Raw genomic sequence first — 72,089 nt, 5'->3', positions numbered from 1 at the left:
TTTGATTGAGGCTATTTTGAGGGTGGACAGACAAGAGCTTCACTTTGACGGATCAGTTATGTGGTGTCACAATGTGAAGTGTAGGTAGATATGAAACCACACTTAAAGAATACACCTTTGAGGTGTCAGGTGTTTTTCATGACCCGAGGTGTATGCACGTGTTCATGTGGCCACCATCTGCTCATATACTAACGGATTCGTGGGTTCTTTTAGGTGCAAAGGGTTGTGTACTCAGGGGTTGTGACAACACTGAAAGAGTCTTCGCACAAAGCTGACTCCAAGGTTTTCACTCCCGGTCACAGGTTGGGTCGATCCTGAAACTTCAGCCTCGCTGGATCACTAGCCTGGCGCCTCAGCCAGCTCGCCCACCATGCCCCCAGTGGCTGTTGATTATGACGGGAATACGTTCATACTTTGGATATGGCTTTGCTAATGACTCCTTTCACAATACAATGTAAACTTTTTAAACATTGGGCATGCAAACTATGGTTAGGTTCACTACTTTTTGACATCCCCTCATATAGAAATAAGGGTTTCACGTCGAGCAACACGTATGCTTCAAATACTACGCTTTAAACGTACGTATTTAGGTAGATATAATATCATTTTGCCTTTGATGTATACAAGTAAATTTAAGCACTGACTATCTCATTTGGGCTGGTGTTGTTTACGTTTTAGAATACAATGAAAACACATATAATCTGTGTGCGCGTGTGTGTGTTTGTGTGTGTGTATATGTGTGTGTGTGTGAGAGAGAGAGAGAGGGTGTGTTCCCACTTTGCCGGACAGCTGATGTGATGATAACAGATTAAAAGTAACGGTCCGTTAGCCTGCCGGCTATAGTCTGTTTTCAATGAGTAGTTCTCACCTGTAGTTTCATTTGGGGGACATCAGAGTTTGACAGCTGAGTTCGAACTCATTATTACAAAGCATCAATTTGAATTTGTTTCGAGTGAACTCGATTTCAGTAACTAATCTGACTAACTGAACACGAATTATACTAAATTGAGTGAACCTTATTCAAAAGATTATTTCTGCCGGCGCGACGACATCGATCTCCCCGACCACTTCGCCAAGACGGCTACCAACGCAGACTTCCTGCTCCATGCTACTGACTACAAGAATATCATGATATTTTCTACAGATGAAAACCTTTCGTCATCTTGCTGCTGCTGATCTATATTATTGTGATGGTACTTTTAGCATGTGTCCTTCCTTATTCTATCAAATCTACACTATACATGTTTTTGTTGATAGAAAAATGTTTCCTCTTGTGTATGGCCTTCTGCCTGATAAATAACAATCCACATATACAGATTTCTTTAGACTTCTTAAACAGAAGGCAGCCGAGCACAGCATCAATCTACGACCTTCAACATTCTTCAGTGATTTTGAGAAAGGTATTCAGAATGCAGCAAAGGAAGTGTTCCAGTGTGAGCTTTAGGGCTGTATGTTTCACTACAGACAGGCCCTTGTGAAACATGCAAGAAAATGTGGACTGCAGGGAGCTTACAAGAATGATGACAACGTACGTACATTTGTCAGGCGTGCATTAGCACTTCCTTTGGTTAGGGTGTGTGATGTGGAGAACTTTTGGTTTCGTGCACTAGACAGTGTTGATCTGAATGACCAGGGTGTGCAACGGTTTGCCGACTACGTCACCGAGCAGTGGGTTGAGGGTGGCGAGCTGCTGCTCTGGAACCACTTTGATACAGATGGGCCCAGAACGACTAATCATGTAGAAGGTTGGCACTCTCATTTAAATACCCTGTCAGCCTGTTATCCAAACTTGTTCAAGTTTGTGGACCTTCTTAAACAACAGCAGTCCAGAGTGGAAATAACAATTTCTCAGCTGCAGAACGGCGGGTCCAGACGTCCCAGGAAGAAGTTGTATCGAGCCCTGGATGATCGCCTTGCAGTGCTGAAGATGCGTCTAGTGAATGGGACCTACACCCTAGAGGCATATGGGGATTTTGTCTCAGACCTGGTTGGTGTCCCTGTGTTGGAATGATTACGTATATTTCTGTATATTTGTATAATTGTTTCATGTTTCTGCTTGGTGTCCCTGTGTTTGAATGATTATGTATATGTCTGTATATTTTATTTATGAAAGCAAATTAATTTTTGAAATTGTACCAAATTTATATATACCAAACTGAATTGCTGAAATAAAAAAAAATCAAAATGTAGTGTGTTAAATCGGTTGTTAGATCGAAACAGACTATAAGTTAATCTCCTATTGTTATAGGGATTATCGCGCATCAGTGATTTTTTATTCCGAACAAAAGCGTCCGGCAAAGTGGGAACCAAACCAGAGAGAGAGAGAGAGAGAGTTTATTTTCTTTGATCCTTTATAACATATTGCAAAATGTTGTGATTGAATATGTTAAGATACATAATCATATCATAGTTGCCCACACTCGCAGTTGAATGACGCGTCTGTAGACATACCAGGACAGATCGAGAGATGTGCCTATGCACACAGTAGTAATTTTTATAGCTTTTACTTCCATGAGATACATGTTACATACATCAGGCACTTATTGAATACATACACGCATACATACGAACTTTTAAGTCGTCATATTTATTCCATGCGGGATCACAATAGGTCTAGGTATAGTTATAGGCAATTTTAATCGAATACATGCCTTTTTATATTTTGCAACATGTTAAGAGACATATTTTCCCAACTCAAATACTGCATCCTTAATGCTAAAGTATTCAAGGAAATTTTTGTCAACATTGTACCTGTTTTTAATATATTTCAGGGGTGAATGACACTGCTTTGATTTATAATGTGGCTCAGAAATGTATTTCCATTTTTCTTCATTTATTGAATTAGAGCGGTGTTCTTTAAAGACTATTACCATGTCATGACTGCACAATATTGATATTGGCTTAATATATACTTTCCCTCAGCAGCCTTTTTATGGTCAATATTTGCAAATTCAGATCATGCCTTCAGAAAATCTATCCAAAATGTACTTGCGCTTTTCCGCAGTACATTTTTACTAGTATATTTTCCATCAGCTGTCCAAAGCTTTGACATCTTTTTGAAGGTATATTCTTCCATGACGTATCCTCATTCAAAATCCTTTAATCCAAATAATTTTTTGTGCTGTAATAGTAGCTTTCTTTTTATATCATTGGAACGTTAATACCTCCATATGCTAGAGTAGAAGTGAATATTGTTCTTTTGACGTTGCTTTTCTTTTGCCAGATAAAGTCAAAGCATATCTTTTTTACCTATTGTCAATTGTATCACCTGGTGGGGTGAGTACTGAAGAATAAAGATGATTCACCTTTGGTGAAAGTAATGATTTCAGGACAACATTCCTCCTCATAGGTAAAATCAATCTTAAAGACCACTTTTTCATCTCTTTTTCTGTTTTTTTTTCAGTTTTTCTGTATAGTTAATATTTACCATTGAGTCAAGTTCTACATCAGAATTCATGCCCAAAAGTTTGAATTGTGACAAACGTGTACTCTTTGCGTAGTTTAATAGTAACAATAATATGGATTCTTATATTGCGCTGGACTCCCCACCAAACTTTGCTCAAAGTTTGTTCAATCATATATTCCCCAAGTTTACAGTCCATTTCTGTGAAACAGGTAGGTCTTAAGGCGCTTCTTAAGTTCGAGTTGGGTTTGATTTCAGATCAAATGGGAGAGCATTCCATTCAACTGCAGCATTTTATGCTAAGGATCTTTCGCCAAATGTCCTCAAACCGATCTTAGGCACCTTTAGTAGCTTTTCATCACAGGAACGGAGAGTTCCTGTAGGGGCATAGTCTTCCACCAGATCACACAGATAAACAGGAGCTGTATCATTTATACACTGATATGTGAGGGTGAGCATCTTATTATGTATCTGTTCTTTGACAGGCAGCCAGTGTAGTACCGAGTACTGGTCATGAAGTTATCGTTTGGACCCGTGAAGGTCCCGGGGTAGGATAGGCCTTCAGCAAACCATGCTTGCCATAAAAGCCGACTATACTTGTCGTAAGAGGCGACTAACGGGATCGGATGGTCAGGCTCACTGACGTGGCTGACACATGTCATCGGTTCCCAGTTGCGCAGATCGATGCTCATGTTGTTGATCACCGGATTGTCTGGTCCAGAGTCGATTATTTACAGACCGCCGCAATATAGCTGGAATATTGATGAGTTAGGCGTAAAACTAAACCCACTCTCTCACTCACACACACACTCACTCACTATCGTTTGTATCTAGACTTCTTTCAGATCTTATTCATATCAATCTTTTTTTTCCCGTGTTTACCTTGAGTAAACAGTACAGAGTAATGACATTCCTGCTCTGAGTGATGCACCTATAGACATGTCCGAATAGACTGATGAGCCTGTAGACATACACGAACAGACTGATGAACCTGTAGACATACCCGAACAAACTGATGTGCCTATAAACATACATGAACAGACTGATATGCCTATAGACATATCCGATTCACCTTGTCTTTCTAGTGTACAGATCCGTGGTTGTGGTATCCAAGTATTTGAGACATTATGTCATTCACTGTAGAAACTGATATGTCTTTTCGAATGCATCTCCACGAGATCCATTCTCCCCTTTTCTTCTTGTTCACAATTAACATCTAACCATTTACATATATGTATCCTCCACCACGGGAAATAGAAAGAAACCTACTGTGCATTTGCTGTTGAGGAAATAATGATGAAAACTGTCAATTCCAACATTCGTATCGCATGCAACTTCAGTTTACGTAAGAAAATAAATAACTCACAACTAATGAACTGAATGAACTAAACTCACTCATAAAACCTGCTGGTTCACATGTCAACCCGCTGGTACAAATGTCATATTTCGTTTCTTGAGTGGACACATTTTACATTTTGTACAAAACCAGAGTCTTTTCCCTTAAAACAACACCGTTTTCATAATCATCAAACATTAACTACATTCGACAGATTTTTTACTTAAGGTGTTGTAGCACTAACCGCTCAACTAGTTTACTTAAATAACTAGCAAAGTTGAAAATGAAATCATTGATTAGAGATCCTTAGCAGCACAAATGCATCACAAAAAGTTTTTTCGCGGCTTTCCAATCTAAGAAATCCCAAACACGACATCGCCCTCGATGTCGTAAGCAACGTCGTACCCGACGTCGATTTTATATTTTTGTCGTAGATCACTATTGTGTATTTCTGCACGACGTCGATGTCGACGTAGTCGTTTTCATACGACGTCGCCCACGACGTCGTTCTTTTTTTACACGCCACGTGATGGCAAACATAGGACACCATAGAAAGGAGACGCGTGTGGAGATTGAAAAATGAACGATTTGGTGACTGTAATATGATTGAGCATGACAGGTTTGCCATTTCCAATGATTTCATCAGCTGTCATAATTTGGATAAATATATTAATGCTAACGGTGTTGATGGTTGAAGTTCATAGTGTTACCGATGAGAATATCACTATCTGCCGACACAATACAAGATACAGGTCTTCGATGTTCGCTATCAATGTGACCCTTGGCAGGTATAAGATTGTAGAACGTGCTCAGTTACTCTCTAACAGTTCAATAACATGCATGTATATTGTCGTAAATATTTTGAAACCGGTTAACCATGCTTTTCACTCATGTTAAGATTCGCATGTGTGTAGTTTGAATGATGGTCCTCGACGTCTCTATTTCGATCGGTATAACCTTCAGCACTGCAGTTTCCCATTAATTATTTTAATCTCGATGACAGCTACCTATCCCATAAAACTAGTCACGGGATTGTGGTTAATTGACTTCAAGGCAACACATGATGTGTTCAGTCAAGCGGAAGAAACGTTACCACAAGAACACCTCAAAACACACATCTCTTTAACAGAACAATAACGGTAAATACGATGTAGTCCAAACACTCAGGCAGAACAACAGACACCACGCAAATACAAGAATTGCTCTACCGAAATGCGCAGATGACAATAATGGTTCCAGCGACTTAGTGATCCCATAATTGTTAAAATAATTATGGTACACTGATTGTTTCATGGAGTCAACAAATGAGTATAGTTTTAGGCCACTTTTAGCAACATTACACCAATACCAAGACAGGGCGACATCAGAAATGGACTTCACACACTGTACTCATGTGGAGAATCAAACCCGGGTCTTTGGCGTGACAAACGAACACAGATATAAGCTCTTGGGAATATATAGAAGAATGACCAAATTAGCACACTTTACATACAAACCCACAGACACAATATAATCACCATTTTGACATAATGGATATTCTGAAAACGCATACGTTTACATATATATCGTGTGTGGACTCTCCTCAACCACAAAGATAAATAGAAACAAGTTACAGAGTCCTGAACTCGAGCAACCCATTCTACAACTACCAGCAACATCAAAACCAATTCCCTTATGGCAACCGGCGGTGGGAGTTTTGTACTTCTTAATGCAGTAATATGTGTGGGAGAAACATGCCTCTTCGGTTTTGATAAACAGTGTAAAACCGGAGGGGGAGGGATTTCCAGACCCAGATGGTTTTACATTGTCTACCCAAACCGAGGAGCGAACGTCAGTGATGGATGATTACAATATAGATGATCATTTAATGAAGCTACGTAACAATAACTGCAGCGCACGTAAAATCAATTTAATGACAGCAACTTCAAATAGTTAATTTTACCCCATTTCCTTCGTCGGCCGGGTGGCTGTGTGGTACAGCGTCGGCCAGTTTTACTCTTGCTAGTGAAAACATTTGCACTTTCAGTTTAGCGATATTTTTCAACTGATTCAAACACTCATACATCAATTGAATTTTGATGTTCATGTAGAGTTAGGAAAAGGTGATTTCAGAAAGTAAAACCTATGAAGAGGTCTTACAAACGAAAAGTAGTAAAACCTAGGAAGAGATATTGCTGACGAAAAGTAAAACCTGTCCCTTCAAAATAAAAATCTCAAATGCGTTTTTTTTTCTGGGAAAACAAGAGATGAACTAATATATAGTGAGAAGCACACTTCGGGATTATATCCGACTTGAAGCTTCAGTTAAACAGATCACCTACCCACCTACGGGAATATCAGTGGGCGGAAGACATTTAGATGAAGACAACATGCAAGAAATCTACTTTTCTGCCACAGATGTTTTCATGACCGTCGAACTCACTCAATACTTCGTGCACCTTATTACCAAATCTGAAGAAAACCCTACAGATCATTTTGTATTAGTGAGGGGATGTGGTTTTACGCCGGACTCAGCAATATTCCAGCTATATGGCAGCGGTCTGTAAATAATCGACTCTGGACCAGACAAGTGACTGATCAAAAGCATGAGCATCTATCTACGCAATTGGGAACCTATGACATATGTCAACCACGTCAGCGAACCTGAGCACCGGATTCCGTTAGTCGCATCTTACGACAAGCAGAGTCACCTTTTATGGCAAGCGTGAGTTGCTGAAGACCTACTCACGGGTGCAACAAAATCAGTAAGACACTATGGCTTAACTTGATTTCTGGTCCACCTCGTGATTGTGCGGTAGGTGCATGACGGTCTAGCTTGACAAAGATACAAGATTCTATCGAAACGTCACATCATCTGAATAAAGAAGTTGTTAATCCATAAAACTTGTCCTTATATGTTTTTATGTTCGCCTGCTGCTGTCCTTGTGACATCCTGTTTACTAGAATCCTGCAATGGTCAACAATACGTCGTATCCATGTAGACTGGACACTGAGAACTACATGGATGCTTGACCGGTAGGTGTTCCCAACAGTGGTATTGCTGGAATATTGCTAAAAGTCGTCATTCATTGGTCACGGTTGATGGCTTGGTTTATGCCTGTCAGGGTATTCCGGTTACTTAGGGAGATAATCACGATATAGATTAATGTATTGACACACCATCGTCACATGGAGGGAACATTGCATGGTGCTGCGTGAAACAAGAAACACACCTTAAATGTAAAGATAGCATACCGCTGTTGAATTATAGCTGGTATAGCGCTTATTCTATAAACATTTTATGTGAGTAGTCATAATCATCCGCTAATGTAATGTTGCTCTTGAACAAATAATTACAGATCCTGAACACAAACAGCCCATTTCCCAGCTACATAACCACAAGACCAATTCTCGGAGTTTGCTACTTTGCTACTTTGTAGACATATTCCGGCAGAAAGTAGCAGTTAAAAAAAGATCATGTATCCATGTGCGTGCATGTCAGTGGACGGAAGACATCTGTGTTGTTCATTTGCCTGAAGATTACGTAAAAGAACGCTACTTATGTGGTTGATATAGTTTTTATTGCCGTTGAATGTTTGTTACGACGCAAATTACAATTTGCCGTGGTGTTATTACAATTTGCCGCAGTTTATTACATTTTACCGCGTTATTACAATTTGAGTCGCAACAGCATCTCTAGACAGGATTCTGGGAAGTGCTTCAGGAATTGATAATTTATGTTATCAGCTCCTGTAGCAGTGGCATGAGCTTGATCAAGAGCAGTATGGAGTTCATGAACAGAAAAACGTTTCATTATAATCTTCCCCATTATCAGAATTGAAATTAATAGCTTTCTTTTTTCTTGTTGTTTATGATATTGCTGACATTTAGGTATATAATTAGAAGAGGAAGAATGTTTAGCGAGAGTTTCGCCCAGTTTATTCGCAATATCTGATATATCAGTAAGTAATTGATCTCCATGTTTAAGATGACGGACAGTAGATTAAGTACCTTTACCTTTAATTTTCTGGACCATGTTCCATACCTTGGACATGGGTGTCCGAGAATTTATTTTGGATACATAATTTCGCCAAGATTGGCGTTTGTTCTGTTTAAAAGTACGCCGTGCTTTAAAATTTTAAATTTATTTAAATTATGCACCAAAGGATGGCGACGGAAATTATGCTTTGCTTTTTTCCTTGCCTTCCTAGCTTGTTTGCATTCATCGGTGAACCATGGTTTTCGAATATGTGGAACTGCAGAGGACTTTGGTATACACTCATCAGCTATGGAATTCAGTTCATCAGAAAAACATTTAATAGCATCAGGAACGTCAATAAAACGTTCAGGTTTATGTTTTTCAGTACACAGTGTTTCATATAAAGCCCAGTTAGCCTTTTTAAAATTCCGCCTTGATGATGTAGGAACATCAGATGGAGTTACATATTTTAGTACAGTAGGAAAATGGTCACTTCCACACAGGTCATCGTGGACTGACCATTCGAATTCATTGAGTAGTTCTGAATTTGTGAGTGACAAGTCAAGAGCAGAATAGGTCCCTGTATCAGGGTGAAAATATGTGTTGGAACCATCATTATAAATACATAAATCATTGTCAGAACAAACGTCCTCCAACAACTTACCTTTAGTGTTTGTAGTTACACTACCCCAGAGTGGGTTGTGCCCAATTAAATCTCCCATTATAATACAGGGCCTCGGGAGCTGATCATATAGAGCTTGAAGATCGGTTTTGGCAAACGCTGAAGACGTTGAAATATAAAGAGAGCATAGCGTAATCGCTACATGTAAAGTAATTCTCACTGCAACAGCCAGCATATTAGTAATAAGTGAAACAGGGCTTTGAATAGCGTTTTGTCTGACTAGAATGGATGATCCGCCAGTGGCCCTATCACCCGTAGGTGAAAAAAAATGATATGTTTTAAATGACGCATCCCCATTTATGTCATGATGACGAATGTTATTGATTTATAATATCTTTATTAATTACAACACGACGTTTCTGGGCAACTTCTTGTCCCTTCAGCAGGTGAATGACAGAATATGATTAGGAGCACAATATAAATAGTATGTACAGGAAGCCAAGGAAATGCTGTTATAGATTGAAATGTACAGAGATCAAGGATATGGAGTGATATGTCTTGATTGAAATTACAGAGAACAAGGATTTGAGATGATATGTTTTGATTGAGATTTGCAGAGATCAAGAATATGAAGTGATATGTTTTGATTGAGATGTACAACGTTAAAGAGTTAGTATGTGGGGTATCAAAAAGTTCTAGTTGTCACCAAGACGTTTTCCAGGTTGAAACTTTATTTTGAATTTCTTGTCCCTGAGACTTCACTACATAGTCACCATCCAGAGTGACACATTTCTCCCAACCTCTCTTGATTTTGTGCAGACGGCGTTAATAGACTCACTAATGGAAAATGAACACTCTGCCGTTTCAGTGACTTTACTGATTTCGTCAAAATGGAGTCCGCATCTTAGCTCATCTGTCAGGGACATATAATCGGTTTGAAAATTCATTTTCCATCTCGCAACAGTATCATAAGATGGGCTATCTTCACCACAAACAGATTTCATCTCTTCATTCTGTCAGGCAGTGCAACCCTTCAACTGCAAAAACCTGATAGCACTGCATGAGTCAATCTTCTGCAAGCAAGGGGTACTCGCTTTTATGATCAACTACCAGAAGATTGAACACAGTGAAGTAAGTAGTTTCTGGTCCCATTAACTAGATGAGGATCACCGATGTTAAAATTTGCAACATAATTTCCGAATAAATTCATGGCGTCAATTTCATTTTTTTATATCCCCTCCTTTATATATGCAATGGATCTACAGAGTGTTTATACAGCGAGAATGGTTGGATATACATGATAGGATTGACTGGAGTGAGTGAGTTATAATTTAACGTCACATCGGCAATATTTCAGCCATATCATGACGAGAACAAACATGATTATATAGAATATGTCTATATTATAGAATATGTCTTCAAAGTACGGTAAAACAACTAGAGTATCACAATTCGAATTAAAAACTAGAACATAAAGTTAAAACTAGCAGCACAATTTGGACAAGACATAATATAAAAATAGGCTAAAGATCACCAACAGCTGAGCGTAGATCACCACACAAGGGACCAAGGAGACTTACATTACTTTTGCAACCTGCATGGACCCTAGTTGGATTTACACCATTCCCTCAGCCGCTGGCGATGTTTGTAGGGAAATGTAGCCAAATTAAAATGACACAAATACTGCGTTTAAAAAATTGGTAAGTTTAAATTTGACTTTGAAGGTTTGGGGACTTACGTACCCTCTCAGGGGGACAATAATTGTATGCTAATTTAACCCCCTTTGAGGGTACAGCCATTAACAATCGCACTTGCTAATTCACACTACCATGTTCAAAATACGAATTTTCTATTTACAAAACATATTCTTCAAAATTTATGGAATAATTCTATTTCCTTTAAAAATTCAATGATTAAATGATAATTAACATTAAAAAGATCCTTCATTGTTTTGACATGAAAATATTTATCCCTTGTGATGGCAAAATCAATACAGTCAAGCAAGATATCCTTGACTGAGATTCCTTCATCACAAGGGATACAACACGGAGGATCCTCACCTTTAAGTAAATATTCATGAGTGTATCTAGTATGGCCAATGCAACATCGCCGCATAATGACCTCCTCAAATCTGGACTGACAACCCATGAAGGTGTAACCATATAGGGTTTTATGGCATGTAATTTATTGATGCCTACTTGAGTGTCCCACGTCTTCTGCATCAGATCCCTGATATAAGATCTTATTGTAGCTTTATAATCTGAGTATGGGATAAGAAGTGGTGTCACAGATATTTTGAGTGCTGCCTTAGCAGCGAAATCGGCCGTTGTGTTACACGAGATTCCGACATGGCTTGGTAACCAACAAAAGACGATGTCGCACTGGCCAGTAGCAAGATCATGTATAATTCGATGATTTCAATTACAAGTGGATGTTGAGAAGACAAATATTTAACAGCCTGAAGACAAGAAAGAGAATCCGAAAATATTGTGTAATGGTTATATTTAGGTTGCTTATTAATATATGTAAGAGCCGTGAGTATGGCATTAGCTTCTGCCGTGAAAATAGAGCCATTGTCGGGTAATCGGGAAGATATTACAAATGTATTCTAGATCCAATAACAGTGGCACAAGCCACTGCATCACCATCCTGGGATCCATCTGTATATAAGAATTTGTATGCGTCATATTTACTATTTAACTGATTAAATTCTTGTTTATATTGAAGGTCATTAGTTTCAGATTTTATAAATGTGGTCAGTGTTAGGTCAGCTTGTGGTCTCACCAATTGCCACGGTACGGAGGAGAAGAAAGAAGTAGAGAAGGAGATATACCATCCAGATCAATGCCGGCAGCAGCAATCACTGATTTAGTTCGTACTCCAAGAGGCGGAACTAGAGAAGACGTTTTATTGTACAAATCCTCATAAAGAGGATTAAATACACAGTTATATGCAGGGTTAGACTTGGTAGAATATAGTTTTGTGATATATTGTAAGGATAGTTTTGTACGGCGATGTCTTTGAGATGGCTCATCAGCTTCTACATAAAGACTTTCAACAGGAGAAGTTCGGAAAGGTCCAAGACACAATCTAAGACCTTGGTGATGAACAGAATCTAATAATTTAAGATTACTTTTGCAGGCTCCACCATAAATGATGGAACCATAATCGTGTTTAGAACGGACGAGTGATCTGTATAAGTGGAGAAGGGTCGTTTGGTCCCCTCCCCACTTGGAGTTTGAAACAACCTTTAATAAATCAAGTGCTTTCAGACATTTAGCCCTCAGAGATTTAATATGAAGTAAGAAAGTAAGATGTTGATCAAATATCAATCCCAGAAATCTAGCTTCCTTTACAATTTTAATTGGAGTACCTGTAAGATGCAATTCTGGGTCTCTGTGTGGCTTATATTTCCGACAGAAATGGATGCAATTGGTTATAGTTTTTGAAAATTTAAAACCATTTTGTGCTGACCAATCATTAATTTTATTTAGACACATCTGTAATTGTCTCTCAATCGTGTGCATATTTCTACCTCGACATGACACATTAAAATCATCTACAAATAATGATCCATCAATGGATTCATTTAAAACTTCAGATAAGCTGTTTATTTTTATGCTGAATAACGTTACCGATAATATACTACCTTGTGGTACACCTTGGTCTTGATCGAACATGTCAGACATGGTGGAGCCCACACGTACCTGAAATTGCCTATCTATTAAAAACTCAGATATAAATTGACACAAACGGCCTCTCAAACCCATTCCATGAAGATCTTGTAAAATTCCGTACTTCCAGGTCGTATCATAAGCTTTTTCTAAATCTAAAAATATGGATACGGTATGTTGTTTTTTTAAAGCAGTGCGCAATTCATGTAAGATAACAAGTTCATTATAGTCCTCACCGTTATCAGAAGTGAAATTAAGCCTCTTTTTTTCTTCCCGGTCTTTAAATTTCTGACATTTTGGTGTGTAGTTTGATGAGGAAGAGTGTTTAGCTAACGATTCTCCAAGTTTGTTTGCGATATCTGCTGTATCTGATAGTAATGTGTTACCCTCCTTCAGATGGTGAACACGGGATCCGGAACCTTTTCCTTTAATTTTTTGTATCATATTCCAAACTTTAGACATTGGAGTTCTAGAACTGAGTTTAGATACATACGTCTGCCAAGACTGGCGTTTTGATTGTTTGAAGATGCGTCGGGCTTTAGCATTTGATATCTTGAATTTGTTTAAATTGTGGACTGTAGGGTGATTACGGAAATATTTCTCTGCCTTCCTTCTAGCTTTTCTAGCTAGTTTACAGTCGTCAGTATACCATGGTTTACGTATATGTGGATTGTAGAGGATTTAGGAATAGCTTCATTTGCAACTGCCAGTAGTGCTTCTGAAAAGATTTCAGTAGGATCAGAAGTATTCGCAATTAATTCTGGTGTAACTTTACGTAGGCATAATGTCTCAAATGAAGACCAATTTGCCTTTGTAAAATTATATCGTGTCGAAGGCGGACTATCGGCTGGATGAATGAATGAAAGTTGGAAAGTAGTCACTTCCACAAAGGTCATGATGACCATTCGAATTCGGTGAGTAGTCTTGAATCTGTCAGTGACAAATCAAGTGAGGAATATGTGCCTGTAGCAGGGTGTAGATATGTATCTGAATCATCATTACATCAATACATGTCAGTATTGGTAATAAAATCTTCAAGGACCTTGCCCTTAGTGTTTGTGTGTAGACCACCCCAGAGCGGATTGTGGCCATTCAGATCACCCATGATGACACACGGTTTAGGTAATTGATCATATAATGACTGAAGATCAGATTGATGAAGACCAGAAGAAGGAGCAATGTACAACGAACACAGTGTAAACACTACATTTAATGTAATTCGAATGGCAACAGCCTGGTGATTACTGTTCAGTTTGACAGGGCTGTGGATCATTCCCTCTCTCACCAACATAGAAGATCCTGACAATGATATGAGTTGTACTGACGTAATTTTTTCGTATCTGTCTGCATTAAATCTGTTTCCTGCAGACAGAAAGCTGATGGTTTGTAGTCTTGGACCAGCAATTGTAAATCATTAAAATTTGTTTTAAATCCTCTACAATTCCACTGAATTAAAGGTTGTGAACTATTCATCTCTTTGGCGGATTGACTGGAGATCTGGCACGCCCATTTCGTTTAGGCGATAGACTAGTTGACCTGCGATGGATGTTTTCGGAAACATCCATCCGTTCCAGTGATCCAAACGTGTTGTAAAGTTTAACAGGATCATTTGATCCTTTGGATATCCTCTCGGTCTGTTTGATGCGAGAGGAAGAGTCAATTTTATGTCTTGCTAAACCATTCTTTTCTTTCCTAGATTGGGAGTTAGGTGATGAATCACTATGTTATCCTGATCTCTGAGGAGGTGTCACAGAAGTAGGTTCTGAAGAATCAGAAATCTGTTCAGCTGGGAATGGATCTGCTGTCTGCGTAAAAGACTCAGGTGAAGAGTAGGGCTCAGGATTTACAGAACTGATCCATGTCAAATCTGTTTGACACTGAACTGTTACTGAGGAAACTGTTGGATTTTTGAGAATGGAAGCACATGTTCCAGTCTGGTCTACAGTGGATACCAGTTTCTTTGCTTCAGTGTAAGAAATATTTTTTTTTACATTTTATTTTACTTATTTCCATTTCTGTTGTACATACTGGGCAGGCTTTGCTCGATGATGATTGTGCTCCAGAATATTTCTGGCACTTTTTAACATCACTGGTACAATCTTCTGTAACATGGGAAGTTTGGCTGCAGTGTGAGCACGTGATTTTGTTCTTACACGAATTATACCCATGACCAAATGTTTGACATTTAAAGCATCTCAATGGGTTTGGTATGTACATTTCAACATGCAAGTTGAAACTATATCAAACTCTGACATGTCATCAAAGAGTCGATCACGATCTCTTATGCTGACTTTGCTGGTGTTCAATGATCTGTGAGGAGATACTGACACTGATATACCGACAAGTTCCTCGATTTACATTAGGTTCGTGGCTTGCTGTCGCCTAGCACATTCAATGAGAATAGATCCATTCCTCAGACGTTTGATAGTTTTTACATCACCTGCAATTCCAAAAATTCCCTTAGCAACCGCAAAAGGGTTTAATCTGATTGGTGCCTTATCAGGTGTTTCCATCACCAAGAATCGGGGCCAATACTCCACTGATTTTGCTCTAGGAATCATATCATCATTCTCTGAATCAACTTCCAGTGTACGTTTTGACTTTTTGATGGGGGTTGGAAAAGCCATGGTTATATGATTACGTTTCATCATCTCTACTCCTCACCCGCCACCGAATGCTAATAAAGGCGATATCCTATTGCCTGTGGATGTGCATCAGACAGATACCAGGGATACAGAGATGATATACACCAGTAGTAAGGCCTACCAGTTTCGCCCATGAGCCATCGCCTTCTGGCACTGGCGTCTAGGCAAATTTTCACAAAATTGAAAATTCATTTATTATCTTATACACAAAATAGAACATTTCAACATTGCATCCAAATAAAACCAAGTCAAAATATGATAGAGCAATGAAATTTAGTGCTCAGGGCTCGGCATGACCAGCCGATTGGTTGAACCGGCCCATTCAAGCACCCGTCTAGGTGAAGTAAGGGTCGAAGGGGTGTGTTGAGCAAAGGGAATGCGGTCACAGGCCCCCAGTGCCCTCTACCCCCAGACTCGCGTCCTCCACCGACACGGGCCGCAACCCACGGCAAACGGGTTGGTGGACCAAATATGCCCCCGGGTCCACAACGGGGGTGTCAGCGAGCTCTTAGCGTTACCCAGCACCCACCACGAGGAGATGGCTCGCCACGGGTGCCAGGATTGACTGGAAGCCACTTATGAGAATGAGAATTGGCAAGTTAAGATTCTATACACTACGCATTCGGCAAGTGGATCCAAACGGCCTGCTTCTTTTTGTTTCCCCATCATTTGCTGATGTTGATGGTCATAATGTCAGTGTCATCCCAAAAGGTGGTATGACCGGGATTTCTGATACAGCACTGATGTCAGCACTCACTGGGACTGAAGAAACCATCGTTAAGACAACGTGGTGGATAGTAGAGCTATTGATAAATGTACAAGCCACAGACGGGCTTGCCAGTGTTGGCAAACCTGTGGACTGGAGAGATGCCAGTTTTGAATGCTTCCATTGTAATATGTTTTGATAAGGCCGATTTCACGTCCGAGTTTTTCTCCGATGCTCTGTACTGCACATATGTGAGCATGCTACTTGTGCACAGGTAACATTATAAAAAGGCTATTGATATAACACTTGTGCACTGAGCAAAGTACGCCTCTTAGTTGACATAATCCAGACCGAGGAGTTGACATAATCCAGATTATGTAACAAGGACATGGATCACTGGTAGGGAACTAGGTTACAGTGCGACTGGAGTCTAGGTGATTGTTTGCCACGAAAACTTTTGTTATATGTAACAGAGTATTTGTGATTTTAGCATCAGTAAGGAGTAAAGTAGGCCTCCATAATTACAATCAAAATTACAAGAGAGTTGATTTCACATTAACTTACATTAGGTTTCCATCAGTAATAAGTACATATAATGTTGTTAAAAAGCTAGTGATAATCACATAAAAACAATAATTGTCATGAAATTAATACAAGTTGATAAATGATCAGTATATTGTGACATATGACCCAATGCAGTAGTAAGTGTAAAAAATACAAAGCTTGTGCTGTGTTATCAGTTAAAAAAGCGAGCATATGAATTTTTATGAACTGGTCTAATGTCAGAGAAACTTTGTGCTGATGTACGAAAAAGTGATGTACGAAAGCTTCATTCAGTGCCCCAGATAATTCCCTGTTAGGCAGATGGCATATTATTGATGTTACTCACACTGATGTTTCCAAAGTTGCATATCACACACATGCTATTATTATTTCAAACTTATGACACTTTGTCTTGCGGGGTAATGTCAGTTACATACTAGTTAACGAATTAAGTATGTAGTGTATGAGTCACTATACTATATTCCACCGTTGGTACCAAAATCCCTCTCTTGTTTTAACACTGCACATTTCAAAACGTGAGCACAGTGGGAGTAAACCCTTCCCCTGTTGCTATACGCTTTGGTTAGTCTACTGCTGGCTTAGGTTATACGTGCGCATGTCGGTGTCCCCGGCTTAGTATGCAAATTTGAGCAAAGGATGACAGCGGATGACAAACTGCATTGAGGGACACTGGCGTGTGCACATCTACTCTATGTCAGCAGAAGACCAACCACGGCAAATAGCGACAGGCTGATCTTTTCTATTTGCGACTATATGATCCGTAGCTCCAACACAATCGACAAGGACAGGAGGGGTAAGTTTGTTCGCTACAATACACTTCACTTCAAATAAAATATAACAATAATAGTCCATTTGCATGTAGTATATATTCATCCATATTGCATGTACAAAATGGTGAGTCATTTGGAGGACATGAGATTGTCAGCGTCTCAAGCTGTCTGGGCTTAAAGAAGTAGTGAGGCTGAGGTAATAGTGGCAAAGTGTTTGTCAAAAGTTTATTACAGAAGGAGAGTCTACCAAGCAATGTACAGAAACATTTCAATTCAGTTAATCATAAACACGTATCAAACCATATGTAACATCGCTCCAGATGTAAACGCACTGGACTCATATACACGTTACTATTCATGCTTAGTACGATATAAATACGTGAATAATTAATGGTTGCTTTGCTGGGTTTGTTGTTTAACGCCGCAATCAGCAATATTCCGTCTGGACCAGACAATTCCGTGATCAACTGCAGGAGTATCGATCTGCACAAGTGACATTTGACAACCAATTCTTGCATCCATTGCGCGTGCTTGTTGAAATCCTAACCCTGATCTTTTCGCGTTATATATACTGAACCACAAAAGAAACTTCGCATTTGAAAACCAAATGCAAATGTTTGTTCTTATGAGGTGGTCTATCTATTCTCATTGTGCCGTTTTCTTAACATAGTTTTCAATCCAAACTGACAATTATTACCTACATCATAATATTCTGATGAAAAAGGTTCCGTCTGTCACTCGAGGTAATGAAAATGCACGTCATATCGTGGCAATCTTACCAATGAAAGTGATTCCCAAAGAAATCAGTTTTGTTTTGGCACCATCACCGTGCCTCGAGAGATCCGAAGAACCAAATCTTTGGACTACTGTTCAGGCTGCCCGGTGGTTGCCAATCATTATAATGTTCATGTTAGGACAATCTGTAAGAGACTGCAGGAGTGGTAACATGTAACTAACAGCATCCATGACCGTCCTCGCAGTGAGTGACCTTCAGTAACATCACAGCGTCAAGACCGACAGATTGTGCGCAACCATCTGAAGGATCGCTTCTCCAGAGCTAAGAAATAGCACGCCAGGCCACTGGAATCACAACAAAGCCATCAGTGCCAATGCAGTGCCTCGGCGTTTGCGCGGAAGAAATCTCTGCTCTCACAGACCATATCGTAGACCTGTTCTGACCGCTCATCACCGCCCAAAACGACTGCAATGGGCAACTCTGCATCGAAACCGGCGGTATTGACAATGGAGAACTCTGCTTTTATCTCATGAAAACCGATTTTGTTTCGACAGTCAGTGACAGATTGAGAGTATGGTGCAGGCAGGGGGAACTGCCCCAATCAATGAGTCTATTGTTGAAAGAGACTCGTGGGGTGGTCCAAGCATGGTGTAAATGGGGTGCAATTGGTCTAAACTAGTTAGTTGACACCTTGGTATTCCAGAATGTTGATCCATAATGAAGAAATGACGTGACAGCTGCTCGCTATGTTGACCATGCCATAAGGCCCCACGTTGTACCACATTTTAGACGTTTCATAAATCCCCAAGCTAGACAACGCTCGTGCCCATGCTGCCAGAGCAAAACTTGACTTCCTAAGATAGCATGGTATCCATTCAGCAGGCATGCATTCAGTCCCTGTTTAAGTCTAAGAACGGTATACGTACATTTGATACCGAGCACTATTTGTGATGTAGTCTGTGAACTAAATGTGATTCCCAGAGATGTGTTAACCATAATCGTCAAGTCTGAACTCAGTCCTCCGTTTTGATTGTTAATTAAAGTGAACAAAGTGTTTGCTTTAAGAAACTGCTTGTCAGTACGACATTTCTTTTGTGGTATATTTATGCAGTAATAGCATAATAGCATCTGACTCGACATCTGAGAATGATATAAGTACATTTTGTACTGAGCAAATTGTGCTTTCCAAAGTCTGTTACAGAAGCAGAGTGAATTTGATAGCCACGGCATATTTTGCCCCCAAATTGACGATGTAGAACACTACATTTGCGCTGATTCCTCATATAGTATCTGTTATCAATATGAGTCCCTTTCATAGGCTGTTCCTAGATTTATCAGTGCCAAATAGTTAACCTCAAAAATTATATTGGAAAGGTTCTGCTGGCATGGGAAAATCTGTTAAGAAGTTTCACACCATAAAGCAAGCGTGGTGCAGCCTGGACGCCAATGGAAATAATCCGGATACGCGTAGTTCAGGACAGTGAATGGGCAGGTGTACAACAATTAAACAGTGTGGCTGACTCTATGCAGAAAGAGATCACGTTTAACAGAATTGAAATTAATGCAAGAATAGGTACATTAGACTGTTGGAGAGACGGAAAAGGATTGTGTTAGACAAATTAGATTCCAGAAGCGGACAATGATACAGTGGGGTCTCCAATCAGCTGTTTAGTTCACAACTTGGCGCCGTCTGGAATATATGGTAGGGTTAAGCTCTCATTTCATTCCCAAACTGGTAAGACAGTCCAACAGACACTAGTAACTCATCCAAGGACTCCTCCGGTCAGGTTAAGGACTTACGATGGGAAACCATTTGAAATTCAGTTTGAAAGAATGGGTTGAACCGATCCACTATTCAGACGAGCCGATTGAGGAGCGTGCTAAAAATGTTCAAGGACTATATGTAGTAGTAGCAGGGTATCCGAATGTGCGGGAAGCTCTACACCTGGTAAACACATTTTCAAACAATCTAATCATTCAGTTCATTCATTCCTTCCACTTGGAGGCTGGACGTCACAAAGGTCGCTTTCACAGAGGAGGAGAATTCAGACCCCTTGTTAGTACTCTAGAGAATGAGCAAACTGTCGTTATGAAAAAACTTGTTTTCCTTGCCTTGCGGATGCAATTGCCAAAACTGAGGCTTTAGGATTTCAGTTTTCGGAAGATGTGCATGCGTGAGATTGTGTATGGACGTGTCAATCACGAGCTCAAACTCTGGGCATTTCTGTAGCCCAGTACAGAGTCAACATAGACATCTTTTTTCAACCAAACAAGAAAAGAAAAACTGGCAGTGTGTACACTTCCTAAAACATGAGGGGTATTATCTTTCACTAGGTAGTGCGTTCGATGTGTCTGATGAGTGTCCTACTTATTACATGTGGCGATGTCGAGCAGAACCCGGTACCCACTACACGACAACAAACACAGGCTGTGGACGAATCGAGCGCACTGAGCATAAGCGTGAGTGAAGAGGACAACACTGACATATTGACATGCTCTTTGAAATGAAACCTGATATCAAATGTATGAACACAAACTTTGTAAACCTCAGCGATAAGGTTGACAAGATGGTGTCAGATGCTACCAGCCATCCTCATCACCAAGAAAACAAAGAGCTGAAGTAAAAACTATCAGCAATGGAAGATAAGATCACCGACTTCGAATCTAGGAACTGAAGAGAAATCTAATTTTGCCATGGGATCCCCGGTGATAAAAGTGAGACGAGGGAGCAATAGGAGAGTTCAGTGCGTGAGTGTCTATATAAAAAAATGCATAACAACACCAATGGGATGGTGATAATAGCAACACATCGATTAAATCTGCGGAAACCAGGCTCTCCAATCATCGCTAAATTATTGAGGTCTAAACATAATAGCAACATATTCAAGGCAGCAGGTAGTGACAGATAATTAGATGTTTCAGTAACAGTGGGCAGTACAACTGGGATATGCATCTACACAATTTGGTAAAAGCCGTGTAAGCAGCCAGGAGCTGACAAACTGGATCAACCTGTGGTTAGCGTTTGCTTGGAAGTGACTTTTCACTTCCTTTACACATCCCGTTTGGTTGGACGGAGGTGACCAAACGGGACCATGATCAGAGCTCTTATATCTGCCATCTGTTCAAAATTTCAAGGAAAGTGCACCAACAATCAAGACAGAAAGTAGAATGTGTGAAGATGGATTGTGACATCAAACTGAATCAATCTTTTGAGATGGGAGATCTTGCCTACGTGCTGGTAAAGTTAGCTTCAGTAAGAAACTTAAGTATCCATGGAACAGCCCATACTTGGTCACTTACCGCCTTTCTCCTGCAGTTTACCAACTCAGCGATCGGAAGAAGACATTTGTCCTCCATCATGACCACGTGAAGATGTTATAATCGCACAGTTCCTGTGTGGTTTCAGATCCTTGATCTGAATTGGGTCAAAGGGTAACAACTAACCATGACGGGGAAGCACATGGTTACCCGTGCAACAAGACAGAGCAGCGTGACATATCTGTTGACAGGACGTTCAAAACGGATGGGGAGGGTTCAACAACCATTAAGACGAGAGTTCCTAAGGGACTGGTCTGGATGAAGGATTATATATAATAATGAAGAGATAGGTAACTTTTCAAACTGTATATAATTCCTGTCATAAGTGTGTACGTCCTGGACATAATTTTGATCACGTGACTTACAATTAATAACGTATGTAAATTAGGTTTAAGTGGTGGAAGTGATTTATATCCGTATCTTTTAGCTGCCATGGAAGAGGAACACTTTATGACGAATCTGGGCACCATTACTAGGACGAGACTTTACGAGTCAGTCTAGGTCGCCAGGAGAGGCTCCACCAAACGGCAAAAGGACAGTGTGTGTACGTTATGTAAAAGCAAATGCACACACCTTCATCATCACATAACGCATGCTCACCTTCCTTGGATTTCCACCTAACAACATCTTGATGGATTTGTAATGATCAGTTGGGGCAGCTTCACTTCGTCTTGAGACGCCTTGGGGGTGAGCGTAAAAATGAGTGCGATGTGGCCTCCTTTACGGGTGAAAATCAACTCCAGCGATGGTTATACGAGGGGATGTCAATAAGTTTTGAGCCTTGCATAGAAAAACACAAAATGTTGGTATGAACCACATTTATTTTTCAACATAATCCCCTTGTCAGTCCATCTTTTATGCCAGTCACTGATGCCATCTCTGTAGAAGGCGTCATTTCGGTCTTCAACCCAAGCCTCAATAGCAGCAATGAGCTCATTATCATCCTGAAATCTACAACCACGCAAGTGTTTCTTGAGATTTGGGAACAGATGGTAATCACTTGGTGCCAGGCCTGGAGAGTAGGGGTGATGCGGCAAGATTTCGTACCCGCATTCCTGGACAGCAGCGGCTGCAACGTGAGAGGTGTGTACTGGAGCATTGTCTTGATGTAGAAGAATACCATGTCTGATCTTGCCCCGGCGCTTCTCCTTGATTGACTGTCGCATTTGCCTCAACAAGTTAGCGTAATATTCCCCATTGATTGTTCTTCCTTTGGGAAGGAATCTATGTGGATGGCGCCGTTGCTACCCCAGAAGACTGTCGCCATTACCCTCTGCAGTGATCTGGAGGCTTTGAACTGTTTGGTCCTGGGAGAAGTGACATGTGTCCATTCCATGGATTCTTGTTTGCTCTCAGGATCATAGTGGTGGATCCAGGTTTTATCACAGGTTACTAGCCTAAAGTGAAAATCTTCTGGATTCTTGTTGTATCTGGTTAGCATGGAGTTGCCTATGGTGACCCTTGTTTGCTTCGTTTCATCTGTAAGCATTCTTGGCACCGATCTTGTGCACACCTTAGACATGACGAGATGTTCATGAAGAATTGTCTCGATGGATCCGTGTGAAATGCCTGTGGTCTCCTCTAACTAGTGGAGTGTGATTCGACGATTTTCCAGCACAAGTCTATGCACTCTGACAATGTTTTCCTGTCTAGTGCTTGTTGTTGGGTGACCTGGACGGGGGTCATCTTCAAGACTCTCTCCACCATGCTTAAATTCATTGACCCATCGTTTGATGGTAGCAGATGAAGGGCAAGACTTCCCATAAACTGCTGAAAGCCTTTCTTCAATGTTCTTTGCCGAGTTTCCTTCAAGAACTAAAAACCTAATTACTGCTCTATACTCAATTTTATTCATTTTCACTGAAGTGAGGGGGGTCTCTTTCTGTCAATGTGAGCTGTTCAATACCTTCTGAGAGTAGGATACCAAAACTTATATATTACATCAGCTACACCCTAAGGTTCAATGTCGCACCATAGGCTGTGACACCTGGGTATGAAAAATGCTCAAGGCTCAAAACTTATTGACACCCCCTCGTATTATCCATTTTTCGATAATTTAAGAATGTAATCTAAGTCTGTGCTATCTGCCACATGATGAGATGCTAGAAGATGTAAAACCACGGATATATATGCTCTACATTCTTTGGTGGAAACCTTAAAATCAGTGATCAACGCTGGTGAGAATGGTGAGCTACTCCACCGGTGAAACATCCTGTCCCTCTTGGAGCAGTTTCGATAGCAAGCAAAAGAGGTGTGTGTGTGTGTGTTCTCGTTCACATTTAATCTCGGAGTAAAGAGTTACCAGTCTGGATACCATTTGGATACCAGACTCACTAACATTATATCAACTATAAGCAGGTCGACACTTACGATACCAGATCACCTATATATTTGCATTCGGACTCACTGAAAAATACTCGCTGTAAGCAATATTCCAGCAAAACCATGACCGGGGCACCAGAACTATGCTTCATACATTGTGTCATTGACATGTATCTTTTGCATGGTCTGCGGACACTTAAACCAGCAGGCTACCCCACCCTTGTCTGTCCAATATACCACGGACTGTGAAATAAGTTAGGCCGTCGTCACAAAAGAGCACATTGCCACCACTTTCTTCTGTTACAGAAACATGACTGCAGTGTGGATAAAAAAAAACAATGAAAAGTTAATTTCCACTTTCCGGTAGTTTTAATGTTGATCACTGATTTTAAGGTTTCAACCAAAGAATGTAGAGCATATATATCCGTGGTTTTACATCTTCTAGCATCTCATCATGTGGCAGATATGCTCCCCTATGACTCACGTATTCTAACGACTCGCCAGCCTGGACATGTCCGTCCCACTCAACAGTGCCAGTCATCGGTCTGTAACATGACACGAGAATTAAACATTCAGTATAGACCACATGCGTATATACAGACAGTGTATATATCCACTCACATAAACATCACATAAGACACAGGACAATGCAAAACTGACCGCTGGTGCACCTAATTCAAGTTTCCCTCCCTTTTATACCTACCAGAACGCCCCCATACCTATAGCATTACTTTCCTTTGTTGTATCTTCCGACTTTAGGAGAAAGATATTTCATTCTAATTCTTACCTCAAACGAAAGGAATTATATGACGGTCGTCAGGCCAAAGAACCGGGCTCAAATTCCCACGTGGTTGCAATGAATGAAGCCCATTTCTGGTGTACTCCACCGTGATATTGCTGGAACATTGCTAAAAGCAGCGTAAAACGTAAGTCACTCACTCATGTTCGGAATATGGCGAGGAACTGTCGGATTCCCTGCCCATATAGATGGTTGGAATAAGGTGTGGAATGTTTGGTTCCTGTGCCCTTGATCGACATTGTCTGTGAAAAAATATATTGGCATGTGAAACTCTGAAAATCCCTTCCTAAACAGATGGGAATGAGTGTATTTTGTATGATCAATTTCATGTAAAATAGAAGTTTCTCAAAACAAAAGGACTCATAGGGTTTGAGTGATTATTTATACATGGAGAAATAGCGATGGAAACATCTGTCAGTCATAGAGCATATCTCCAGACATTTGGATTTATGTTTAGTAGACATACTTCAGTGTTTGGTATAGCAAGCATTTATGAACATTGTAAACTGATATGAAAACTCAGCACCCAGTTCAATGCACCAGTTATTCGACATGACACTGAGAAGGCTTCACCGTGGGTTTGCTTGCTGGAGGACTGAGGCTCTTAATGAGAATAATCGTCACTTCAAAGTTCAGTCTTGTTCTCTAAATTGTTCCATCACAAGGGATACCTATTTCAAATCACGAACTATGCAGGGTCTTTTTAATAATGTAAGTTTTCATTATATTATTGCATTCTGAAAAGAATTAGATTTGTGAAATGATTTGTAAATAGATACTTCCAACAATAAAATACATAGCTCTGATTGATACTGGCGGTATACTCGCGTGGGGTTAAAGTACTGTAAATCATTGTCCTCCTGAGAGGTTACTTAAGTTCTCGGACATTCAAAGTGGGTTAAAACCTATCACGTTTTTAATAGTAGAACAGGTGACTCTTTAATTTATGGCTAGATTTCCTACATTGCAAACAGCTGAAGGAATGACGTAAATCCAGGCTTTTACAATTTATCATTATGTATAAAATTAATAGCTCTCGTCACGAGATATGACGTTAAATTTAACTCACTCACTCGATCTCTAAATTGTCATGATCCCATTCTTGTTTTCCTCAACTACGAGTCCTTGTGTCTCTCTGGCGTCATGCAAAACGTATAACGCTGAAACTACCGATTTTAAAGCTAGAAAACAGCTACCATACAGTGATGTCCCTTGTACGTTATACACTACAGTACAAAGTATTCCATTAACGTCACTACTTTGATTTATACAACAAACAAAAGTATGGGATCATGTGTGGGAAACTCAAACGTGATGAGTTCTTATAATCAGTCTTCCACCTGAACATGGCTGTTGTCTTTGTTTGAATAAATCGTGCTGGCGTGTTCGGCACCCTTCGTTTTCGCTGTTTTTGACGATGTTTAATTTCACTCACAATCAACCAATATTGTTTCATGTGCATCACTGCATCTTCTAACTTACCATACAAAGTGCCCATTGAGCACACAAAAGGTTACATTTACCTTAGAGTATCTATGACTTCAGGTTTGAGTTCAGATATGTCTATGAAAGTGTAGCGTGTTCCTATACTTACTGTTTGTAGCATACTAGTATTTAGATTTTTAAGACAGCTTCCAATGTAATGGAAGGGCATGGCTATTTATATATGAAGATGTTAACATTTTCAAACATTCCAAAACGGGGGTTACATGCACATTTCAGCAAATACATGTTTGAACATATACACAAAAATCAACACTGTTTGTTTTGCAGGAACCGCTTTGACGCACCGGAAGTATTATACAAAGCAGATGCAAACCGTACTCACGTCTTGAGGAAGAAGACACATTCAAGGATAAAGGACAAAATACTGGATGTCAGTTTGAAAATAAATCCATGGAGAGCCAAACAAAGGACATTGATCGCGGATATGCGTGGGTTGTCTGTGTTGCTTGCTTTGCTATTTCGGTGCTCTCTGCTGCTCTATACACTTCAGTTGGGGTCATTACACCGGCCATTCTGGAATATGTTGATGACGACTTGGTCAAAGTATCGTGGGTAGGGTCAACACTGCTTGGAACGTTCACTATGTGCGGTAGGTTTGTCTGCTTAATGGTTTGCAACCATACGTGTTAGGTGAGCAGAGCAGAGATTCCGGTCGTGTGGGGCAGACTGTTTATTCTGTTGTTCCCAAGCATGAGGCTTACTTCCTCAATCACCATGGAGAGCAGATGCTCATTATTCCATTACATTATTTTTCCTCTTAATGTTTACTTATAAAATGATGATGACAACAGGAACTAGGTCATCTAAGGTAGATTTGAGATGCCTACGAGCACTGACTTCAACATGTATATGCATCTGTGTGTTTCATACAGAACCAAGACTGTTTGTAAGACTCGGCAAACTTTGTAGTTAAACCAATCTTTGCCACACATACCTCAGAGTCATAGTGTAATTATTAGATTCTCAAGTTCGGTATCTCACTTAATACATGAAACACTGTTCTTCCGTATCTTGAAATATGTGTCACCAATATTTGATGCTCGACCACGAAATAATGTCCACGTTGGAGCTCATTACAGGAGCAAAAAAGAAACAAATTGAAAGAAATACATTGCTCCTTCAAAGACAAAAAATGTTTGAAATGAAATTCGGACACACAGCTAATGACATATCCTCCTCGGTCAGATGTAAATAGAAAACGTGGTATGGTGTCCAGAGCCGATCGTGACCGATTTTGTATCTTGCTACCATTAGGGAAGCAAGTAACTAACGAAGGCCTTTTTCAGGACCACTGGCAGGACTTATTCAAGACAAAATTGGTAACAGATGGGCGGGTATTATGAGTGGCATATTGATGCTGGTAGGACTGACTGCTGCATCCTTTTGTAAGACTGTCACTGGTTTGATCCTTACTTTTGGAGTCATAGCAGGTAAGAATCAACATGCTTTTTATGTAAACTTGCACTACATGATGTATTGAAAGGTGACGTTCATGGTTTCAAAACAAAATGAGTGAGTTAGTGTGTGAATGAATATTTATCGAACAATCGATTATCACCAATACGTTCATGCATTTAAAAAGCTGTACACGAAGAATAGTAAACATGTTGTATTATCATAGATAAGGTAAAACTAAATACTCGTACCTGCATTTAGCAGGTAATCAAAGACATCATTATAAGAGAACAAGACAAAAATAGAAATTTAATATAGATCGCCAGCAACTAAAGGTAGATCACCGTTCTAGGGACCAAATTGAGTGAGTGAGTGAGTTTTACGTCACACTCAGCAATATTCCAGCTATATGGCGGCGGTCAGTAAATACCCGAGAGTGGACCAGACAATCCAGTGATCAACTACATGAGCATCGATGTGCACAACTGGGAACCGATGACATGTGTCAACCAAGTCAACGAGGCTGACCACCCGATCCCGTTAGTCGACTCTTACGACAAGTACAGTCGCCTTTAATGGCAAGCATGGGTAGCTGAAGGACTATTCTACCCCAGATCTTCACGAGTCCCATTGTAAAGATGTGTGCTAGATTTGCTGAAGATGTTGAAGGGCCTATGTGATTAAGAGTGTCTAGGTACATTTGTCTCGCGGTCTAGTCTAGACAGCTTTCCAGACAGCCCAGCATTTACTAGTCTACGTCTAAATTTTGACGTTTCAATGCTTGCCAACTCTGTATTTTAGGAGGTAAAACACTCACAGCAGCAATCGAGAATGCTACACCAGCATGACGGACACAGCCCGGGTTCTTATAATGGACATTTTGTCTGAGGTGTAATCGGGAAGATCACTGCGAGGTTGCGTCATCTACAATCACTCATGACCGGGGACGTCACCCCAGGAGTGTGTGTGCGGTCGGCTCGTGTATTGCGTCATGATCGCCATTTTGTTTTGGTGATGTCATTCGGGAAGGGTGTGGTTAGCACATGGATTCGCAATCTTGTTTCGGTGACGTGAGGACATTGCATCACCTACTACCACTCTGTTGAATACATGTAGTTATACAGGTTACAAGTTGTTGGCGGTCTATAGCCCATTTTCATATTTAATCGTTCTCTATGGATAACCTGTTAAACTTTTAGATTTCATTACTAGTTTTAAATATCTATCTGTGATAATCTAGTTGTTTTACTGTCCTCCCTTGACAGATTTTTTACCATTCACTATTATGTATAATATTAATGGTTCTCGTCACGATATCGCTGAAATATTGCTTATGTGACGTTAAATGTTAACTCACTGACTATAAACATTACATTTTAGGCATTGCTGCAATAAACATCTGTTTTATAATCGGGTATCATGTGTCCGTGAACGAATCGATAAATAGTAAAACGTCTCCATCACTGTAGACTAAACTACAAATATACAAAAAGTTGAAATTAAGTCTACGTTTGTAAACATGGCTGACGACTTGTCACCTTGAAACTTAATGACCTCGGAACGTGGACGGACATCTGACAAGATCTTTTAACGCTTGGGACTGAAACCATTTATTTGTCACACATTCCTAATTACTCGTACCTCTTTGATTGTTCTGTAAATTTTGACTCACTGGTGTATGCATCCACAGTCTTCGAACGTGTGTATTTATGTCAACAGGTCTGGGTTCTGGTCTAGCTGCCAATGTGAGTGTCGTGGCTCCCAGCAACTATTTCAGAAAAAGACTCCCAGTAGCATACGGTATCGCCATGTCTGGGGGTGCAGTAGGACTGCTTGTAACCGGACCTTTAACAATTCAGCTGTTAGAGATGTACACTTTATCCGGCGCGCTTCTGATTTTGGGTGCCATTGTATTCAATGTGAGCTTAGCTGGAGCTCTGATTCGACCATCGTCTATAGTGCAGCAAGAGGAGTCAATGTCAAAAGATCTTCCCCGCCAAGAAGACACAGAGGAGATTTGTGATGCACAAGGAGACTCTACAATGAAGAAGCAATCCCAACATGTTTTTACTGTTGAAAATGCGACCGTCAAGTTTGAAGAGCTTGACGAGAACCGTTGCTCTACAGCTAATTCGCCAGGAAATATTGAAGAAAACAGTCCTGGGAAAAGTAATGAAACGGCAGGATCTCAGCCTGAACACAGCTCGCATTTGACACATGAAAACTCACGGAGCAAGATCAGACCTCAGTATCTAACCTTGTTTTGCTCAAATGGATTTTTCTTTTATCTGCTCAGTCTCATTTTCTGGGCACTTGGGGATGCAGTCTGTTTGGTTCATTTACCAAATTATGCTGAATTGAAAGGCAGTACACCTGCACAGTCTGCAAATTTGTTCACTGTCATGGGTGTGCCTGCGTTCTTCTCCGGACTGCTGACTGGTTTTGCCTCTTCGGATACAGCTATTGGAAACATTATCCTTCACCTTGGACTACAAGCAATGTCAGGGGTGTCCCTTCTCTTACTCCCCCTGCTGTCACATACGTACAGTCTCCAAATGGTTTTCAGTATCATGTATGGTATATACGGTCAGGGATCTTTTACACTGGTTGGTCCTATATGCATTGAGCTGATAGGCCGGTCCAAACTGGCCATTGCCTATGGTGTATGTTCCTTCTGCATGGGAATCGGCTACATGGTTGGACCACCTATTGCAAGTAGGTTGACTTTGAACGTATATTTTACCGGAGTATGTGGAAGTGGTTGATACGATGATGCTTTAATTAATGTGTAAGTGTAAATACACTGATTGTAACATCTTGAGTGACCGGTGCGTGAAACTGTGCATCATAGATATTCAAATACAGTGGAAATTGTCTAAACCGGCACTCATCGTGACTGTGCCGGATTGTAGAAGTGATGATAAATGTTCCAGCCACAGACGGGACTGAGATTTTATGCTGCTGTTGACACATTGCCGGATTAGACAGATGCCGGTTTTGACAGTTTCTACTGTATGCATTGGGTGTATACTGCTATAGGTTTTTATCATGACCGTAAACTATTTAATCATCAAACTTACATGAAGAACCATCTCGTTGTGTTTCAGGTCTTATTTATAACAGTACCGGAGTGTATGACTATACGTTTCTTTTCTCAGGTAGGTAACTGTGATCTACATTGTTGAAAAATCTTACTAGTGTAAAGAAACAAGTCACATTTGCTTCATGCAACCAGCCAGATGTAAATAAAGTTATTAGAAAAAAGTCCACAAAATGATCAGTGAGTAAGTGTGCCCTGTGTATTTTGTTCAGACATACCGTTCGTGTTCCATTTGCTGAAGTGAACAGTATGACACATCTTTAATGAAACATGCAACTTTATGGATGGCAACTTATTGAAAAGTGTGACGTTTTGATGTAGATTTGTATACTATCAAGCTTAACATGATGATGGTGTACAATCCGTTTGAGTCAAAATATATCCGCAGTGAATTGCACACAAACTCAAAAACAAACAATAGTAAATGACTCAAACCAAAGCCTAAGTTAATAAGAAAAACACACCAATTTTTCATATTCGTGTCTACAAAATACAAAAGTTGTTCCGCAAACCATCATTGTTTTTCATTACCGGCATCACAGTTTGTGCCAAGGGTGTAACGACAGCTCAGGTAACAGCCAGGTAAGCGAGAGGCAACGTGGGATGCCGCTTTCATCTGTAGGGGATGGTATCAATGGTCATCACACCATAATTCTGAATCCGACATGGACTCGCTGCAGTCAGAGGCATCAGCGAGCACACGTATGATGATATGACTGATAGTCGCCTATTGTAAACCGCTTTGACGCCAATACCGATTATCCAAAACATTTCGACTTCCAAGTTGGGTGTGCCCATATATCATCATGTCCACAGGTGGCGGGAAATGCATCTTGATGCAGATACAGCTACTCTGGGCAGGCCATGTTCTTCGCATGCCAGACCATCGGCTCGCCAATCTCAAGGTCTCACTAAAGCCTTTGGCATCAGCCACAACTGGTGGGAGCAGGCGGGTATGGACAGAAAAAGTCAGGAAAAGCAGCGTCTGCAAGTCTCCGACAGCGGCCAACATTCCCTGTCCACACTGCACCACAACCTTCGCCAGATTCGCCTGATTCGCCTCACAAGTCATGGCTTTTCACGTGACCCCTTCATGGGCGTTACTGTTTGAAGACTGTTTTGCTGTGGTTGTTCTTCAAGTGTTTTCAAATGTTGCTCTGGAATCACAACATAACAATATGGACGTTTAAGAAATGTGTCAAGTGCATAAAATAGTCTGCCCCGTTTAATTTCAGACTTCGTTGTGTGAGATGAATCAGTCACTCAGTCAGTAGGATAGTCACGTGACACGTTTGCACGTACCTCTCGTTCATCATTGCTAATGAACCAATGATGGTTTGTTAGACTTTTTTTGTTTTGTGATAATATCTATGACAGAGTTGGTATGTTTTTACTTTGTTGTTGGTTTGAGCCCTATACCATTGTTTGTTTTTGTGTTAGAGAGCAATTCGTTTGGAAGATTTTTTACTCAAATGGCCTGTACCCCATCACCACGGCTTGATAACAGTGTAAGAATCTACATTGAAACGTCACTCTGTGCAATAAACAAGAGGTCATCCATGAAGCTGCACAAACAATTGACAAACCACTGATCGTCAGGCGGTTACATTTCATTTCTGATAGAAACAAACAACTAGGCTAAAAGTAAAACAACGTTTTCTTTGTAAACGTCGGATATTACACTCTTCAAAACTCTTAAAAAAAGAAACTCAAAATGAAATGAAAAAATGATACTAACACTTTTGCAGCCTAATGTAAACGGATTTTTTTTAGGGTTGTACATTGTTTCTGGAATGTCTTAGAAGACCATGCTTGATCAAACGCAACCAATAATCATTTTGAACGGTTTTATCAATCAAGATTGTCATGATGTGCGTGGATGTCATGCAGGACGAATATCAGGCACAGTGATTGTTTCTCAACTGCAAAGCCTGAGTACAGCGTGTGACTATAAAAGACCCAAATAAATCTCACAATTTCGTCCACGATCTTTGCAAGTACTCTACATGAAAATCTGGCAATTGGACGATTGCAAGCTGGCGCATCAAAGAGTGAGGTGGCAAGGATCCTCAACGTTCATCCCAGCACAATAACTCGATTGTGGGATCAATCTCGTCAAACAAATTCGACAAATGACCGTCGAGGATCAGGAAGACTTAGAATCTCCACACCTGCCCAAGATCGGTACATCCGGGTAACCCACCTAAGCGACCGCCATCGTACCGCCCTGGACACAGCATAAGAACACTTTGGAGCCCAAAGAGTGTCCGATCAGACAATCAGGAGCCGTCTAAGAAAAGTAGGAATACGTGTCAATACGATTTAGCGATGAATCCCGTCATCTCCTCAGGCGAAGTGATGGTATAGACCGTGTCTACAGACGACGTCATGAACGTTTTGCTCCTAACTGCATCAGGCAGGTGGACAGATTCTCTGAAGAGAGCGTTATGGCGTGGGGAGCGATCTCATACACCCGCAGATCAGAACTTGTGTTTGTCCAAGGCAGTCTGGCTTCCGATCGATACATCGACCAGATTCTCCGTCCGCACGTTCTTCCAACAGGCCAACGCCAGGCCCAACACAGCAAGTGCCATCGTGGACTACCTGGCCAATAGGAACATCAATACCCTCCCTTGACCCTCCAGATCCCCGGATCTAAACCCAGTAGAACACCTTGGGGATCAGATCGATAGACGTGTACGTCGACGTTGTAATCCACCACAGAATCTTCAACAGTTGTTCCACATGCTGCAGGAGAAATGGGAAAAAAACATCCAACGACGGATTCGATCTTTACCCAGGACGTGTCGGGCAGTGGTAGGAGATGGGGATGTTCATACGAGGTACTGACTTCAACACCTCCTGATGGACAGTAGTGATGACTGTTATTCTCATGAAATATTGAGAAGATAGCAATACAATGCTCCACAAAATATCATTCATGTATCTTTGTTTTCCGCTGATCTACACGTCCTTGAATAACACCAAATTTTCATTGATATCTGGGTTTTGCGTTTCTTTTTTTTTTCTTGAAGAGTGTACATTAATGTGCAGCCTTTCTAGCGGTTTCTGTACACTGTAATTTGCCAATATCAGTGCCTCATTGTTGTCTGCATATTTCATAGATTTACTCCCTATCAACAATATCACGGGGAGGGACACCACACATGGGTGCATTTTTTTAATCTGTGTATATTTGTTCACTGTTTTGTTGCAGGTGCCTGCTTCATCATCAGTGCCTTCCTCACCTTGTGTATTTCGCTGGCGAAGAAGCAAACATCAATGAATATATAAATCGGAACATTTTTTAATATATAGCAAGTAATAAAATAGTCACACGCAGTGAAATAAAGAGTGGAATCTTTCCCCGATTTCTTTATTAACGACAGTGTCAGTGAAATGTCTAACCAAATAACTGATCTCCAGTTTAGATGTGAAAAAGACATATGTAGAATGGTATCTCGTCTGGGAGAGGAGAACAATGAAATTGCGAGACTTAAGGTTACAACCCAGGAACTACGGGCAAGTGAAGAAAACCTACGAAAAGGCGTGTCAGCGGTAAAGGATGAACTTCAAGAAAATATGGATTCACAGACTACAGTCATCAACAAACGTACAAGCGCAACGGATGGTAAAATAGATAGCATGGATGTTCTCTCAAAGCTATTCAAGAATACAGTCAGAATTAACATGTATCAAGTGATCATATCATTGTTTCTCCAAGCCACAGTCCTGAAACGGCAGAGTGTGACCACAAAGACGTGAAAATAGGCACAAGAACCTGTCGCGAGATGACCAATCTGTAGCGATGACCGTTCGAGGACTGTATTGCTTAAATAACAGAGGACAAAGGCCTTCTCCCAACTGAAGCAAAAGAGACGTGTGCTATCTTATGTAAAGGCAAGTGTACCCTTTGACGTCATTAAAGACGCAATCAAGCGTTATACAGAAGAGAGAGGTGTAAACATACATCACATGAAGCTAATTAAACACTGGGATGGACAAAACCCGACATATACGATACAGATCAACGTTTCATCATAGGATCCACAGCACATGTTTTATATCGTATTATCATCATCACTTCACCACAGGCGGCAGAAACAGCGTCAGCTGCAGAGAACGGATACCTAATAACACATGGTACTCAAGCGACACATATGGAGCCAATAAACTAGTGAACATTATCATTGTTTGATCACTCTGCTTAGCAGTATGGAACATATGGGGTATCATATATGGTGCTCAGGAATCCGTAGCAGATTTGCCAGCACGGATATATTCCTCACCAACAAGCACGGGTTCAGTGACAAAACAGCCTCATTCCTGGACACCATACATAGCGAGTTTGATGTCTACTCCAGATACAGCGGTGATCCCTAAACACATCAACGATGATCCGGAAGGATATGTGCTTTCATACAAAAGGCAAGTGGTGTAATGTAAATGTGCTGGATACTCCAGAAAGTGATCATGTCTTCGCAATCAAAGTTAATATGTGAATATGCATGTGATCGGGACAAGACTGCCGTCTACAAATGTCCTGGACAGTGTCTACCGAGAACAGTTACAGTACACGATGGACCCATTTGATATATGTTCACAACAGGGCACAGCCATTCATGATGGTGATTTTAGTGCAGACATTCGTTATTGTGTTAACATCAGAACCAGATCTTTTACAGAGAGCACTGGATGAACGATCTTAATGCTTGGTTGCACCAATGGACGTTGAGGCTAAGCACATATCCTGAACAAAATGGAGGTTAAAACTATGTGGGATTACGCATTTGTGCATATTGAAAATACTTATGTAAATAACGTAGTTGGTCAAACTATTGACTGTAATATTCCATACAGTGTATCTGATCATAAACCTAATATTCTAGTATATCTTGATTTAGAATCCCCAAATGCTTTATACGGTGGATCTAAAATAAGTTGGGGGAAAGCCTCTGAAATGGATCGTATGTTATATCCTCATGCAACAGAAAGTTATTTCAGTAACGATATATGTAACTCTTCCCACTTTTCATTCAATGTCGAATTCATATAGTCAATCATTTACAAACGCACTTACTGCATCTGAAATCGTGAATATCCCTTCTTCCCAATTCCACCCACATCGTAAACCTTACTGTGAAGGATAATTTACAAGATGTTCAGTATGATATGCTCTGCGGAAGACGTTTCTGGTTAGGGAATGGGAAATCACATAATCAAAATGTTTCTGTGCGTCTTACAAACAGGCAAAACGTATCTTTCCAGGGCAGCATCGAAAATCTGAACATCTTTTAGATAACAGATTTGACGAAGTTCGTGAAGCTGCTGAAGCTGATATTCATGACTATTTTAAGGTCAATAAATGGTGTAAAAGGAATTCTGGTACTATTAACAAACAACAGTGTAGTATATGATGGGTAATACAAATGCATATCCAGTATTTTTGGTAAATGTTTCAAGCATCTTTCGATTCCTTATTTAAATGACCCGTGAAGGATCGGGGTAGAATAGGCCTTCAGCAACCCATGCTTGACATAAAAGGTGACTATGTTTGTCGTAAGAGGCCAGTAACGGCTGAGGCTTGGATGCTGGAGATTTGAACGTGAGCGTTTCATAAACATATCTACACAATTATTATCTTAATTTATTACACACCTACAGACCCTATGGCAGCCTTATGTGAACTGACAAATGGACTTATTTCTCACCTTTGTTTACCTACACCTAAGTATGCGAGCTTGTATATTTCGTAAACATTAGACATAAAAATCCCTATAACATCTAGGTTAATGTTTTCATCGTTTTTCTTGTAGTCCATGAACCGTAATAAATAGGTTTCTGGTTTGTTTGTGGGGGTTTATTTTTATTTTTATTTCATTTTTATTTTTTTTATTTAATTATTTTTATTTTTATTTTAAACTTTACAATTTTACATTATTATCTGCTGGGAACAGGTTCCACATATCAATATGCGAAGACACTATACGTGTGTTTGTTACCTTTGTCAAGGTACTGCTTGGTGGTTTCAATGCGATGATTTCGCAATGACTTCCTATTAGGGAAGAACTTGATTTGTGTGTTGAATATTATCTCACAACACAATATCCTGTTATACGAAATTTAATACGACATCCTCCAAGGATCCACGGTGTCAAAAGGGCAACTACATACAAAACATAGTGTCCATCACTTCTGCAGGTAAGTAAAATCAATAGTTTGACAACTTGGATCAACAGATGAAAATACGGTCTGGCCTCACGTAGGACTGACTGAATATGCGCCTACGGGGTCAGAATTGCCCCAAATACCGAAATGCGTCATCTAACGTTAGACGAATGCGACAATACGTCATGTGACGGCGCATCTTGAAACCAGTGTGGGACTCATGCTATAATTGTTATGGTTACCTCAACGCCGCCAAAGCTTAGTCCCTCTCATCTGAACCTTACTTTCCCCCCTTTCTCTCCGAAGTGGTATTCAAACATGTCTATTACCTACGAGTGCCAAAATACCGGCTCCATATTTTTCGTACGATGCCCTAGGGGAAAATATCAATTTATCATGCTATGATGTTTCTTCTTATGGCGTTGCTTTCTACAACGGCGGGTAGCCACCCTTTGTTTGAAAGTAGATTTAAGTCTATTTTCGTCAATTTGAATATTACATTCGTGCTCATTGTATACAATACAACATAGCATGACACGGGATCTCATATAATATCCACTATGTTTTTCTGTAAGGGTGCGTATGTCATTAGTTTGGTGGCTACCCCGGTCAGAATTGGTTTTCAGCAGATCATGCTCCAACTTACTGACAAACGGGTGGTGAGGCTCTGCTGTATCCCAGATACGTGATCATGATGTCAGCCATTGGTTCCCGATCAATTCCATATCTGAAATTTACTCACTGCGGCGTCAGACAAATAAAGCGGAGGCGTAAACACTTAAAGAAACGTTACCATCCTTCTTTAATGAGGGGGGGTACCTATCGTAGATATTGTTGTGAAAAGTGGACGTCCACTTCTTGGTCTGTCAATGGCGACCTCAGTCTCTGTTCCGTTACATAAGTCTTATAACCGGTGTCATGCTAGGGCGTGGGCAACATGATCGTATGTCGACCCCCATCTGCCCCAACCCAAATAGCTCTTTCTCTCTCTTCGTACTTCCTCGTACTTGAGTATGATATCATGCATTCATGTCTTTCCTTATACCTTACAGAATCATTCTACAAGTAAATGGACGCAAATACTGCTTGAATATTGCTGCGTTTTGGCGACTGATATCGCTGTGTGTCACAGAAAATGGAAAATGCTATTTTGCCAGCAAATATGTTAACAAAGATAATTTTTGATGTTCCTAAACATTTTTTCACAATATCAAAGACATGTTTGACCTGTTTTCACTAATGCAAATCAGTAAAAACTGTTTAAAACGACTGAAATCATAGGGCAATTTTCATTTACAATTTTATACACTCTACAACAGGTGTTTCGTGTTTTAATATCTGACAATGGTGACTATAAATGGTTTATTTTTGTCTTAAAGGTTTCAACCTCTCTTTGGACATCTAAATAACTGTTATAGGTTTGTTTCGGCATGGTCAAAAATAAGACAAATTCAATCTTCTGGAAACGATTCATTTCGCCTAAGTATGAATGCCTGTGAGAAATGCTTTTGTGATTTGCATAAAGCACTCTGAAATATCTTTAACATTTTTTCCGTAATTCATAAATGTAGGAGCGTAACGGGTTTTTTTTTTTTGCATTTAGTGTAGAACGATTGCATAAATGTCGTTGATATAGATCAGGAAAACGTTATCCAATCAGAGGCGGTTTAATTGCGTAATGTGGTAATGGCCAGGTCCCCTATGACGTCACCAATGACATCATTTGCTGAAAATGTTTTCGATGAAATATATGTGCACCAGTCATACTGATGTTCAAATATCATGATATAATATTTTCCCATTGAGGGTTTCCTCCTCTAACAGCTGCAATTTCATTCTTATCCGGACTCAAAGCGGATCCTCCCTGTGATTTTGATGTGTTGGTGTGTTGTGGGGTTTGATTTTGCAAGTAAGAGAAAGTTTCTTTTAACGCCAGCCCAATCCCCTTTGCATTGTCACGTTACAGGCAGAAAAGGATGTTGTAAATGCGAGAACGAATAATAGGGATATCATAAGAAACAAACATGTACTATAATATGATCTCACTGATTTAGTGTCCAGTTAAAATATGAGGTTGACTTAATTATCAAGTCACCACTTTGACGAGTTCACACGCGATTTCTCAAAGTGATATGTGCTGTGATTCAAATAAGAACTTTTGGATCAGGCAGATCTTAAAAGAACAAGGGTGGTAGGCTATAGTCTGTTCCAAGATCGAAAAAACATGTTCAGTTTCTATTGTATTTGCCTTTATTACATTTGAACACTGTACATGACATTTAGACATTGGTACCTGCATTTAACTCTATGATTATAATATATATTTCTCGACCCGTGAAGGTCCCGGGGTAGAATAGGCCTTTAGCAACTCATGCTTGCCATGAAAGGTGACTATTTTTGTCGTAAGAGGCGACTAATGGGAAAGGGTGGTCAGGCTCACTGACTTGGTTGACACATGTCCCAAATGCGCAGATCGATGCTCATGCTGTTGATCACTGGGTTGTCTGGTCCAGACTCGACTATTTACAGACCGCCGCCATATAGTTGGAATATTGCTGAGTGTGGAGTAAAACTATACTCACTCACTCACTCACTATATCTATACATCTATATCTATATATGTGTGTGTGTGTGTGTGTGTGTGTGTGTGTGTGTGTGTGTGTGTGTGTGTTCAGGATGTTTACCAGTTCCTTATCTTCCGTTCATACATTTGAATTGACATCTTATAACTTCACAATAACGCAACAGACATTTAATGTGGTTGGTTGTGTATACCTTAACATGCATTAACATCCTATGTTGGTACACACGAGACTGAGTCTAGGTTGTTGTGTTGAGATGAAGACCGAATTGACACAATAGTGGATACAGTACATCCTAAGATAAATGCACCACCCCGGTAACAGATCTATAGCCAGTCTATCTCATTGTACCCATTTGAGGAATCGAACCCAGGTTTACAGCGTGACGAGTGAACGCTTTGACTACTACTACTACTACTACTGGAAAGTATTAGATGAGCCACGACCTAACAAATGACTCTAATTTGCATAAATGGGAAAGCCCTCCAGAGCATTCCATTTGAAACAAGCGGGAAACAGGTTGTCGTTTGAATATTTAAAAGTTCAGTTTCCTCGTGTGAATCGTGTTTCGATTGTTATATCATACTACTGGACTCGTTTCCATTGAGAGGCAGTGAGTTCACGTCACGTTAAGCGTGTATTGCACGTGCTTAATCCCCGATCTACCTCACGTACCTGTCGCAATCAAGTGTTTCGTCTACATTCCCTGCCACACCTACCTGTCACAAACGTCCTTACCGCGCGGGCTCATCTAATACCGGTCGTCACGCAGTAGACTACTCCACCGAACCGTTTCCAGAAAGAGTATGACTGGTGATTTCTACGTACCTACGGGTAGTCTGGGCCACTGACTTTGTTTACCTTGCTTTCACATTTCAATGTCACGTTCAAGGTCTATAGCTGTGAATGTTATCTCACCTGTATGCAGTCATTCAGTAACACAATAAACATGCGCCGGACAGATTAGTCATGTTAGTCATCACACACTGGCACAGCGATGACTTAGCATGACATCCCTGCCACAGACTAATTTGCATATCACGTGACCGGACTTTTCTCATGTTTGTAAACAAATGTGCATATTCATAAATAAGCTGAGACTGGCATAACGGAAGCAATACCACGAGGTTGTTATATTGTTTTGCTTTGTCACGAAAATGTTCTTCTGCAGCTGCGTAAGTAGAGTTTATGACAATACATATTTATTTTTCAAAGCGGCTACATCGTTTGCTCCCCATTAGACTTCGATGACAGCACGTGGAGTCGTACAACCCACGTAAACAAAGGGTCGCTACGCAAATCGAAAATTAATGGTGTTAAACGTTTTAGGATAATTTTTCACTGAAACTGAACCATTTTAACAACGATGTTTAATTAGATGTGTAGACCCATAAAACATAAAACAGTTAATATGAAATTTGTACATTATATTGAATGAACTGTGTATGATGTGAGGAAACGTCACATCTTTCTGACCTGTGGCAGTGATACTAATAGTATGCAGGTTCGCCGCATGGAACCCTGGGTAGGAGAGTGGTTAGTGTCGGAAGTGACCTTTGTGCCACAGAGAAGGAAGTTATTTGTCCAGGTAGGTGTCTGGTATTTCTTTCATCTCGAAGGCCAGTGCACCGTATCAGCCTGGTCCAGCATTTGCAAGTATATGTCACGATGCCACGTGGCTACTGCTTGTGGTGCAATTACCGCGTTCGTACATTTTAAATCCTGGTTATTTGTGATATCTAACAACAACGACAAACTTGTACTTTCGTTTTAAGATGATGCTTGCAACTCATACACGTCATGACTTGTAATTGTACAGAAAAGCCTCCATCGCGTTACGTTAGTTCTACGCTCATGCCAAACTTGTTTCAATTTTTACCGATTAGTGAAGTGTGAAGACGTTTTCATTTCGCATCGCTTCTCTTGGTAGCGTCAGATTTTTTCATTTTTAAATGATATCGCTTATCACCCACTTTCGTGAACGCAATACCGGAAGCTGATTTGTCGTCTGCTTCGCCGTGAGACATAAACAATAACAACTATGTCCGGATACGGAAAGGAGACACGGAAAGGAGACGAGTAAAGACGCAAAACAGGCCAACATCAATATGATAACTGATGGATATAGATCAGCCGATGTTTCAAGTGTGTTAGGCATCCATCCTTCTACTGTTTGCTAATTTATGAAGAGACATAGTGAACGAGACAGTATCGAAAACAAACGTCATTCTGGTAAGCCTGCAAAAAATATGAACAGGGTTGTGTTTTGGCACATAAATTGTATTGTAATATAATGCGATTCACGCATCCGTATTGCGATACGTATTGTGATGTATTACAAGTTTAAGTGTTTGACAGTGAGTGACACTAAATCTACTTGCCGATCCTAATTCCTACACTAGTCCCTAAACATATCTTATGATTCTGATAGCAGCAATATCAAAGTTAAGTTGCGTGTAGTCATAGAATAGGCCTTCAGCAACCCATGCTTGCCATAAAAGGCGACTATGCTTGTCGTAAGAGGCGACTAATAGGATCGGGTGATCAGGATCGTTGACTTGGTTGACACATGTCATCGGTTCCCAATTGCGCAGATCGATGCTCATGTTGTTGATCACTTGATTGCCTGGTTCAGACACGATTATTTACAGACCGCCGCCACATAGCTGGAATATTGCTGGTTGAGGCGTAAAACTAAACTCACTCACTCACGCTAATCACAATAACCACCTTTGAAAAAACAGGTGTTGTTACGACTGCATTGTCAGGAAATCAGATATCTATAGACGAGAACTGGATATATGGATATTAGTTACAGATTACCAAACAGTTTACGATTGTGTGACACAAACAAATCTGAATGAAAAAAAAAACACGATAGAGAACGGCAAAGGAAGAAAACTATGAAATGGCCATTTTTCAACATTCTGCTGCAGACTCAAATCCCTATGCTCTCTATAAGCGATCTAAATAAATTAAATATTGAGATGCTTTTTAATTGTTTTTTGTGCCAGATTTATCATGGCTTGCAAACTGCTTATCTCACCATAAAGGGAAATATGACAGTGATTAATCACTGTCTTCCACTAGAACTTAGAATAGGTAAGAATTGAGCAAATGTTTAATATGTGTGGAAACACATCAGGAATAGGTTTTTACAAAATATTATATCGGCTTTAGGGTACATTTTACAATCAATTTAGAAAATATAGGAACGAAATCTGTTGATCGGAGCTTGCAAATCACAATAACCACAGTAACAGAATGATGTTGTTACGAAGTCAAATATCTATAGATGGTTACTTGAAATATAGACGGGTATAATTGCAGATTACAAAGCTCAGTGTTTACGATTAAGTGATACAAGCTGCACAAAGCAACAAGATAGATAGACGATGGTATGGCCCGAATATTTCTAGTTTGGGGCAGAAATGAGGATTAAAATGATGCTTTAAACCTTCTAGAGTTAAGGTTCGGTATAAAATTGGGATGCTTGTTAAGCGTTCTTTGGCTACTGGTTTTATGTTGCTTTGCAAACTACCCATATTCCCGCAAACGGAAAATGAACCACAGAGATCACTCATTAAAGTTTACTGTCTTGAAGAATGGTCTTTCCCAAATGTTCAGTCTGTCATCAACAGTTTACCCTGAAGGGTCCCGTCCCCTACCTACTACCCTGTCTACACGCTGTGTGTGAGACGTGTATGACATCTGCAGCTGGTGGTGTGATATAATGTTCCACCTGTCAAAGGGAGGTCAACCTCACAGATACAAGACTCAAGAAGGATGCAGTGAGACAGAGGGAAATATTCCACCCGACAGTCAAACATCGCCCCACCAAGCTTCTCTGTACACATGAAGATGACGGCAACAAGGCTGTGTGTTGGTGTCCAGAATGTGAAGAGTTCCTCTGTGGACACTGCCACGATATGCATAGCAAATTCAAACTTACCAGAAAACATGTATTTCAAAACCTCAGCGACTTTGAACCAGTTGTCTCAAACACTCCAGCTCCTTGTGGTATCCACAGCCCTGATTCTCTGTATTTTCTGGATCGGAGATGCAACATTTTGATTTGTGGAAGATGCAGATTTGAAGATCACGCAGATCATGAAGTTGAAAAGTTAGATGTGGTAGCTGAAAGTATCATCAAACAGCTGGACCAACACAAAACTGATCTAGCGACCTTACAATTTCGCATACAACATTAAGCATATCAGACGAGGGACCGAAATCACAGATACAACGCACAACAAATTGAAGGAAAATATTGGCCATACTTACAGATCACTGAGATCACAACTTGATGAAGAAGGAGTTACTGGCAGACCTAGAAGATCAGACGAAGTCGGCCAAGACAAGTCTCCGCACTCAGCTAAACACATGTAAAGAAGCTTCGAAGAAATGCTCTGAGGTTTTACGTTACATCAAAACGGTTCCAATCTATGCTTCACAATCTGACCTCCTTGACGTAGAGGGTTCGGTAGGAGAGGCAGCCCGGTCTTTCCTTACACGGCTGGGACTCAAACCCAGGACACACCCGCAGCTGTGTTTGGCACCAACGGCATGTCAAAGCTGGAATCAAACATATCAAGATTTGGTGCCGTCGTGACCAAAGACATGGAAGAAGAATATGAAAAAGGTACTTAAACATATTAGAGTTGATTGCACGTTTCCTTTTTCATGGCGTGTAGAACTGGAACAGCTTTCTATAATGTAATGTTGTATTTGGGATTCTGTGACTGTTTTGGGTCTAAAATCAGTAATTTACTGAGAAGCGTCCTTCAAACTGACATTTTCTTTTAAAAGCCGTCGGCCATATGGGCCGTGTCAATTTTCTCATTTATCAGGGGGGTTACACAAAGTACGTTGCCTAGTCTAGCAACTGTCAGACTTCCTTTTTATGGAAACTGCGGTGGCTGTGTAGTTCAGATCGCTGACTTTATGTGAGCGGGTCCCTGAGTCTGTGAGTGTGCGTTCAAATCACGACTGAACTCAACCTAGCAAAAACTCGAATTTGTACTTGATAGAGAAAGTCTAATACCAAGTAAAACATGTTAGACATCATTCACAGCAACTCGAGTTTCTTAATCGAGAAAGAACTAATATTATACTTAAAGCACTGGTAGTTATTGACTAACTGCCACTGTCCAGTCACCAGATCTGTATTAGATACTTGAAAAACACACACTGTGTAAACAGTAACACGTGCTCGTAATATAGCGGCAAGTTTACAGCGGAGGTTTCTTTTGGATGTTCCATTACTGCTGATAGGAAGGAAAACAATAATGATTCATTCATTCTTAAGGGATTTGACGCTAACATTTACATCACTGATTTCAGACAAGGAAACTCAAACTGAGCATGACGTCATGGCTGAGATGGAAACTCAGTTGGTGAGTTTGGTAACTAAAATAATACAACGCACCATAACCGTTAAGAAGAGCGTATGAGACAGTATGCGTGATTACAAAGTATTAAATGTACTACAACCAATTCAAATTTAAGACAATGACCTAAAACGTTTTGAATCCGTTTACAGACGCACATGTCCATAGTTACTTAACTAACGTTTTATAACTTCAGTTATGTTGGGTCACGCTGGAGACCCAGGTTCGATTCGCTACCTGGGTACAATGTGTTAATCCCATTTCTGGTGTCCCCCGTTGTGATATTTCTTGAAAATTGCTAAAAATGTCTAAAGCTAAACACACTCACTCACTCACTCACTCACTCACTCAATTGTTTTGGAGGTATTGGTTGACAAGGAAGCGGGTACAGTTTATGGATAACATGATATGGATAACATTTTTAGAGTGACTGTACATTGTAGGTCATTATAAGGTTGTCAGTACGCTGCAGAAGAATCCAGAAAGAAGGCGGTGCCAGTAGATAAAATGTACGGCATATTCGGTACAATGAATGTTCTTTTCCGAGTTACGTTTGAAACCCTTAGATATCTGTACATAACTATCTCCTACCTCACCATATGTCCCGCCATGCATACTTACTGACAATGATTTTTGATTAAGGGTTGTCTTTTCAGAGCATCAATGACATCGAGAAGAGCCTCAGAAACCACCCATTTCCTACTTGGTAAACTTCAATCACCTTTGTACCTGTACTTTCGACGTTCAGATACCATTGTCCAGGTTCTCACATTAAAATAGTCGCCTGTGTATTTCTTTCTCATTGATATTCACTACAAGATATTCACTACAAGAAAATGTTGTTTTGTCATAGTGATGTGTATGTTGATGTTGCAGGGCTGCTCAATGAATGCGACGTTCACCTGCTGAAAACAGATACCGTGGACAAGTCGATGGTGCTGAAATGTACGTTCATAATTTACCCATTTTCCATGTATGCTTAAACTGGAGTCCGAACCTATGATCACTTCATGGGGTGATGTTTAGGGTTTGGATACATTAGTCATCCCAGATACAACTGAACCTATAATCCAGAGATCAACAGCATGAGCATCGATCTACGCAAAAGTAATACAATGGCATGTGTCAACGTAGTCATCGAGTCTGGCCACCTGGTCTCCTTGGTCGTCTCTTACTGCAAGCATGGGTTGCTGATGACCAGCTCTTACTCGCATCTAACCTAGATTTTAAAGCTTTGGATTTTAACATCAAATTACGACTTATGTCGAACTAGACAAAAAAGCGTTTCTTCTAGTACAATGCATTTGAGTCACATGTTTAAGGTAATGACTCACAAATATCAAATATTAACTCACCAGAATCTTGGTATTACAGAGAGACCTGATATATTACACGTGTTTAAACGTGTTTAAACAGAACGCAGGCACGAAGTGTCAATCGTGGATGTAGGTCAGACGTCTTGACAGACAGACAGACAGACAGGCAGACGATGATGATAGGCCGAATGATGTACAAAACTCCAGTAATTCTGTGGGTGTCCGTCAACACAACAACCAGCTTTTATATGTATACTGACGTAGTGTCGGGAACATTCCAGTAAAGCGTGACTGTATCATTATTCAGTCAGAACAGGAAGTAGTCAATAGATTGTTGCAAGCAGGTAACTGGAGCGCTATCAAAAATTGCCATTATACATATATGATACGACATGTGACGCAGAGCTCAACTCAAAACTCTAACCATTGTGACCCAGTGATCACCTAATCACCTAATCAATGACCATACAAAGTTAAAAACGCACTCTCGTAACATTATTTTGTGTTTAAATCTAAACTTCATGTACACGTTGTAGGTATACGTCTGAAGTATGACACAGATAAAGTAAACCTTGACGACACCCAAATCAGCACAGAAGACTTGATCAACAGGATGTCGGATACAAGGTATGCTGGGAAGGGGAATCTGAAGAACTACAAGGGTACATGCAGCACTACCCCCCTCTTCCGGGCTGGCTGTCCTCAGTACTGGGAGGTGAAGACCAGGGTCGGCCTGGAAAGAACACCCACGGAGACCTTGCTCATCCTGGAGATTGGCGTCTGCGCTGAGGAAGAGATGGATGAAATGCCCTACGTAGCCCGTCGTCCTTATGCCTACAGTATGACCGTCGGCTACTGTACTGCTCACAAGGGTATATGCAGGAAAACCTGCAAGGGTGGAAATGAAGTGGTGCATCTACCTGACACCATCCCCAACACAGCAGGGTCATCACACACACTGCACTACGGGGTTGTCTATGATGACTCCAGGAAGAAGATTGTGTTCATTGACGTAAAGGAGAACAAAGTGATGTCGACGTTAGACCATGTAGACTGTAGTGAACCACTGTGGCCGATGTTCGGGGTATACAACCTCACTGTCAGCATGGGACTTGTAGTGGGAAGCGACATCAACATGACAGAGGAGAAGAAAGAGATGATTGTCGAGGCACTGTCGTGATATCGTGTTATGACTCCGGGAGGTATGTACCAACGATATGGGAGGAGAAGAAAGCGCTAGTTATGAGACGCTGTCATGTTGCCATGTTATGACATGGCGGTCATGGATGAGAGTAGGAACACACGGATATATATCAACATGGCAGGGGAGTGTTGATTATTTCATGAGACCATGTCAGATAGACAGACGAGCAATAGATAATAGTTTGTCCAAGAAAGGTGCTCCTCCCCGATAAGTATTGGTCATCCCATTTTGTAGAAATTGAAATGTTTGTATTATGATAACTTTCTACACAATGATAACCTGTACACATCGTTAACGTAGAGGACACCGATTCCAGCCATATTATATACATTATGTGTGAGGGTAACGCTTTAAAACAACAAGTTCTGAACAGGAAATGCGTTACTGGCATTAGTTACACTGATTTATGTGGACTTATATGATTGCTTTCTAGAAAGGTACAGTGTAAAACAAGACTTGTAAATAGTCGCTTTCACTGTCACGCTTCTATTATTCTTGTACACACATCTGTAACCTGTCTGTATGTTGTGAGGAAATAAAAACATGAATGGAGAGATATGAATTTAGAATTAGTTGATAACAGTGGTTTATATACGAACATTCGACGAATGCTGTATAATCTAACACAACATGAAGTCCTCATATATTTCTTGCTGATCAACATCCGCAGCAGTTCAACATCCGTTCAGCAGCAATATCACACTGGAGAGGGCAGCATGCACCGATGGGATAACATGTGAGGGGAACAATCATGTACAATGTACTAATTGGTAAACATGTATTGAAGCTGCAATATGGTGTAGGAGCCAACATGTTTAGAGGGACCAGCATGTACCGATGGGCCAACATGTATTGAAACTGCAACATATCTTTAGGAGCCAGCATGTACTGAGGCTCCAACTTGTTCTGAGGGGCCAACATGTATTGAGGCTCCCGTTTGTTCCGAGGAGCCACTACGTTTTGCGACTTCAACATGTTTTGAGGAGCCAACCTGTCTAGAGATTCCAACTTGTTCTGAGGGACCAATGTGCCACCACGTTTTGAATCTCCAGCTTGTTCTGAGGGGCCAATGTGTATGGAGGTTCCAATATACATTGAGGGGTGACAGACATAACGCACTGAAAAACTAATATGAATATTAGGATATCGACCTCCAAACATGAGTATCCTTTCATGTAAATTCTATATGTATTATTATAGTAATCCATACCATACTGTCTGGTTTGGCTTGTAATAGCCGGGGTAAAAGTTTCAAACGTTTAGATTTTTCAAAGATAGAAACATACTAAGCTCGATCACATACTATTTCTTTCAGTATAAATATTTTGTACATCAAATATACATTCACTGTTTCGCCACACATTCAGTCTTTTACTCACGCACGTGTCACGGAAAATCAAATCACACATATATCTCGGTGATGACCAAGGTCAATCTTCTCAATAGGAAGGGAAGTGGTGGTTAAAGCTGGTGGTTAAATCTTTCGTGTGGCACACCACAGGTCAGATTCTCTACATGGCCACAGCGTGTGAGGTCTGTTACCAGAGCCCTCTTTTGGAATATGAGTAAAACCGGCATAAATGTAAATCCACTCACTCAAAGCTACAGAGGTGGTTACAGCTTTTGCTTATCACGCGCAAGAACGCATGTGCATCCCCACGTGGGTAGAACAATGTGTGAAGCACATTTCTTGATATATTGCAGGAATATTGCTACAAAAGGAACAGAACCAAATTCACTCACTCACTTAATTTAGTCAGAACTGGATTAAACGAAACAATAGTCTGAGATTCCCATTTTTTATTTGTGTAATAACCGAGAGTTTTTGAGTTGAATCTGTTTTGAGAAATATACAGCCATGTCATAGGAAGATTCCTCTACGGCAGATTAACATTTCGGAAAAATGTGATACACATTGGGTAACTTGATTTACGTACTCCGAGTTTTACACTCATGAACAACTGGAACGACTTAAATAGGAAAGTTTCATTTCAACATATTATATTTAAATATGTGTATCTTTTACCTAGCATTCCTCGTTGAAGATCTATACTATGAATAAAAAATAAACTCATGTAGTTCAATAAACCTGGTTACTGAAACATAACATGTGGTTTCAAATCGAAATGCTCTGAAAATAACGAGTAAGTGAAATTACGCAAAAAATATACAATGGTCTACATTGACGAGAAGAAACTGGAGGAACACACTTTGCAACAATTTGACACGCCTCAGCTTTGTTTGTCTAACCCTGTATTCAGAAACTTTCCACAACTAGCGGTTTCAAACAGTCTGGACCGGACAGTCTAGTGACTGACATCACGAAGACCGATTAGCAAAACCTGGAGATTCCAGGTGTAGTCAGACAGTCCAGTGTCGGTATCACGACTGCTCAAACAGCATTCCAACTCTTCAGGTTGGCAGATGTACCGTAGCACGTTGCTGTAGAATTCTGGGCTGTTTCATTGACGGACGTTGGGTTGTGTAGTTAGATGCATCCTGTGGTAATGTTGCACGTACATTCAGCTATCTGTGAACAAAAATAGGTGTGCCTGTTGCATCACTATGACTAGTTCAGCATCATTTGACAATAAATGAAACCTACATTCACATAATGTTTTGTCTTCAACTGTATTATACTGTACTGCATTGTAGCTTTCGCTCGTTAGATACCAAACCATTCACTCATTTCATAAATATGGAATTACACGGGGCATAGTTTAGTATTCTCTATATATAATCTACAAAAGAAATTGGCCAGTGCCATCAGGTAATTATTTCATAATGTGGGAGTATAATTAACATACCATCTGTGACTTGTTTGTATATGACGAAAACTTGTATGGATATTCAAGTGCTGAGCTCAGACTAACTCCTCAAGATTCAAGCCTGTCATCTCCCAGTAAGAGTCACCCATTACTCGTTGATTGTGCACAAAGCAAAGACATACAGTATATTGTGATGAAAGTATAAAGCTAAATATATGAACAAAATGGTTTCCCCACCCGATCCCAGATAGGGGTACGTTATAAAATAATACAAATGCATATTTTACAATACAAACAACGCGCAAGTAGCATGTATGGCATTAAAACCACAGAAGAGACATCCATGCCATTAGGACATTAAAACAACGCAAATAGCATAGATGGTAATGTACTAGGACATTACAAAAACATAGCGGATTTAAATGTATTTGGGCATTGAAGCAACAGACGAAACATGCGGGATACTGTAAAACACAAGAAGCAGCAACCATGGTATATTAATTGTTATGTCAAAAGAAAAAAAGCACCAGTGTACATTTAATTATCTCTCACTTCCATTCTCTCAACACTCGTGTCTTTCAGAAGTTCGATGATAAATATAATACAAATTTTGTATTGCTTAATATATATCATTATATACTTTCGACATCAAAATGCTTGAGTAGCGTCTGGTCATCTTGAGTGCCTCCCATTTACATTTACATGAGTGTTCTAGAGCAAGCATAATGGTTAAGATCGTTCAAGTATAGTAATCCTTTTCAGTTAACAGGGAAGGCAAAGATGTGCCTGCGGTCGAAGTCAATCTCGTTGTTGTGGTTGTCGAAGTAACAGTTACCAGTGATGCCACTGTAGCAGTTGATGACGATGCTGAACCCATAATATGTCTTAGCATTCAAATACTGGGTTATACTAAACCACAGCCTTACTCAAAACGGTTGAATGCTGACGCATGACCCGATGCTAGTAATGTCATTATTTCCATTTAATTTTTCTCTACCTTCCATTGTCTCCTAATTCATCTTTAATAAATTTCAAAACGTGTTACTTCGATGGTAAAAGTAATACACAAATGTTGTATTATTGACCATATATCATGTTTTATGTTTGATAACAAAATGCTTACATAAACTGTATGTAGATTCTAATCAGTTCGTATGTTCGGGCGTTTACAAGCATAATGGTTAAGAAGGTTCAAGTACAGTTACCCTTTTCAGTTAACATAGTGATGAGAGATGTTACTGCCGGGGTTGTCCAGGTCTTTACTCGTCGGTGATATCGTTGCAGCTGTTGTTGTCGATGCTGAACCTACAACAGTTATTAGCACAATTATTTTGCGTTGTTATTGAGCAGATAACATTGTTTTGTATTTTTGGTAAAACCCGAGCAATGAGTGCCCTAAGGTTTCTAAAAGTGTTTGAAATACGTTTATCAATACCACGGATGCATTTCTATTGTTAGAACTGTGTACCTATAGAATTAGATTGAGTAAAAATATAACTGTTCTGTGGAAGTGCAGTGATAACAAAACAAAATCGGTGTTGTCATCAAGTGAATTCACGGTATGGTTTCACCTCAAAGCCTTTTCAGCTGTCTACTCGTGTTGTAAATACACTGATGGCAGAAGTCGAATCCCGTGTGGACCCGGGACAGAATGTGTCCACAGCACCCCATTGCTTGTCGTAAGAGGCGACTAAATTGGGCAACCTGTTTGCCGTGGGTTGCGTCCCGTGTCGGTGGAGGACGGGATCCTGGTGGTTGAGGGCAGTTGGGCTTTTAACTGTGTTCCATTTGCCCAACACACCACTTCGGCCCTTACTTCACCTAGACGGGTGGTTGAATGGACCCGATTCAACCAATCGGCTGGTCATGCCAAGCCCTGTGCATAGACTACATGTGTGTCATTGCAGAAATCTGATTTGGAATTATTTTGAAGTTTGGTCTTGGCACTATTGGTAATCTGTAAATTTAAGTATTGTGAATTATGATCATATGAACTTTGCCTAGAGTCTTGTGCCAGAAGGCGATGGCTCAAGGGCCAATCTGGTAGATTAATTTCTTATAATTCTTCTACTAGAGTATATCATCCGGGTATCCTTGGTGCTGCAGGCTGGAGGCCCGCTTGCTTTAGAATTGTCCTTGTGATACTCCGTGGTGGGTGGGGAGCTCGGATGATAAACCAAATTAAACTAACCATGGCTTATGAAATTCCACCCAAGAAAACAAAACGTTTACTTGAAACTGACCCTTATGATATTGACGATAGACCGTCTGCATTGATTGAGTATTGGCCGCGTTTCGTTGTGATTGAGACTCCTGACAAGACACCTTTAAAGCTTAACACCTTTGCTGTCTCCAAAGGTATTCAAGGTATTGCTGGAGATGTGAAAAATATTAGACAATTACGTTCGGGTGCACTATTAGTTGAATGTAGTAAAAAACAACAATCCACCAACCTGATGAACATCAAATCTTTCGTGGGCATTCCCGTCACAGTGTCTGCTCACAAAACCCTGAACAAAAGCAAAGGTATCGTTAGGGATCGAGACCGATTGTTTGACGATATGTCGGAACTTGATATAGGATCAGAAATGAAGGATCAAGGTGTACTCCACGTCAAGCGCTTTTCAACCCGGAGAAACAACGAAACCATCAAAACCAATACGTATCTGTTTACGTTTTCCTCTCCAAATGCACCCAAATCAGTGAAGGCAGGCTACTGTAATATTCAGGTTGATACATACATCCCCAACCCGCTCAGGTGTTTTAAATGCCAGAAATATGGACACGGTGTATCTACCTGCACATTGTCTGTTGTGTGTGCTCACTGTGGTGAGAAAACACACACAACAGAAGATTGTGACAGTGACTTTAGAAAATGCACCAACTGCTCAGGCGACCATTCATCTTCGTCAAAACAGTGCCCAATATGGAAAGAGCAAATGGAAATAAACAGAATAAAATATACCCAAAACATCTCTTTTTCTGAAGCAAAAAAACTGGTGAAGAGATCTGACCTTACAGAAAGTTACGCTACAGTCGCAAAATCACCATCTGAGTCCAGATCTAAAATAACAAAATCATCTACAGGCTGCCAAACTACCTTGACTTGGGTGAACTGCGATTCTCCACAGCTTTTATCCCCTACTACGCCATCTCAGACTGAGGAATCACTTCCTAGTACCTCAAAGTCTTCTTCTGATAACAAATCATCATCTCAGTCAAACTCAAAATCTCAGTCGACAGCTGATAGTCAGCAAACGGTAAAAAGTAAACCGAAGCCAAAGCCTGATGCTTAAAAACAACAAAGTGACAGAGTTCCTAAAGGGTCACAGAACAAAATTCAATTGTTCAATAAATACGGGTCTTTTGAAGACATGGACGTTTCTGAAAACGTCCATTCTAGGGCACATAGCTTGTCGCCCTCCAAAAGAGTGCGGGGTAGATCCCCAATAAATCCCCCCAAAAGATAGTTTATTCCAATAATATTGTACAGTGGAACTGCAGAGGATTGAGGACTAATTTACATGAATTACAGCTATTAGTCCAGGATTTTACACCTTCAGCGATATGTCTCCAGGAGACATATTTAAAACAAACAGATACATTTGACCTTCGTCATTTTAATGCATATCATTGTTTTTCACCTCCGGGTGATAGAGCCACTGGAGGATCATCCATTCTAGTCAGACAAAACGTTATTCAAAGCCCTGTTCCACTTAATACTAAAATGCAGGCTGTTGCTGTGAGAATTACTTTACATGTAGCGTTTACGCTATGCTCTCTTTATATTTCACCGTCTTCGGCGTTTGCCAAAACCGATCTTCAAGCTCTATACGATCAGCTCCCGAAGCCCTGTATTCTAATGGGAGATTTAAATGGACACAACCCACTCTGGGGTAGTGTAACTACAAACGCTAAAGGTAAATTGTTGGAGGACTTTTGTTCTGACAATGATTTATGTATTTATAATGATGGTTCCAACACATATTTACACCCTGGTACAGGGACCTATTCTGCTCTCGACTTGTCTCTCACAAATTCAGAACTACTAGATGAATTCGAATGGTCAGTCCACGATGACCTCTGTGGAAGTGACCATTTTCCTACTATTCTCAAATCTGTAACTCCATCTGATGTTCCTCCATCATCAAGGCGGAATTTTAAAAAGGCTAACTGGGCTTTATATGAAACACTGTGTGCTGACAAGCTTAAACCTGAACGTTTTATTGACGTTCCTGATGCTATTAAGTGCTTTTCTGATGAATTGAACTCCATAGCTGATGTGTGTATATTAAAGTCTTCTGTAGTTCCACATATTCGAAAACCATGGTTCAACGATGAGTGCAAACAAGTTAGGAAGGCAAGGAAAAAAGCAGAACATTATTTCCGTCGCCATCCTATGGTGCATAATTTAAATAAATTCAAAATTTTAAATGCTAAAGCACGACGTACTTTTAAACAGAACAAACGCCAATCTTGGCAAAATTATGTATCTAAAATAAATTCTCGGACACCCATGTCCAAGGTATGGAACATGGTCCAGAAAATTAAAGGTAAAGGTACTAAATCCACTATCCATCATCTTAAACATGGAGATCAATTGCTTACTGATAAATCAGATATTGCTAACAAACTGGGTGAAACACTTGCTAAACACTCTTCCTCTTCTAATTATGTACCAAAATTCCAGCAATATCAAAAACAACAAGAAAAGAAAACTATTAATGTCAATTCTGATAATGGGGAAGATTATAATGAAACCTTTTCTATTCATGAACTCCATACTGCTCTTGATCAAGCTCATGACACTGCTACAGGAGCTGATAACATACATTATCAACTCCTGAAGCACTTACCAGAATCCTGTTTAGAGACGCTCTTATCAATATTTGATCATATTTGGACTTCAGGTAAATTTCCTTCTTCATGGCATGACGCTATAGTAGAACCAATACCTAAACCTGGACGTGATGATACGGATCCATCTAATTATCGTCCGATTTCGTTAACTAGCAAGACCATGGAACGCATGATAAATAATCGACTAGTTTGGTACTTGGAAACAAATAACCTTATAACTGATATACAATGTGGTTTCCGGAAAAACAGAAGTACTGTCGATCACTTAGTGCGTTTGGAATCATTTGTAAAAAACGCACTAATTAACAAACAACACGCTGTGTCTATCTTTTTTGATCTTGAAAAAGCATATGACACAACTTGGAAATATGGCATTTTACGAGATTTACATGACTTCGGTTTGCGAGGTCGTTTGCCTGAATTTATAGCAAAGTTTTTAGATAACAGACAATTCCAGGTCCGTGTGGGTTCTACCCTGTCTGATCATTACAATCAGGATCAGGGTGTTCCACAAGGCAGTATTTTGTCTGTCACTCTTTTTAGCATCAAGATCAACAGTTTATCTCAAGTTTTAAACGATTCAATTGATGGATCATTATTTGTGGATGATTTTAATATTTCTTGTCGTGGTAAAAATATGCATACCATTGAACGGCAATTGCAGTTGTGTTTAAACAAGATTAATAAATGGTGTCTTGAAAACGGCTTTAAATTTTCTAAATCGAAAACTAACTGCATACATTTTTGTCGAAAATACAAACCACATAAAGACCCGGAACTATCTCTAGATGGGACGCCCATTAAAGTTGTGAAGGAAGCCAAGTTCTTGGGTCTAATCTTTGATTCACATTTAACGTTTTTACCACATATTAAATCACTTAAAACTAAATGCCTGAAGGCACTTGACTTGTTGAAAGTGGTTTCAAATTCTAAATGGGGAGGGGATCAAACTACCCTTCTCCATCTATATCGATCTCTCGTGCGTTCAAAACTTGACTATGGCTCCATTGTCTATGGTGGAGCCTGCAAAAGCAACTTAAAACTATTAGATTCAGTCCACCATCAAGGTCTAAGACTTTGTCTTGGCTCCTTTAGAACTTCACCTGTTGACAGCCTGTATGTCGAGGCTGATGAACCATCTCTTGAGCAGCGACGTATAAAATTAGCTTTACAGTATGTAACAAAACTATATTCAAATGAGTCAAACCCTGCACATAACTGTGTTTTCAATCCCCTGTATGAGGATTTATACAATAAGAAATCTTCTCTTGTTCCGCCTCTTGGTTTAAGAATGAAACCACTTATTTCTGCTGCCAGCATTGAGCTGGAAAACATAGCTCCTTCCCGTCTTCTTTCTTCTCCTCCTTGGCAGTTGGTTAGGCCACAAGTTGACCTAACATTAACATCATTTAAAAAATCAGAAACAAATGCATTACAATATAAACAAGAATATCATCAATTAAAACATAAATATAGCAATTACAAACCCTTATTCACAGATGGATCCAAGGACGGTGGCGCAGTTGCTTGTGCTACTGTCATTGGATCCAGAACAATATCTTCTAGATTACCAGATAATAGTTCTATTTTTACAGCTGAAGCTAACGCCATATTAACAGCTCTCAAATATATTCAAAGACACCCTAAACGTAAACAATATATAGTCTATTCCGATTCTCTTTCTTGCCTTCAGGCTATCAAAAATATTTCTTGCAAACATCCACTTTTAATAGAATTTATTGAATTGTATAATGATCTTGCAACTGGCCAATACGACATCGTCTTCTGTTGGTTACCCTGCCATGTAGGGATCTCTGGTAACACACTGGCTGACCTTGCTGCTAAGGCAGCACTCAACAAATCCGTGACTCCACTTCTTATTCCATACAGTGATTATAAAGCTAGCATTAGAACTTACATCCGTGATCTGATGCAGAAGAAGTGGGACACCCAAGTGGGTATAAATAAATTACATGCAATAAAACCTTATATTGGTTATACCCACTTGGGTTGTCAGTCCAGATTTGAAGAGGTAATCATGCGGCGATGTCGTATTGGTCATACTAGATATACTCATTCATACCTATTGAAAGGTGAGGATCTTCCGTTTTGCATCCCTTGTGATGAGAGAACCACGGTCAAGCATATCCTGCTTGACTGTGTTGAATTCTCCATCATAAGGGATAAATATTTCAATGTAAAAACAATTAAGGATCTTTTTAACACCGTAAGTTCTCATTTAATTCTTGGATTTTTAAAAGAAATTGATTTCATCTTTGAATTTTGATTATAATGTTCTGTAGATAGCTGCATTTTAATTCATGGTAGTTTAGATTAGTAACTTGAATTGTTAGTGTCTGTACCCTCAAAGGGGGTTGAAGTACCGTAAAATTATTGTCCTCCTGAGAGGGTACGTAAGTCCCAAAACATTTCCTGTAAGTTTAGACTTCCACTGTTTTTAATCGTAGTTTATGTGTATTTTTAATTTTTGGCTAGATGTGTCTAAATTGCTAACAGCTGAGGGGATGATGTAAATCCAACTAGGGTCCATGCAGGTAGCAAAGGTACTGTAAGTTCCCATGGTCCCTAGTATGGTGATCTACCTTCGGTTGTTGGCAATCTATAGCCTGATTTTATGTTGTATTGTCCGAATAGTGATATTATTTTTAACTTTCCACACTAGTTTTAATCATACTTGTGATATTCTAGTTGTTTTACTGTCCCTCGTTGACAGGTTTTTATAGTATTGATATATTTCACTTCAGTATTAAACGTTCTCGTCACGATATGGCTGAGATATTGCCGATGTGACGTTAAATATTAAAAAAAAAAACAAACAAAAAACAAAAAAAAAACAGAAGTCGATATCAAGGCAAGAAACAACAAGACACCTGCAAGAAAAAGAAAAAGAAAAGAAAACAAAACAAACATCAGTAGATACCGGTTTTCGTGATATAGAACAATGTTGTCCATTCATATTCAAATTTAGGGCTAGTGCTTAGGGCGCTGCGGATCGAATCCCGGCTCACCCAGATTTGGTTTCTTGGTTTGCCTGCTCCATACTTCATAGGTTTAAACAAAGTTGTAAATGTCTAGAATTGGCATTACGTGGACTTTCCTTCCGCACGCCAGATATAGATGGAGACAGACTGAGGGACTGACTGAGTGACTGCGCTTGTGTTTGATATTTCAAAGACTTTGGGCAAGTAAATGGATTTTTAATTAGTCTTGATACTGAAATCCATTCAAATGCATGTAAAATTATTTAAAATATAGAAAGAATACGGAAGCTCGACCGAAAATATAGTATAAGTAATCATAAGTTACACTCATGGTTTCCTCGCTGCATCGGTAGCTATCGCTACTGTTTTAGGCGGGGAGACTCATCTGAGGACCCACGCCTAAACAGAAGGGATATTGACCGACACACTTGGCTTTTGCTTGTTGATGAATTTTACTTGTATGAATCTACGTATACACTACAGAGCACACAAAAAACTTGAACTTTTTGACATTTTGAGTTGGTTGCCAGATATATTCATAGGCATATAAGAGGAGTTTCAGCAAATAACTGTAACATATTTCAAAGTTCAGACACGATTTATCCGGTAAGGTAAGCGTTACTATTTTTGATATACACAAAGGCACATGATACTTATGGTGTGTGTGGTCCGTGGAGACTGGTGTTTGGAGGAGCGGCCGGAATTGTCCTTACACTTTCCGTCCTATTTTCGTGTTCTCTCCAAGGGTTAAACTTTAAATGTTGCATGAACTTCAGAGACATCCGGGGCGTATTCGTGGGCCCTCAGTGAAAAAAGAAGTACCTTTTTTCTTAATATCCAGGAACTTGGGGATTTTGAATGTCAGTTTTGTTAAGGAAATATTAAGGTTAATTTAAGCATTTTCGTTTGACATTTCATGCGCCTTGAGTAAAACTATTAGTGACAGTGCCTCGACTCGTCCAGGCGCAATTGTACATATTTTGATTGCACATCTGCTCAAGAAGTTTGGTAATCACTCATGAGCAGTTGTGAGGATATTTGCATTTCAAATTGAAAATTTATGTGATTTTCATTTCATAACGTCAACACAAAAGTACATGATATCAAAAATAAGATTCAGCATCCAACATATATTACTGTAAACATAGACAGATACAGCGAAACCCCTTGTAGAATCATAGCTGGGGCAAAGACAATGAAAGGTGTCATAGAAGGCAGCACCCCAAGTGCATGATGGTTTATCTGATATAAATCTACTTACTTTATGGGCATTTAATCACCACATTCTAGCCTGCAGTGGCATATTTGACAGAACCTGTTTCCAATCTTGATGCCAAACCCAAATGAATCCAAAGTATTACAATATGATGTAATGTTACTCTTGAATTCGCGTAGTGATTGTTTAAGACAGTTTTTTAAACAAAGATGTTCCAACGTTCAGTACTACTGGCTAAAAAGATTTGGTCTTGATAATCGGTTTTTGCGTCTCCATCGCTGATTTCATATGCCAGATGAGGGAAATTGGGTAGAGGCCATATTCCACAGGGGTACATGTAACCTACAGAGGGAAAGTGGACAGAGACCATGTGGTACAAGGGTACATGTAACCTGTAGAAGGAAATTGGGTAGTGGCCATGTGCCACAGGGGTACGTGTAACCGGATTGAGTTAACAAGGTGTGAATGACAGTTTATTACTGCTGATTTAAGCAGGTGTAAACGGGGTATAAGTGTTTTTGTTACACTGTTGCTGGTGGTACTGTGGAAATCTCGTCTGCTTATCACTTATCAACTACAAAGCCACTTTTCAAAGTATCACCAAGGAGATCCAAGGGCTAAGGATACAGCTTGGGGTGACGTACCCTATTCTTTTGAATGGCATTTGTGAGTAATACACTTAAAAGGTGAGAATTGTGGATGTCCATAGTTTTATTAAGAGGAAAGTGACATTTCACAGCATATTTTTACTGCTTCATCAGGTGAATGAAACTATCAATAAGCATCCCAAACTAAATCAAGTAACACCTCACCATCAAAGAGAGATAGGCAATAAAGGTTGTTTTCCACAACACCCAGATCCTTTCCTGACGCTTATCCCACCAAGCAAAGAAGGAAAGTCCCACCTCAGCGAATCCTCAACATTTGTTAAGCTACTGAAAGATGCTTGTGTCACAGACACCATGGTCATCTATGGCGTCATTCACCTATTCACCAACGACCCTCTACAAGAAGCCCTGGACCTCATCCACTACAAGCTAGAACTGAGAAGTAGGACCTATAAACAAGATCATCAACCTCGAGTCCACTTGCTTGGACACCTCCTATAACGCTTTCAATGACGGTCTGTGGGTTCCCTCATGTCTGGACTCATCACGGACATCAGCCCTATCAACAGCGCCATTCACCTCACCTCACCTCACCTCACCTCCAGAAGCTTGAGCCAGTTTGTGAACACATGCTGAGCATGGAAAACTGCATCCTTGTAACCTACAGTACTTGAGGGTGTGCGTGATGCAGTAAATACTGTACACCACATGTGTAATGGCACTGGGCACAGTGACAGGAGGTATAACTCACCTACCTTGAACAATCTTCCATTTGTGGCTGTGAAGGGCAGTGTTCTGGGGTTGTGTCAGTGGCAACGCTGTCATCTCACACAGAGTCTGCAACAACATCCAGCATAATGACCACCACTTACAAGCAGCTAAATAAACAAAGATGATCCCACATTGCTCTAGAGGTACAAATGCTCGAACACCATGATAACCCAAAGGTATTGATTCTGAACTTTTTCTTGGAAATATAGATATGAAGATGTACTGTGAATGGAAGTGGTATTATTCAAGGTTCCATGATGCCGATAAATTTACAGAACTGTTTACAATGTGCCGAGAACACAGAGTTAGTCATAGAAAGTACATTACTGGCTGTAAAGTTTACCATCTGTTATAAATAGATGTGAATTGCTGTCAGTGATCAGAAACTGCAAAGATGCTATTGAGTATGGCTTGCCATTACTTATTATATCAGTATGGTGGTCTTGTTACATAGTACATATGTATTAGATGTGCCTTCATAAACACGGGATAAGTGCGTGAACAAAGCACAAACTGAAACAAAACCAAGCGAAGCGGTCGTAAAATAACTTGGGCACTGAACCAAAAAGTAAGTAATTTATGACCTTGTTGGAATGAGAAAACATAATAATATGGGCGTGTGGTCTTTGTTTAATTTGTTGGGTTATACGTTAAAAGACATGGCGATTCATATATTATACACAGCAGAATACAAGACGTTCCCTGCCCGCTTCCTCTGCTCCAAAACCAGTAGGCATAGTCACGAAAACGAGTGACACTGTCTTCCATGAAAGAGGTACAGCAGGTGGCTGCCTAAAACATGGCAGTGTTAGAAACATATGGCAAAGTGACTACAAGCCGTCAATTGGTTGGTCTGCAGTGTATGTCGCCATGATCAGCTGACGGAGATAAACATTGCGATGTGGCCTGGGATTGGTGCTTGCGGCATGTTGCTTCCGGGGTACGTAGTGCGTGTGATTGCAGGTGACAGTGATATTTCCAGGTGTGTGTTAATGTGAAAAGTGGAAAGGAGCCAAAGATGAATTGGAGCTGTGATGAAGAAGAAAATAAATGGTAAAATGTGTGTTTATGGAGAGAAAATAAAGTGAATTTTTTGGTGGAAGAGCTAAATACAGGTTAATTGTATTTGAGAAGCGCGAGGAAGGGAGGTAGGCGGGCGGCTGTGGGTGAGTGGAGGCGATAGTACTACGTGACCATATATGGGAGATGAATGATGTTGGGGCAATGTGGCTGGAAACGAGGGTTTGGGATTGTTGGCTTGCCTGTCTTTGAAGTTGTTTTTTTTTGCGGCCTTGGTGTTTTTTTATGGACATGTGGTGCATGTGTGGTAGATATCTGTTGGTTGCAAAAGCATAAAGAAGATGGTTGTGGCGAAGAGATTCCGATGCGTGGCGGAGGAATTGGTCTGGTCGAGAATGTGGCTGAAGGCGATTGGTCGGTTGGCATTGTTTGCGATGTTATAAATAAGCACATGAATTGGGCAGGTGGTGCAGCCAGTGCAAGAGGGCCTTTGAGAAAATCCCAAAAGGGCACGGATTGCCATGTCTTCTGGCACCGATGTTGATAGTTCCAATCGCGGATGCCGATTTGGCGGTCAGGCCAGGACTTTTGGCCACGACTTTGGGTAATGGAATTATTGGAGCCTAACATGGTACAGGATAGCGCAGTCGCCCGATGGAATCGGTGGTAAACACGACTGCTTCCGGGTCACAGTTCTTAAATTATGCATCTGACCCAAAATCTACTGATCAAATTTTCTTAATCTTGTGAATATTTCTGTACTCAGTTCGTTTTTTTTTTGTTTTGTTTTTTTTGTTTCAAGAACTATGAATTTGTGCAGCTTTTAATTGTTTCCAGTGTTCGAGTTTCAAGACACCTGAGGCTCATGTTCTAAACCATGCACACTATTTGGGGGACTTCTGGTACTCCTATGCTGGAAATGAAGGGAAAACAGAATATTCCGTTCTTTACGAGAACCACAAAGACGAAACAATTATGTGAGTTCATTAAACTTTAAACACACGAGGGACATAATCTCAATGCAATTAAGAAATGCCAATGTATGCTTTAATAAAATTAGACAAACTATTATGGTATGATTTTTTTTTATTTTGTTGTGAATGTTTGACAAGACGGTTCAGTGTTCATATCTGGCAAAAGTTCATACGATCAGGCGTGGTGACATGTTTAAAAATATAACTATCTATGAACCTACGAGTCATGAAAGCAAAGAGCGGGCTTGGCGACATCGATATTACCCACCACGGTTATAAAGGGACGAACTTGTGTGTTGTACCCACTGCAAGTGTTATACAGACGATTGTATAGCGATTGAGCAGTTTGATATGAATGAGTTCTTTTTCGGAACACAGGAGGGAAGCTCTCTCCCTTTGCTGGTAGGGACAGGTGTGGATTTGGGGATGAAGTGGGCTGCCTGCAGACCGTTGTTCAGACCAAGGATATATGGTATGTCAACGTCAAACACGCCCCGTTCGTTCAACACACTGTATTCAGTGCTCCTGTGTTTAACACAGAGGTCATTTTGTTAGTCAGACGCTACAAGAACGAGCAATTGCAAGTTCCATGAAAAGGCCAGTTTCTTATAACATGTCAGGGTATCTTGTTAAAACGAGCAGTGAAACCGTTTCCTTAACAAATGCCCGCTCACTCACGTGACCCAGGGAGATTGCATATCCATCACTCAGTTTGGTACAGAGTGTTACTGCGTGTTACAGAGTGTTACAGACACGGTTACAGACAGTCAAGATATGGCACACTGAACAGTGCAGCGTGTCATGGCTAGGTCTCCGGAGGTGGAAGTTGAAGTGTCATATACCTGCCTGTGATACTGGACTGCTGTAGTAGTAGTAGTAGTAGTAGTAGTAGTAGTAGTAGTAGTAGTAGTAGTAGCAGCAGCAGCTGTTGTATAACGCTCACACTCAGCAGCATCACGGCACCTCGACTTGGGTAACACCGTTCAGTACATAGCTACTATCACAATACTTCCGATCCACGATATCCGTTAAAATTCAGGGCCGGTCGCAAGTTGGCAACACTATTGATATCGGGTTGAGATTTGTGGCCTCGGGGATCGTGTGATGTAGTGTGACAGTGGGCTGGTACACATACTGCTCCATGACAGATGGTTTGGTGACCTCACAAACTGACTGAAGCGGACCGTAAATGTGTGAACAATAGCCGTATGTGGTCTCCACACTGTTATACCTCCGCAAGCCTTCAGTCAGTATTTACATTTTCTGATGAAAATAACGTGAGTATTCGGCTGGTTCGAACCTGGTTGATTGTGTCTTGTATTTCAGTTCCTCCGCTGTTTGAACAGAGGCAGTGCTAGCTAACAGAAGCGGAAACTCATGTTGACGACGTGCCTTCAAGTCTGATCCAAAGTAAGTGATAATTTCCACGAGTTTACTTTTACGTAAACTATACTCATCACCGTGTTTATATCAAGGTATAGAATTATTTTTCTCTGTGGTTCAGTATGTCAAACGCAATATTTTCAGCATGTCTTGAGCGTTTCGAACCCAGGACGATCAGGATGGGGTTCAACGCGCTCCCATGTATGTCAGTCAACTTCACAAAGAGTGCACAATATTCATAGTCATGTTTAAATTGGGGGTGAATGGCGAAACATGTGGCGTATTATCACTTATTTTGGCTGTGCACTCAAATGAATAATTAGTTTCATCAAACATGGTTTTATCAAACTGACCACAGATAAAATGTTGCTGTTGACATGTGCCGCAAAGACGACATTGCAAAGTGGCTCTGAGGCGGGGAATGATTTGAAAAATAGGGGAATTTTAGTGAAGGAACAACAGGTGTGGTAAGCACTATTCCAGCAATATCACGGCGGCTACGCCAGGAATGGCTTTAATCATGTTGACAATGGAAAGCAGGCATTCGGCGTGAAAAGCGAACGCTTTAATCATTAAGTTACCCATACAGGCCAGTGCAACATCACATGCTTAGTGGATGTTCACACATCCCCATCCCTCCACCCAAAGTTTTACGTACCATTGTAACATTTTTGTAACAGTTCTGTACATACACGTGTACCAAGGATCACAAAACAGAACCTGAATTATGAACGAGGAGATGTACGCAGGGGTGACGGGAAAGGGCGGAGGTAGTTTGGGTAGTGTATCACACATTTCTGATCTGATCGCCTGGCATCGCCCAACCCCTCACAAGCTATAGCTGTATCCTGACATGGGCAATGCAACATGATATACTGTGCTGCATAAATGTTATAGTACATATATATATTCTTTGATTATTACGTTTGTTTAATTCAAGCTTTCGCGAATCATTCAATCATTTAGTGATTTCATGTGAACATATATGTATCAATATCTACACTAATTCTAATAAAGAAATTGACAATGCATAGAAGTCAAAAATAGGACACTGCTGTGCTAAATGCTTTATTGTGTCACTCTATTTTTCCACTTCCATGATAAATTCAATCCTCCACTCTCTTCCTCAACCAGAGAACAGAGCGAATATTTAAGTCCTTTGAATGGTGAAGTGTTCATCTTGACAGCTAGGACGGACAGCAAACGTCTGGAAACCTGTGACGTCAGAACGGGCGATGATGGCGTCAATACGTCTGTACTTGAACTAGCGGGCCTTGGTCCTCGGACGGCAAACAGTGGTGTGTTATGTGCACAAATTTCAGTCAACCTGTACAGATACACTGTCTACTGTTGACGACGTTTGGGTGTCTTTAACTATCAACAATTCTCCCCCGCACTTGGTTATTCTAATGTACTGTATGGCTGGGTATTTTTTGAGAAAGACAAATTGACTGAATGCAGACGAAAGTAAGAAATGAAAAAAGATTCCAGACATGTTTCTCATGTTGTAACTGGTGAACACAAAAGCAGCTATATTATATCTATTCAAGATCTAACCTTTTTCAAAACGCACTTGCAGTACAAGTCAATGTGAAGTTCCTTAAATTGTTTACCAGAGTAGATCCCGCTGCAACATGTAGAGCGGTGTGGGGCGTTAGGACACAGCTACACCATATCCCGTCTAATTCTGTGACGTCAGAACGGGCGACGATGACGTCATTACGTCTGTACTTGAACTAGCGAGCCTTGGATGCAAAAAGATTCCGAACATGTTTGTTATGTTGTAAGTGGTGAACACAATAGCATCTAGATCTAACCTATTTCAAAATGCATTTGCGTGCACAGCAACAGTCCAAGTCAATGTGAAGTTGCTTAAATTGTTTTCCGGAGTATATCCCATTGTAACATGTAGAGCCGTGTTGGGCATTACCGCAAAGCTACACCATATCCCGTCTAATTCCTGTTTTGATTCACAGATGAAGCAGTACTACCAGCAACCAACCATTCACGGGGAATCATATTCACGCACAGAGGCGTGTGCACCCTCTACCGGGTGCTGAAAGACGATTCAATTAAAATTTGGGTAAATGATGAATCCTACAGAAACACATGCATGTACAACGTGAATGCACAAGTTTTAAGCATCGATCGACGTCTCATTAACTGTTTGAAGACAACATTTGTCGACTTTTCGAAAAATAAAACATACATTGGTGCAAAATTATTTATGTCCTTATAATCATTTATCGACTGACTGTAAGGCAGGCGTTTTCACCACTAATTCACTTGGGTTTGAAATATTTGCAACACTTTCTTAATACAGACCATGTTCTGTCTGTACAAACTGCAGATGGTCAGTACTTAGTACTTGACACATGACCTAAGAGATATGTGTCCATATTTGAAGGGCGAGGGAATTTATCATGGCATTACTTATTTTAACATGTGAGTGATAATAAGAACGGAACTATTGTAGTTTAATCATATGGTGTTTAGGGTCCATCAGGACCATGCAAACACTATAACAAAACACTATGAAACATTTCACCTTTTGTGACACTTTGAGTTTAGACTAACATCGATTTATATAGCCGTAATTATCGTCCCTAACACATGACCTGCAAGGTAGGACGGCCATCAGTGCCCTCGTCATAATCGTGCTGTTACTGGATTTGACATCTGGATGGTCACGATAGGTTGATTCAAACCTTAATCGGAATTTCCTCATGGAAAACGAGGCAACTTTAGTTTCTGGAGTGATTGTGTCTCTTCTTAACTGCTTAGTTCAGGAGTATGGACAATGTGACGTAATCCTGGATGAAATAGTGATAGTGTTTTTATAGAACACCCTAACACTACCTGGGATCGCCATTCCCGTATTAATAAAATGTCCGAAATACAAAAGCACACACAAAGAATGACCAAAGGAAGACATAAAAGGGCAATTCAATATAAATTTCTACCCAGCAGACTTTCTCTAGAAGCAAAAATGAAACAATGATGTAAACGATAAATGTTTAATCCTGTGACATCAACTGCTGCATACCGGTGTTTCTATATGGAGTAAAATGTGATGCAGCTGTGGATACACATTATGGAGTATGTCTACTCTAGCTTGACTTACTGTTCCAGGGGACGAGATCTTGGGAAAAAACGGAACAACATTTCTAAAACCAGCAACGGTAAAGTTTGCTTTAGCAATAACAGTAATCATATGTTTTCGGGGCGAATAAATCGTTATCACAACGTATTTGTTGCCTAGAGGCTGCATGATTCATTATGAAAATCCGTATGCTGTAAGAATTACATTATGTCAAAACATTGACAGCAGAAAGGTTGATGCAAAAAAAATAAACAAAAAAAAATGGAAGGGCACGAGGCCCGTGAAGATGCACCGCCCGCTCGGCCGTACAGGAATCAAAGGGTTAACGTCTTTTTGTCTACAGGCGGCACACTGCGAGGTTGGTCGTTGGGGCCTGACGTCATAGCTGGCGGCGTGACGTCATATATCTGGCGATGCTGACGTCAGAGCCTCTGTACTCTAAAGTCACCACCGTACCTACTTGTACCCAGTTGTTATGACAAGGTACGGACATGCCCTTGAAGGTCTGCAGAACTGACAACGGCAATGTGGCTGAAATATGATAACATCCAAACACTTATTACACTCAACACAACAAACTGCTGTTAACCAGTTCAGTGTTCACATCCCCAGCTGAAATACGACTGAATATATGAATCGCTGTGGGCACAAATACCACATGTTCAGATAAATACCCCAGATATTATCCTATCCGAAATGAGAAGACTGAACAATACCAGGTACGGCACCCAAAACGGCAATAGAGTCCATAATGTTTAACCACTGTAGTTCCGATTCGCCTGATTACGAGATCATGTGCAGCATCAGAGTACTGTACGTAAATAAACTTTGAAGGTTTTTTAAGGCGTCAGTATGTTACAACAGTTTCGATTCGAACACTGAAGAAAATGTGTTTTATGTTCACCTCTTGGACCATCCAGAGAGCATGGCTTGTCAAGCTAATCTCCGATGGCCCACGGGTGACAAGCAATACACCCAAGCGGACAGACTTTGTTGCCATCAGCCTACTGTTGGTTTAGATAGGCTACCCGTGAGGATCCGGGTAACAGACGACTAACGGGACCGTGTGGTCAGCTGTGTGGTCATACCATTCATTTTAGCCTAATGGATCAACGTGGCAGTAATTAACTGGACTGCCACAGACCAGTCATATTGATGGAATATTGTAGTATGTGGTCTTACAAACCAAACACAGAAGCTCACAGTCCACAACAAAGAACAAAATCCGATACAGAGTTAAGAATCTATTATATTCTTTTAATGTTTAAATACACACACGGATGCGGCTGTTCACACAAGTATGAAGAATCAAGAGGCATGATGCTCTGGCAACATTTTTTCTTTCGTCAGCATCCCAACAAAATCAAATTACAAATTTATGTAATCTGTCTGTTAAATATTGTTAAACTCGAAACTACAACAGACCTGTATTTTATTTCGAACATGTGAATTGTTTGTTTATTTATTTCTTGCAAAGATATGTTATAGATTTGACAAAGATATATTTTCATATCCAGAACTCGATTTCGCTGTAAATAACGTTTCTTGTTTCCGAAAACAGCTATGTAACAACGTGGCATAACTTTATGTAACATTGTTACAACAGGCTGGCGCACCGCGAGTGTGATACACGTATAGTATATATTGACCACTGTCGACTTGTCGATTGTACATTCCCACCTACGAACCGTTATCTGATGTGGGCATATTTGTGACGATCACAGTGATAATTAATACATTTCACCTGAAATCCGCAAGATGGAAGGATTGTAATTAATTTTTGTTGACAGATTGTAATTATTAGAACTAAAACGCCGATTATTTTACTTTCGACACAGACAGGGAGCGATGGTCATGAGACCTGGAAAATGATATCTTATGTGTGCGTAATTCAAGTAACTAGATCTTTGTTTTGTTGATGCATCAAGGTATTTCTGGAGGAAATATGGACATTTGAATATAATAATTACAGCAATACTTTGAGGATTAATTTGGGTGTGGAAAAGGGCCACTGCTTAAAGTCAAAATTCGTTCATAGCTGATACTGCAAACAAGTCAACAACGACTTCGAGGAACAGCCCAATGTCAGGACACTGTCATGACGTCAGTATCGCCTGATATGACGTCACACCGCCAAGGTAGCAGTTCTGTCAGACGTCCTGGCCCCAGGTCCATGAAAGTGTCTAAACCCCCTGGATGCCGAGTTTTTTTTCAGGCGCACATTTTCATAAGGTTTGAAAAGTGAACGTTAATCCCCTGGATGCCACAGGGACATATATGTCCTTCCTCTACATACCTCACTTGGAAGTCGAATAAAATTCTAAATATACCACGTATATATAAATACTTAACAGTTTTGAATTCTGCGGAAAAAAATTCCCAGTTTCTTGATATCATCCACTATTATCTCAGACCAAGCTAGAATGCTTAAAATCGCCTTTCAAAATAGGCTTCATCGTAAATGTCGCCATTTTTCAAAATGTACAAAATCGACATTCACAGCGTTATTTGCAGTATGTTTTGAAATGTGAAAATCGGATAATTACTGGGAGTAATGAATTTCAAAAATAGCATATTAATGATCACTGATATCAAGTTTTCATGTAACCAGTAATGATAATTCTGAAACGTCACGGAATTACCCAGAATCGGTTGGGATGTTTTCGAAAATACACTTACACGAACGCCGAAGTGCGCTTTCCGCCATATTGGATAGTGTTTACAAAATCACGTTTCGAGAAGGCCGGTATTGAGACGCCTATTACATCATGTATACTTACTTCATAGTTAGCTGCGAAAAATGCATCATTGAACTCCCCGAGCATCTTAGAATCAAATTAGAAATGGTCTTTGTCACCAATACCAACTGTCTGGACAAAATGGAACGAAATATACTTTGTATGAAAACAAACGCTGTGGTCGAAAGACAGCGCTTGACTGAAATGTAAACAAAGAAAAATTCCATTTTTACACTGACTAGCATTTTCGGAAACATTCCAACATCCAGCCCTCTAATCATTGCTTACAATGGCTCAATACGCTTAGTATATTCAGGGGAAGAGTATAGTGCAGTTTATTGATTTGCACAAATTTGACTTTGGAGTTAAATGTATCTTGGTCGTGGTTGAAAAGTCATTGAAATTTACTATTGTTTTATTGAATATGGAATTTATTGATTAGAATCACTTACTTAGAGCACAGTAGTCGGTGGCTCATGGGCCAATCTGGTATGATACCATACTGGAGTATATCATTCCTGTAGCCTCTTGGTGTTAGTCTGCTGGAAATCGGCTGACGTTTAACATCGCTCCATTGGCGCTCCATGGTGGGCGGGGAGCAGGATTGATGAAACATATTCTTATCATCATGGCACCCAAAACGAACTCTAAAAAGGCGAAAAGAACACATTCTGACTCAGATAGTGAACTTGACTCCTCAGATGATGAAATTGTTGGCCGACTGTGTTATTCAGAGCGAGACACCTGGCCTAAGTTTATTGTCCTTGAAGAATCAGGAGCTCGTAAATTGACATCATTTTCTCCTTTTCTGTTACAAAAAGCCATTAAAGGTAAAGTTCGAGATGTACCTGATGTGAAAAAGCTGAAGTTTGGCGCTCTATTGATTGAATGCAAGTAACGTACGCAGGCCGTAACACTTCTGGAATCAACTAAACTGGCTGATATTAAGATCAAAAGCTACGCGCATAAATCCCTTAACTTTAGCAAAGGGATCATCCGCGATCGTGATCACAGTTTGCATGAACTCTCTGTGGAACAAATTGTTTCTGAACTCAGAGATCCAGGTGTCCTTGAAGCTAAACGTTTTACATTTAGGAAAGATGGCAAAGTCTTACCATCTAATACGTACTTACTAACGTTTGATACACCAAACCTACCAGAGTGTTTAAAAGTAGGTTGTTTTGCTATGAGGATTGACAGGTTTGTACCCCGTCCAATCCGCTGCTTCAAATGCCAAAAGTTCGGCCACGGTCAAAATGCCTGTAGAAATCATGTTGTTTGCTATCGCTGTGGAGAGCGAGATCATGAAGGCTCTATGTGTAATGCCACAGTCAAGTGTTCTAGCTGTGGCGAACCTCACATGGCATCCTCTTCTGATTGTCCAGTTTTTAAATTTGAGGTAGCAGTGCAACGAGTCAAAACAGAGCAAAACATTGGCTACACTGATGCACGCAAACTAGTTGCTGGTACACATTCTGCAGGAACAGTTAAGAACACTTATGCGGCAGCAATAAAACCTATGACCAGTTCTGTTTCTTGTCAAACTGATTATACATGGGTAACAAAAGATACGCCTACGTATCTTTCTCAGACCCCACATCAGTCATCTAATGCACCCTCAGTTTCAGTTCAGACATCCCCTACAAAAGTCCAGCAAGTAACAGATGATTCAAAATCTGAGAAGAAAAAGAACGCAAATGTGAATTACACGAAACAGGTTAAACATTCAGATCGTCTACCAAAAGCTCAGAGAAATCCTGCATTGCTGTTCAATAAATTTGGAGTACTAGAAGATATGGATGTTTCTGCACCACAAGTCACTCGTTCAAGGAGTCATTCTCCTAAAAAGAAAGACAGAGAACGCTCACCCATAACTCCACCATAAATGACTCACCATACATTAATACAATGGAACTGCCGAGGTTTCAGGGCTAATTATGATGAAGTGAAACTTCTTGCACATGATTATGATCCTGTAGCATTATGTCTCCAAGAAACGTATTTAGAGGAAAATGATCAACTTTCTTTACGTCATTATAACATTATAACGTGTATGCAAAGACCAATAATGGTAAAGCATCTGGTGGATCCTGCATTTGTGTTAAACAGGGGACATTCCACAGTCCTGTGTC

At 40.3% G+C, this 72,089-nt stretch overlaps 2 protein-coding genes and 1 pseudogene across 2 annotated transcripts; all 3 read left to right on the top strand.

Moving 5' to 3' along the window:
• The first annotated feature begins 26,749 nt into the window (after positions 1 to 26,749).
• On the top strand, positions 26,750 to 34,148 carry LOC137281027 (monocarboxylate transporter 5-like). Its single transcript, XM_067812184.1, has 5 exons — positions 26,750 to 26,948; positions 27,646 to 27,789; positions 29,474 to 30,469; positions 30,862 to 30,912; positions 34,072 to 34,148. Exons 1-5 carry the CDS (start codon positions 26,750 to 26,752, stop codon positions 34,146 to 34,148), a joined length of 1,467 nt encoding a protein of 488 aa, XP_067668285.1.
• A 159-nt stretch (positions 34,149 to 34,307) lies between these two features.
• LOC137281026 (E3 ubiquitin-protein ligase TRIM33-like) lies at positions 34,308 to 45,883 on the top strand (annotated as a pseudogene).
• LOC137282604 (uncharacterized) lies at positions 45,874 to 47,498 on the top strand. Its single transcript, XM_067814378.1, has 2 exons — positions 45,874 to 45,939; positions 46,847 to 47,498. The coding sequence occupies exons 1-2, from the start codon at positions 45,927 to 45,929 to the stop codon at positions 47,488 to 47,490; spliced, it is 657 nt and encodes a 218-aa protein (XP_067670479.1). The 5' UTR covers positions 45,874 to 45,926; the 3' UTR covers positions 47,491 to 47,498.
• The last annotated feature ends 24,591 nt before the right edge of the window (positions 47,499 to 72,089 follow it).

The sequence above is a fragment of the Haliotis asinina genome, chromosome 4, assembly GCF_037392515.1.
Source record: "Haliotis asinina isolate JCU_RB_2024 chromosome 4, JCU_Hal_asi_v2, whole genome shotgun sequence".
Taxonomy (NCBI): Eukaryota; Metazoa; Mollusca; class Gastropoda; order Lepetellida; family Haliotidae; genus Haliotis; species Haliotis asinina.
This window is presented reverse-complemented; position numbering and strand designations above follow the sequence as displayed.

What these genes read in the sequence shown, in the direction of transcription:
- LOC137281027 (XM_067812184.1), top strand. Translation starts at nt 26,750, where the DNA reads ATGGAGAGCCAAACAAAGGACATTGATCGCGGATATGCGTGGGTTGTC. An exon ending in TGGAACGTTCACTATGTGCG is followed by an intron (nt 26,949 to 27,645) that starts GTAGGTTTGTCT and finishes GGCCTTTTTCAG; the next exon opens with GACCACTGGCAGGACTTATT. An exon ending in CTATACGTTTCTTTTCTCAG is followed by an intron (nt 30,913 to 34,071) that starts GTAGGTAACTGT and finishes GTTTTGTTGCAG; the next exon opens with GTGCCTGCTTCATCATCAGT.